At 38.4% G+C, this 65,759-nt stretch overlaps 11 protein-coding genes, 2 non-coding genes and 1 pseudogene across 20 annotated transcripts in view; 5 read left to right on the top strand and 9 right to left on the bottom strand.

The window, feature by feature from the left end:
* Positions 1 to 4,533: 4,533 nt before the first annotated feature.
* Positions 4,534 to 7,964, bottom strand: LOC103961303. Of its 3 annotated transcripts, none has more exons than XM_048572001.1 (9): positions 7,726 to 7,964; positions 7,441 to 7,540; positions 7,206 to 7,335; positions 6,834 to 7,003; positions 6,408 to 6,699; positions 5,861 to 6,024; positions 5,650 to 5,791; positions 4,838 to 4,966; positions 4,534 to 4,699 (listed from the first exon to the last, which is right to left on the bottom strand). In XM_048572001.1, exons 2-9 carry the CDS (start codon positions 7,466 to 7,468, stop codon positions 4,633 to 4,635), a joined length of 1,122 nt encoding a protein of 373 aa, XP_048427958.1. In that variant the 5' UTR covers positions 7,469 to 7,540; positions 7,726 to 7,964; the 3' UTR covers positions 4,534 to 4,632. The 3 variants fall into 3 exon arrangements, with proteins under 3 accessions (XP_048427958.1, XP_048427957.1, XP_048427959.1); XM_048572000.1 differs by having other exon boundaries at positions 7,702 to 7,964; XM_048572002.1 differs by lacking the exons at positions 4,534 to 4,699; positions 4,838 to 4,966 and adding an exon at positions 5,377 to 5,571 and having other exon boundaries at positions 7,702 to 7,964.
* A 5,741-nt stretch (positions 7,965 to 13,705) lies between these two features.
* On the bottom strand, positions 13,706 to 15,492 carry LOC103961234. Its single transcript, XM_009373766.3, has 5 exons — positions 15,283 to 15,492; positions 14,695 to 14,763; positions 14,496 to 14,568; positions 14,327 to 14,391; positions 13,706 to 14,160 (listed from the first exon to the last, which is right to left on the bottom strand). The coding sequence occupies exons 1-5, from the start codon at positions 15,475 to 15,477 to the stop codon at positions 14,080 to 14,082; spliced, it is 483 nt and encodes a 160-aa protein (XP_009372041.1). The 5' UTR covers positions 15,478 to 15,492; the 3' UTR covers positions 13,706 to 14,079.
* A 676-nt stretch (positions 15,493 to 16,168) lies between these two features.
* LOC103961235 (protein GFS12) lies at positions 16,169 to 23,344 on the bottom strand. 2 transcript variants are annotated; one of them, XM_009373768.3, is made up of 16 exons: positions 23,005 to 23,342; positions 22,815 to 22,906; positions 20,456 to 22,615; positions 20,038 to 20,365; positions 19,744 to 19,959; positions 19,550 to 19,622; positions 19,259 to 19,464; positions 19,115 to 19,177; positions 18,772 to 18,980; positions 18,543 to 18,654; positions 17,888 to 18,400; positions 17,497 to 17,807; positions 17,156 to 17,396; positions 17,007 to 17,080; positions 16,769 to 16,904; positions 16,169 to 16,658 (listed from the first exon to the last, which is right to left on the bottom strand). In XM_009373768.3, exons 1-16 carry the CDS (start codon positions 23,173 to 23,175, stop codon positions 16,509 to 16,511), a joined length of 5,055 nt encoding a protein of 1,684 aa, XP_009372043.1. In that variant the 5' UTR covers positions 23,176 to 23,342; the 3' UTR covers positions 16,169 to 16,508. The 2 variants fall into 2 exon arrangements, with proteins under 2 accessions (XP_009372043.1, XP_048427755.1); XM_048571798.1 differs by lacking the exons at positions 16,169 to 16,658; positions 16,769 to 16,904; positions 17,007 to 17,080; positions 17,156 to 17,396 and having other exon boundaries at positions 17,497 to 17,646; positions 23,005 to 23,344.
* Positions 23,345 to 23,919: 575 nt separating this feature from the next.
* LOC103961236 (ATP-citrate synthase alpha chain protein 2) lies at positions 23,920 to 27,050 on the bottom strand. Its single transcript, XM_048571425.1, has 11 exons — positions 26,640 to 27,050; positions 26,368 to 26,529; positions 26,180 to 26,260; positions 25,763 to 25,814; positions 25,518 to 25,632; positions 25,340 to 25,421; positions 25,128 to 25,223; positions 24,843 to 24,944; positions 24,571 to 24,687; positions 24,353 to 24,469; positions 23,920 to 24,231 (listed from the first exon to the last, which is right to left on the bottom strand). The coding sequence occupies exons 1-11, from the start codon at positions 26,913 to 26,915 to the stop codon at positions 24,160 to 24,162; spliced, it is 1,272 nt and encodes a 423-aa protein (XP_048427382.1). The 5' UTR covers positions 26,916 to 27,050; the 3' UTR covers positions 23,920 to 24,159.
* Positions 27,051 to 28,413: 1,363 nt separating this feature from the next.
* On the top strand, positions 28,414 to 30,583 carry LOC103961237 (signal recognition particle 19 kDa protein). Its single transcript, XM_048571606.1, has 4 exons — positions 28,414 to 28,570; positions 29,004 to 29,199; positions 29,297 to 29,396; positions 30,220 to 30,583. The coding sequence occupies exons 2-4, from the start codon at positions 29,023 to 29,025 to the stop codon at positions 30,351 to 30,353; spliced, it is 411 nt and encodes a 136-aa protein (XP_048427563.1). The 5' UTR covers positions 28,414 to 28,570; positions 29,004 to 29,022; the 3' UTR covers positions 30,354 to 30,583.
* A 552-nt stretch (positions 30,584 to 31,135) lies between these two features.
* Positions 31,136 to 33,114, bottom strand: LOC103961238 (annotated as a pseudogene).
* Positions 33,115 to 35,240: 2,126 nt separating this feature from the next.
* LOC103961239 (EEF1A lysine methyltransferase 4) lies at positions 35,241 to 37,434 on the top strand. The gene is made up of 9 exons (XM_009373772.3): positions 35,241 to 35,524; positions 35,617 to 35,730; positions 35,831 to 35,899; positions 36,160 to 36,179; positions 36,278 to 36,330; positions 36,439 to 36,469; positions 36,617 to 36,695; positions 36,810 to 36,949; positions 37,165 to 37,434. Exons 1-9 carry the CDS (start codon positions 35,332 to 35,334, stop codon positions 37,177 to 37,179), a joined length of 714 nt encoding a protein of 237 aa, XP_009372047.3. The 5' UTR covers positions 35,241 to 35,331; the 3' UTR covers positions 37,180 to 37,434.
* A 2,069-nt stretch (positions 37,435 to 39,503) lies between these two features.
* On the top strand, positions 39,504 to 47,598 carry LOC103961240 (calmodulin-binding transcription activator 2). 2 transcript variants are annotated; one of them, XM_009373773.3, is made up of 13 exons: positions 39,504 to 39,591; positions 39,830 to 39,887; positions 40,408 to 40,527; positions 41,159 to 41,274; positions 42,027 to 42,115; positions 42,324 to 42,369; positions 42,512 to 42,749; positions 43,183 to 43,478; positions 44,247 to 44,633; positions 44,749 to 45,437; positions 45,717 to 46,296; positions 46,550 to 46,858; positions 47,071 to 47,598. In XM_009373773.3, the coding sequence occupies exons 2-13, from the start codon at positions 39,848 to 39,850 to the stop codon at positions 47,164 to 47,166; spliced, it is 3,006 nt and encodes a 1,001-aa protein (XP_009372048.1). In that variant the 5' UTR covers positions 39,504 to 39,591; positions 39,830 to 39,847; the 3' UTR covers positions 47,167 to 47,598. The 2 variants fall into 2 exon arrangements, with proteins under 2 accessions (XP_009372048.1, XP_009372049.1); XM_009373774.2 differs by lacking the exons at positions 39,504 to 39,591; positions 39,830 to 39,887; positions 40,408 to 40,527 and having other exon boundaries at positions 41,159 to 41,297.
* A 1,875-nt stretch (positions 47,599 to 49,473) lies between these two features.
* Positions 49,474 to 50,071, bottom strand: LOC103961305. The gene is made up of 2 exons (XM_009373850.1): positions 49,914 to 50,071; positions 49,474 to 49,822 (listed from the first exon to the last, which is right to left on the bottom strand). Exons 1-2 carry the CDS (start codon positions 50,069 to 50,071, stop codon positions 49,474 to 49,476), a joined length of 507 nt encoding a protein of 168 aa, XP_009372125.1.
* Positions 50,072 to 51,271: 1,200 nt separating this feature from the next.
* TRNAF-GAA lies at positions 51,272 to 51,344 on the bottom strand. Its single transcript has one exon. It is a non-coding gene; the product is annotated as a tRNA-Phe (tRNA).
* A 426-nt stretch (positions 51,345 to 51,770) lies between these two features.
* LOC103961241 (1-Cys peroxiredoxin) lies at positions 51,771 to 52,982 on the bottom strand. Its single transcript, XM_009373775.3, has 4 exons — positions 52,840 to 52,982; positions 52,607 to 52,755; positions 52,255 to 52,401; positions 51,771 to 52,188 (listed from the first exon to the last, which is right to left on the bottom strand). The coding sequence occupies exons 1-4, from the start codon at positions 52,955 to 52,957 to the stop codon at positions 51,943 to 51,945; spliced, it is 660 nt and encodes a 219-aa protein (XP_009372050.1). The 5' UTR covers positions 52,958 to 52,982; the 3' UTR covers positions 51,771 to 51,942.
* Positions 52,983 to 53,243: 261 nt separating this feature from the next.
* Positions 53,244 to 53,316, top strand: TRNAA-UGC. The gene has a single exon. It is a non-coding gene; the product is annotated as a tRNA-Ala (tRNA).
* Positions 53,317 to 54,185: 869 nt separating this feature from the next.
* On the bottom strand, positions 54,186 to 57,799 carry LOC103961242 (solute carrier family 25 member 44-like). 2 transcript variants are annotated; one of them, XM_048571639.1, is made up of 7 exons: positions 57,491 to 57,629; positions 56,821 to 56,906; positions 56,077 to 56,458; positions 55,337 to 55,533; positions 55,095 to 55,236; positions 54,838 to 54,997; positions 54,186 to 54,556 (listed from the first exon to the last, which is right to left on the bottom strand). In XM_048571639.1, exons 3-7 carry the CDS (start codon positions 56,365 to 56,367, stop codon positions 54,531 to 54,533), a joined length of 816 nt encoding a protein of 271 aa, XP_048427596.1. In that variant the 5' UTR covers positions 56,368 to 56,458; positions 56,821 to 56,906; positions 57,491 to 57,629; the 3' UTR covers positions 54,186 to 54,530. The 2 variants fall into 2 exon arrangements, with proteins under 2 accessions (XP_048427596.1, XP_009372051.1); XM_009373776.3 differs by lacking the exon at positions 56,821 to 56,906 and having other exon boundaries at positions 57,491 to 57,799.
* A 2,637-nt stretch (positions 57,800 to 60,436) lies between these two features.
* The window catches only part of LOC103961244 (DEAD-box ATP-dependent RNA helicase 46), a 6,117-nt gene continuing 794 nt past the window's right edge, over positions 60,437 to 65,759 (top strand). The window contains exons 1-8 of one of the 3 annotated variants that reach the window (XM_048571556.1): positions 60,437 to 60,598; positions 61,056 to 62,184; positions 62,305 to 62,529; positions 62,749 to 62,817; positions 63,316 to 63,585; positions 63,687 to 64,037; positions 64,516 to 64,793; positions 64,954 to 65,759. The exon at positions 64,954 to 65,759 is cut by the window's right edge and continues 794 nt beyond it. In XM_048571556.1, coding sequence (XP_048427513.1) covers positions 61,069 to 62,184; positions 62,305 to 62,529; positions 62,749 to 62,817; positions 63,316 to 63,585; positions 63,687 to 64,037; positions 64,516 to 64,793; positions 64,954 to 65,759 — 3,115 coding nt within the window. In that variant the 5' untranslated portion in view covers positions 60,437 to 60,598; positions 61,056 to 61,068. Of the gene's footprint in view, positions 60,599 to 60,932; positions 60,963 to 61,055; positions 62,185 to 62,304; positions 62,530 to 62,748; positions 62,818 to 63,315; positions 63,586 to 63,686; positions 64,038 to 64,515; positions 64,794 to 64,953 lie in introns of those variants that run through there. The other 2 variants (XM_048571557.1, XM_048571558.1) reach the window with 2 other exon arrangements.

A 65,759-nucleotide genomic window follows, 5' to 3' on the forward strand; every position in this document is an offset into this window, starting at 1 on the left:
CTAGTGAAGAAGCAGGATGGTTGAGATCTCTTGTATGACATTCCTTTGTGGGAAAAACCACTGCATGCAGTGCTTATTTACTGTGATAGTAAAGCAGCGATTGCAAAGGTTGAAAATCGATATGATAATGGGAAGAAACTTCATATTCGTCGAAAGCAGAGCACAATGAAAGGGTTTCTTTCCACAAGAACTGTCAGAATAGACCATGTAAGGTTTGAAGACAACGTGGCTAATCCTTTGACGAAAGGATTAGCATGAGAGAAAGTTCGGAAACCCTCTAATGGAATGGGGTTAAAGCCCTTGTTAAGTTGAGTCACTTTTGATGGTAACCTAACCGTTGGACTGGAGATCCCAATAAATTGGTTCAATAGGTAATAACAAGTCATGGAGTGATATGGATTCATGCCCTACTTCTTACAGAAGTTGTCGTTAAACTCAAATGGAGGGATGAAATCCTGTAGCGTATGTAAAGGATGAGTTATAATACTCTTAATGAAAACTAGACTCTAGTTGAGTGAGATACCTAGCTATAGGAGTATCTTTGATAGTTTCACCTTTGTGATGGTGAAGGTGAGGCCGCCTACTATGAAGTTATGGGGCTAACTTCTAGCACTGTCACTAAACTGGGATACAAGCACATGGCCAAATCATGCTGGCTTCGAGCTTCACCCAAGAAAGGTTATGTGTGCCTTGTTCAAAACTAAGTGTTGCTCATGTTGATCTAAAGCTTAGGCACTATGTAACGGTTCAAGTGACATAACACCATTATTTATGCACAACTCTATGATGATATACTCAAGGAGCAAGCTTTAAATAACCAAGTGGGGGATTGTTGGGATATTATGTTTATTTAAATTTATTGGAGTTAGTTTTCTGATTAAGTTTGGTTTCCTATTTTTATGGAGAAAATCTTTTCTTAAACTGCAAGGTTTTATTTTGATTTGGGAGACCTATTCTTTCTCAACAAAGTGGCTTTACTCCCTTGTTTTGTGGCCGGATTTTTTGGGCATGATTTGCTCAACTACTTCAATGTTAAAGTCTTGCAATTGTGTATAAATACTAGGGCTTTCTGCTACGTAAAAAATACACTGAGAAAAACTAAGAAAAACTAAGAAAAACTAGAAGAACTTTGAGTATAAGAGTGGTGAAAGCTTTGGATCTTCCTTAGTGCAAAGGAAGGTCTATACAGAGGTGTTTTCTGGGCTGTTTTATCCTGAGAACGTCGTGGAACTTTTGACTGCTTGCACAACTTGGGCAGAGCCGCGAAACATCTTAAAGAAAGCGACATTGTCCACGACTCAACCCAAGAGAAGTCTGCAATATTAGTTTTCCTGGTAACCTCGTTCTTTGTTTTGAATTTGTGCAGTGTCACATCCCGACCCGGTAGGGGACCACTTCCCAGGCCCGCTCCACCACCGTAGCACGATATTGTCCGCTTTGGGCCCCGACCACACCCTCACGGTTTTGTTTCTAGGAACTCACACGAGAACTTCCCAATGGGTCACCCATCCTGAGAATGCTCTCGTGCGCTACTCGCTTAACTTCGGAGTTCCCATGGAACCCGAAGCCAGTGAGCTCCCAAAAGGCCTCGTGCTAGGTAGGGATGAGAATATATATATAAGGATCACTCCCCTGGGTGATGTGGGATGTCACAATCCACCCCCCTTAGGGGCCCGACGTCCTCGTCGGCACACCACGACCAGGGTTAGGCTCTGATACCAATCTGACACGCCCCGACCCCGATATTCCCCGAATACCAGGATAGGCACGTGCTGGCGGACACCCGAGGGTGACGAAAGCCATTTATTGAGTGCAAATGCTGAAAACAAAGGATATATAAGGCTTATAAATATAAAAGAATAATTAATATTCAAATAAGGACCGTGTTCAGAGCACACCACTAATCTAGAACACTAAAAGAAAATAATATAAAATTGAATGAACAAAGGAGTGAGTCCTACACCGAGAGGACTCGAAGATGCCGATGCGGAAGTGCCTGGACGTCGGGATTGTATGCCTCGATTCTAAGTCCTGAAGGGGGCGCAAAACAAACATGAGTGGACCAAGTTGATATATATATATATATATATATAACAAAACAGTTATCAACGTACTAACCCCCAGGTTTTATGAAAACACAAATATAATGATAAACATAGGTTTTCCGAAACCTAGCATGTCGTGCAATATCTCAAATCATAACATGTAAATATCATAAACACTAGTGAATGTCCGATACAACTCTCCAGGCCCCATGCCGGCTCCCCGTCTCTGAGCACACAGTCAGAGGAAAATACACTTCAGGCCCCATGCCGGCTCCCCGTCTCTGAGCACACAGTCAGAGGAAAACACACTCCAGGCCCTATGCCAACACCAAACCGTCGCCCGGGACGGACCGGATCTATCCATACGTCCCGTAGCGGAAATGACCACTAGGTAAGTACAAAACCAGTGAACATACATATATTTGAAAATCAACTTCATAGTATAAAGTCATCCATCATCTATACTATAAAGAGGTGTTCTAAACATGTTCTAAATATCATATCGTCATCCATCAGATATTCTACAAGAACATGGGTTATAGGAAAAATAGTAATAATTCAAACTAGCCTCAGTAAGTATGTTATCTCGTAAAACGTTTCATAAAACATACTCATCAAATCATGCTTTTCATGTATGCATTTCTACTATCAAAACATGCATTTTTAGAAGGGGTCCACTCACGGTACTTCGCCGCCGAAAAGCCACACCACTAGCGAAGACGGAAACGCCACAAATAATTGCCCCTAAGCACACAAATGGTACATTTAGTCAAACTCTACTCAAACGATTGAATTTGGGAAAAAGGACATCGGAAACGGGTTCAGAACGTCGAAATTAGCCTAGGAGGGGTCCCGCACGAAAACCTAAAAAGTCAACGGTCAAAGTCAACCGTTGACTTTTTAGGTTTTCGTGCGGGACCCCTCCTAGGCTAATTTCGACGTTCTGAACCCGTTTCCGATGTCCGTTTTCCCAAATTCAATCGTTTGAGTAGAGTTTGACTAAATGTACCATTTGTGTGCTTAGGGACAATTATTTGTGGCGTTTCCGTCTTCGCTAGTGGTGTGGCTTTTCGGCGGCGAAGTACCGTGAGTGGACCCCTTCTAAAAATGCATGTTTTGATAGTAGAAATGCATACATGAAAAGCATGATTTGATGAGTATGTTTTATGAAACGTTTTACGAGATAACATACTTACTGAGGCTAGTTTGAATTATTACTATTTTTCCTATAACCCATGTTCTTGTAGAATATCTGATGGATGACGATATGATATTTAGAACATGTTTAGAACACCTCTTTATAGTATAGATGATGGATGACTTTATACTATGAAGTTGATTTTCAAATATATGTATGTTCACTGGTTTTGTACTTACCTAGTGGTCATTTCCGCTACGGGACGTAGGGATAGATCCGGTCCGTCCCGGGCGACGGTTTGGTGTTGGCATAGGGCCTGGAGTGTGTTTTCCTCTGACTGTGTGCTCAGAGACGGGGAGCCGGCGTGGGGCCTGAAGTGTATTTTCCTCTGACTGTGTGCTCAGAGACGGGGAGCCGGCATGGGGCCTGGAGAGTTGTATCGGACATTCACTAGTGTTTATGATATTTACATGTTATGATTTGAGATATTGCATGACATGCTAGGTTTCGGAAAACCTATGTTTATCATTATATTTGTGTTTTCATAAAACTTGGGGGTTAGTAAGTTGATAACTGTTTTGTTATATATATATCAACTTGGTCCACTCATGTTTGTTTTGCGCCCCTTCAAGACTTAGAATCGAGGCATACAATCCCGACGTCCAGGCACTTCCGCATCGGCATCTTCGAGTCCTCTCGGTGTAGGACTCACTCCTTTGTTCATTCAATTTTATATTATTTTCTTTTAGTGTTCTAGATTAGTGGTGTGCTCTGAACACGGTCCTTATTTGAATATTAATTATTCTTTTATATTTATAAGCCTTATATATCCTTTGTTTTCAGCATTTGCACTCAATAAATGGCTTTCGTCACCCTCGGGTGTCCGCCAGCACGTGCCTATCCTGGTATTCGGGGAATATCGGGGTCGGGGCGTGTCATGCAGTACCATCAACGTATACCATTTCAGGTCTCCGGCAATAATTACTTTTGAGTCGTAGGATTAGGCGTCTAGCTTTGAGAAGTTGTCAATCCTACAAGTATTCTTGTACATAACAGGATCCTTTACCACATTGATAGACATTGTCCTTTGCCTGTGCTTCGTCTTTAGAAACAAAGACCTCCCCTCTGAACACACAGGTGTCATCAATGAAGAATCCATTGGAAGCTTCAGTGAAACCTTTGTGGGAGAGAAATTGATCGAACCCCCAATCGAGTATCATCCCATGAAAGCGCCTTTCCTTTTGTTCTTAGCAATGCACGGGGAAAACATACAAGAAAATGAGACAATGCTTCGCAAATATGAGAACTATAAGTTTGTTGATTGTTTGGATTGAATGAAAGAAATAGTACCTTGAAAAACAAAGTAGTGGCTGTTGTTCTGATCAAGCAAAAACAACCTGAAAACAGCATACACTTCCGAAGAAATCTGGGGGGCATTTGTTCCTGGCATTACCAAGTAGAGAGAGGTTCTTTCACATTCATGTTCTTGTTTCCGTTTGGATAGAAAACCAGTTTCCTGCAGCAAAACAACAAATTATACTATTATAAATTAAGCAGCTCGAAAATAAGAAGAAAATGCTAGTAATTGATGGAAAGTTCATGAAAAAAGAAACAGTAAGAATTTGTTCTTAGAAACTGAGAGAAAGGATTGTACCATTTGTATCCTCCGGCTTTAAAGTCCCTGGATTCATATTTCTCCTGTGAATTTTTGCAGAGCAATGAAACCAACTGGATTTTACTGTGTAATGAGTTGGTGGTGCATCCGAAATTGTTCTCAAAATCCCTGAAATAAATGTGTACATTAGTTACTGCTTTCAACTCCAACACACCCAGGCAAACAGATAATGCATCTTACCATCTTGGTCATCGAAGTTAAGACTGGTCATGTCAATAAACTTAAATTTTCCGGTAATCGATTACAGAGAAATCAACCGGTTTTCAGTTCTAGAATCAAATATGTTTTCCCGCTTTTATAAGAAAAAGTTAAAGGTGTTATTCCTAACATGAAACGTTTTAAAGATTGAATTGTTATGCTTTGCTTCAAAAAGGTTGCCTTTGTTTCGTTGAAAAGGTATCTGTCACCTGCTTGTGGGTGCTTTGAAACACATTCTGCAATTTTAATTCTTATGCAAAGGAACAGTGTTTACGGTGTAGCATTGTCAAACAAGTTAAGGTTAGACTAACCAAACAAAGTTTTTAGCTAAACACAAGATAAGCTACTTTAAAATAACTGGTCAAGACTCGACATATGTCTCAGAGGACAGATTTTTTAAGAAAACAGGTCCTATCAAGATACACTTCAATCACAAGTCATTTGGTGGAAAGGATTGCAGCTCTAGGGGTCTACAGAACGCCACTTTTAGGACAAACCATATCGCGGATCCAGAACTACATTCATATTCACAAGTCAATTAACATCATTTTCACAATATCCGAAACCAAATACCAGCTGACAATAGTCCTTACGCAATTCCATGGATAGTGACCTTTGCCTCCACTATGCAAGTATCGTTCAACAGAAACCTCTTGTGTGCCTGATTGAAGGTTTCCAGTTTAAGGAACATAGACCAACCCCAATCCCAAGTTGAGTTACTGAACCAGTTGTCAGCTGCACATAATACACCCTGATGTTATGAACGATTCATACAATTAAACACTGAAATAGGACAATCTTTACCTATAAACCACTCATGTTTGGCATGCATTTGATCTACAATGCGCAGGGAAAACTCTGCAAATACTTTGAAACCAGGAACTTTTTCCGGATCATCCAATTCCAAGAAAAGAGAAATATGAGTACCCTTTCCATCGCCATTTCCCTTGGGATAGAGCAGTATCTTCCTGCAACATTGGGAAGAATATGATGACTTTTTATTACGTATCTCTCGTTAATTGGAATGGGACCCTATTCACCTCACCTCTTTGGGTTTGAATTAAAAGAGCAAAGCCCTACATTGGAAGCAAAAATTCAACATGTTTTACAGTGATCGACCACATCTAGTGCGAAAGTTGTGTAGTTAAAATTGCATATATAGTTTGAAACTCAAAAACCATATGCTTTTGTTTGGAGGAAAATTGACTTTAGCTAACAAGGGTGATTAGTACTCTCTACTATCATGCAGGTGAAACAAGATGAGTGATACGAGATTATACTGTGGATTAAAAATTTAAAATTTAAAAATGCTCTTATTAAGGGCATAATATAAAGGGCCTAGAAGAGATACCATTTTCGTTCTCCAGCAGGGAATGGTTCTGATTCGCAGCAGTCAGCACTTAACCTTGAAAAGTTCTCAACCTTCCAAACATGCTTGCACATAACACCAACCTCGATCATCGATATTGACTCTCCTTTGCCAGCTCTTCTTTCATTACAAACAAAGACCTCAGCTCCAATCACACAGGAATCATCAATGACATATCCATTGGAAGCATCAGTAAACGATTTAAGAGTGATAAGCTTATCAAATCCCAAATAACGCATCATCCCATGGAAACATAGTTCCTTTTTATTGGCATCTATGGAAGATGTAGGGTAAAAAATAATATCAGCAAATGAGCAGTGAGCATTGCAATTTGCAAACAAGAAAATTTTCCAGTCTATGAACATGTTCACCTGATGAGAATTAACTTTTTAAGTTGGTATAATGTACCTTGAAGAACCAGGAACGTGCCTTTATTCTGATCAAGCAAAAAGAACCTGAAATCAACATATACTTCGCATCCCGTCTGAAGTGAATCAGCTCCAACCATTTCCAAGTAAACAGAGATGTGGCCTTCCACATTTTTCTTCTTGTTCCCATTCGGGTAGAGCACTAGTTTCCTGGGAGCAAACATACAGTATGGGGCGTATGGCTAACATTTTTATTTTAACCAGCTTACACAGCACATGATACACGAAAACACATCATTGCATTACAGAGAAAATGTCATAGAACTAATGTCTGACAGTGAGTGTGAAACATAAGTTTGAACAAGATGATATTAAACTAAAACTTTAGCAGATGATATAATTGGAGAGTTACCATTTGTATCCTCCAGCTTCAAATCCACCCGACTCATATTTGTCCGCAAAAATTTCGGTTAGCCATGAAAATGACCCGATTTTTAGAGTGTAATGAGTTGGAGCTGAATCTGAATATGATGTTGAAAACCCTGAAAGAAAATAGTGTTGATGAAAGTGTATATCAGGCATCTCTGGCACATAACAATATCCTGAAATCTGAAAACCGCTAATATAAAGCAGATAAGGTATCTAACCATTTTGTCGAAAGGGATTACAAGCCATGGCAATAGAATTGGAATTGATTAACAAACTGTTAAGGCTAAACAGTTATCTTTTGCTTCAAGAGGAGCTTACCTATATATATAATGCCATTAGAGAAGGAAGTACAAGCATCCAATGAAAAAAATTTCAGTGTGCCCCGAATAGTGTGGTATGCCACATGTCATTACACTTAAAAAAAAAAAAAAAAAAAAAAAAAAAACTTCTCTCCAATTGTATGATGATATGTGACGTACCACTCCATGTTTCAAAAATCTCACCATCCGACGAGCTTGCTGCAGATTGGACGATATGTGTCCTTTCATCTCTCTATACTGTACTCAATAGCTTCATACACTGGATACCTTGGATTTGGTACATTTGAATGTGAAAAGATTGTATAAAGGAATACGAGTATACTTTAATCTTCAAACCACACAAAGGTCTTTCTTCGAATTCCATTAAAATGAAAATTTGTAACTTTGAATAAGCAACAGAACTTGAACCCGAGGCACTGAGCCAGTTTTCTAGAAGAATATGAAAAGGTTCTTCTCAGTGCTGTTGCGATAATAGATTTAGGGACTGGTTTGCAGCTCCATTTAGAGGATTTGAATCTCATCTGGATCCTCTTTGTGAGGATTCCTATCCATTCATCGTACATCGTGCGGTCAGAAATCATTTTAAATTTTTTTTATATAAAATTAAACACAAATAGTAGCTAACGATAACAGACCGCAGGATGTATAATGAACTAAAAAGACTTGAAAATCTCTAAGATCTTCGTAAAAAGGATTCGGAGAGAATCCTCATCCCTATTGAGAAATATTGGAAGCCAACTTCAACTTTTTCTTCTTCTCTTTAACTTTCTCTTTTTGCTTTGTTGTCAACTTTTTCTTTTTGCTTTTCTGCCTTCTTTTTTTTTTTTTTCTTTAACTCATAGTTGTCACCTTAGGGTAGAGGTACGAGAACTTAGCACTTAAGTTCTGATACTATTAAAGTTGTCACACTTTGATCTCGAGACATGATAAAAATAAACTAATAATTCAACAGCGTAAAAACATTTTATTTTATTTTGTGGCTATTGTAGACATGTAAATTTCATTGCATACAAATGATGCATCACAAAGCTCCACGTAGCATATGACTCATCACAAATAGACAAGTCATCAATAACATGTGGCACAAATCAAGCAAAGGAAGCTCAAAACTTCCCCGAAATTCGGCAAAAGGGGGGAATCTCTCCTTAAAATTGGCAAGAGGCCCAAATTGCTCCCAAAACCGGAAAGAAAGCTAAAACATATTCATAAAACAAGCAAGAATTGAAGATTGCTCACAAAATAGACAACAAGCCCTATAGATTTCGGCCAAGTAAGGGAAAGTGGTTGAAAACAAAACACAAAACATGGTAAATTCTCCCATGGATGAATCAAGACACAAATCAAAGCCAAATCCACCTAAAGGCATGGCTTTGGACGTCTATAAATACAAGGTCCTCAGACAAACATAAGGTGGACAATTTCTACATTCAAGGTCGACAATTTCTACATTAAAGGGCCGAAATTCTCACATTGAGAAGAACCTCTGCCAAGTCTTTGAAGACTAATACGTTGTCAAAGCTCTCTTCAAAGAATGCACAACCAAAGTCGAAGCTTTCTTTCAACCAAAGCCGAAGCATTCCCTTGAAGAATCAACAAGCACTTATGCCGATTCTGTGACATCCCACATCGCCCAGGAGAGTGATCCTTATATGTATATTCTCATCTCTACCTAGCACGAGGCCTTTTGGGAGCTCACTGGCTTCGGGTTCCATCGGAACTTCGAAGTTAAGCGAGTAGCGCGTGAGAGCAATCCCAGGATGGGTGACCCACTGGGAAGTTCTCGTGTGAGTTCCTAGCAACAAAACCGTGAGGGCGTGTTCGGGGCCCAAAGCGGACAATATCGTGCTACGGTGGTGGAGCGGGCCTGGGATGTGGTGGACCCCGGGCCGAGATGTGACAATTTGGTATCCGTAGGAACTCCGAAGTTAAGCGAGTAGCACGCGAGAGCATTCCCAGGATGGGTGACCCATCGGGAAGTTCTCGTGTGAGTTCCCAGAAACAAAACCATGAGGGCATAGTCAAGGCCCAAAGCGGACAATATCGTGCTACGGTGGTGGAGCGGGCCGGGAAGTTGTCCCCCCCGGGCCAGGATGTGACAATTTGGTATCAGAGCCTAACCCTAGCCGTGGTGTGCCAACGAGGACGTCGAGCCCCTAAGGGGGGTGGATTGTGACATCCCACATCGCCCAAGGGAGTGATCCTTATATGTATATTCCCATCTCTACCTAGCACGAGGCCTTTTGGGAGCTCACTGGCTTCGGGTTCCGTAGGAACTCCGAAGTTAAGCGAGTAGCGAGCGAGAGCATTCCCAGGATGGGTGACCCATCGGGAACTTCTCGTGTGAGTTCCCAGAAACAAATCCGTGAGGGCATAGTCGGGGCCCAAAGCGAACAATATCGTGCTAAGGTGGTGGAGCGAGCCGGGATGTGACAGATTCTTTCAAAACTTTATTGCAAGTTCAAAACTTGTAACGACGTTTGATTCAAGATCAAGTTGTCAAGGCCCTTGAATCAACGAAGTCCTACATCAACTCCACATTTGCAGCAACTTTGAGGTGAAGACTATCCACGCATTGTTTCAAGCTCAAAACTTGAAGTAATTGTTCTATTGTTCGTCTGAGATCAAGTCATCGCGACCCTTGGATCAGCAACTTACGCATCTACATCAAATTTGAAGACTGAATCAGAGGAAAATTGTAAACATAGATTGTAACCTACAAATTCAAATAAATACAAATCTACTTTGTACATATGTTCTCGTTTCATTCGTTACAGAATTTTCGTGTTTACAGCTACACCTAATCATAGGGTTAGACTGCCAATGTACCCTGTGAAGGGATTAAGCCAATTGTAGTCACCATTTTGTTAATCTACAAAAAGTTGTATTTGCAATGACTTCCAAAAATTCTCATGGCATTATCTAGTAAGGAGACATAGCATTCTAGACAACTACCAAACAACTCACAATCAACAATAAATTACATTTCAATAAATCTGATTTGCACACAGTTTTTGCTTACGCGTTTGTAGGATCAAGCTCTATTCGAAAACACTAAGAGTGACCCAATACGGATTTTTAATGACTAATTATGAAAAATCAAACTTTGTAACTCTAAGATTAATAAAATAAATAAATTAAATTCCCGAAAATTTGAACCTAAGAGTCAATGAACCTGTGTAGAAGATTTAATAAGCCTAATTGTTCAACGGGCCAAAATAACAATCACCCTCAAGTTGTTTTAACAGATTTCCACGAAAGATGGCCCAAGCCACTTTTATAAGAGAAGAGAGAGGGTTTTAACCGGTTCCTTTAGATCATCCAATTCCGAGTGGAGATAGAAATATGAGTACCCTTTCCTTTCTGATTTCCCTTAGGATAGAGCAGTAGCTTCCTGCAACAGCCATCACATGAAGAATAAGATTACATTTCAAGACATGAACATCCTACTTTAATTAAAACAACGGTTTTATACACATCATTTAGTTTGTAAATTTAGTCTACCTATCATTACTCAAGTTTTTTTATGCTAAACACTAAGATGCTACTGAGTGACAGATGTTTTATTTTTGTTTTTGTTATATTCAACACTCTTAAAAGAAGAAAATGGGCCTTTCATTTCACAAAAGTAATTAAAATACTCTTCAATAACAAGTCATTTGGTGAACAAGGACTTCAGAACTGGGGTTTGATAAGCCACATCTAGACATGTGCTTTTACAATTTCATGGACTAACATGGCCTTTAATCAAAACATCTTTTTAGCAAATCAAACATTTGTCCCTTCATTCGTAACATCATTTTAGAAATAGCAAAATTAACGTACGACGTGCCGACTACAGTGCTGTTGCTGTTCCACGGATTGTGACAACGGCCTCCGTTATGCAAGAATCCTTCACCGAAAACCCTCCATCCGAATTATCGAGAGTGTCCAGTGAAATAAAGCTAAGGCCAACCCCAACTGGTAGTCGAGGAGCTGAACGATATTAGCTGCACAGAATAAACCCACATGTTATAAAGGATGAACAAAGTAAACGCTAAAATAGGTCAATCTTTACCTTTAAAGCTCTCATGTTTGGCATGCATTTGATCGACAATGCGCAGGGAAAACTCTGCAAACACTTTGCAACCAGGATATTTTTCCGGATCATCCAATTCCAAGTGAAGAGAAATATGAGTACCCAATCCAGCGCCATTTTGCCTTGGGATAGAGCACTATCTTCCTGCAACAAGATGAGCGATAAGAGATTATATAGTGGATTAAAATTTTGAATATATCTTAAGGTATTAATATAAAAGTCCAGGCAGAGATACTATTTCCGTTCTCCGACAGTGAAGGGTTCTGATTTGTAGAGGTCATCACCTAACTTTGAAAAGTTCTCAACCTTCCAAACATGCTTGTAGATGACAGCATCCTTGATCGTCGATATAGACTCTACTTTGCCATCTCTTTTTTCTTTGCAAACAAAGACCTCAGCACAAATCACGCAGGAATCATTAATGACATAACCGTTGGAAGCATCGGTAAATGATAAAAGATAAGCTTATCAAATCCCGAATAACGCATCATCATCCCATGGAAGCATTTTTCCTTTTTATTGGCATCTATGGAACATGAAAAGAAAAAAAATAATGATCAGGAAATGAGTAGAGAGCATTGCAATTTAACAAGAAAAATTTCGGGTCTATGAATATGATCACTTGATTTTTCTTTGTTTTCTTTTTTTTTTTCTTTGTCAAAGAATATGATCACTTGATGGGAATTAGGTTTTGAAGTAGATATAATGTACCTTGAAGAACCAGGAACATGCCTTTATTCAGATCAAGCAAAAAGAGCCTGAAATCAACATAAACTTCGCATACAGTCTGAAGAGAATCAGCTCCAACCATTTCCAAGTAAACAGAGATGTAGCCTTCCGCATTTTTCTTCTTGTTTCCGTTCGGGTAGAGCACTAGTTTCCTGTGAGGAAACACACAGTATGGCAAAAAAAAATTATCAGCTTACACAGCACGTAATATAAAAACCACATTCTTGCATTACCAAAAAAATGTCATAGAACTAATGCCAAACAGTGAAATTGAAACATAAGTTTGCAGAAGATGTTCTTAAACTCAAACGCTAGCAGAAGATATAATGAGGGTTTAACCATTTGTATCCTTCAGCGTCAAATTCTCCCGTCTCGTATTTGTCCGCCGAAGATTTGTTAAGCAATGAAAACGACCCAAGTTTTAGAGCGTAATGAGTTGGAGTTGAATATGAATATCTAACCATTTTGTTGAAAGGAATAACAAGACATGGCAATAAAATTGAAATGGATTAACAAATGTAGAGGCTAACCTATATAATGTCATTAGAGGAGGTAACCTATATATAATGTCATTAGAGAAGGGAGTACGAGCATGCAATGAGCTTGCTGCATGTTGGACGAAATATGTCTTTTCGTCTCTCTATAATGTATTAAATTTAATAAATTCGTTATTCAATCTCTTCATTTTCCGATTTCATTATAAAGAAAACTACTGAATAACTTCATACACTTTGAATACCGATAAAGAAAGAGAGTGATTCAATATAATTCATATTAAGTGTATTTTTGCTAACCACCCTCCGTTGCTCATCCTTCTTTCTTTACAAACAAAAACCTCATCTCCCTCCCGAAATTTAGATGAATTTAGTGTAGATTATCATATCGTGTCAAAAAAAAAAAAAAAAAAAGAGCATCACAAGTAGTCTCCATTTCTTACAAAACATAGAGAATGTCTTTCGTTAATGTCCTACATTGCCTCTGAAAATAAAGAAACTTATCAATTTCAATCCCGACAAATGGTAGAATTAATGGCATCTTTCTAGTTAGTGCATTTGTCCCTAACCTCCCTATCGCCTCATTTGACATCTAAAATTGGATTGGATTAATGGCATGTTTAATTACTTAGCATACGAGGATGGGAAAGAAAGTGAGATTCACCTAGGAACAAGAGACGTGATGACTGTGGATTTCTTATCACTTTCTTTCTCATCACGTCTCTTGTTCCTACGAGGGCTGCTTGCACAGCATCAGCTAAATTATGAATTCAAAAGGCATCGGTAACATAAGTCTGGATGCCTATCCAGTGTAATCTAAATCCAAATTTCTGGTAGTGGAAGGAATAGGGTGAGAAAGAATGAGTACGAGATAAACCATCGCCATCGTCATCGCCATCACCATGCAAGTCATCAATTTCTACAATCAACAATACAAAAAGTTGGCAATGAAAACGTACAATTCTCTGGTTGGAAGTTGGATTCTTCTTAATCATAAACATCAGAAACTCATAAACTATGGCTTCCTTTCTGGAAATACTTTGCAATCAATAAAAAAAAAAATCTAAAACCGACAGAACTGGTCGCCCCCCAACTGATACGCACATAAGCACAACATAGCGTGAGAAAAGTGTCAACTTTACGACTATGATCAGACTAGTAAGGGTTCCAACGACACTTGACAGTGGTAACCAGACTTAGTAATCATTCCTCATACCCAGCAGGATCAAAAGTCCCCAGCTATGACGACAATCCTCCGGACCTTGGCCTTGTGTACCCAAGATTGATTAGCTTCTGAACCAACAATTTTTCAGCATCTGCCTGAAATCACAAAAAGAAGGGGCAAATGATCCAGTGAAAATAGCTAACAAAATGTGCAAACACGAACAATCCATTCCTGCGTATATGCAAACGACAAAGAAAAAGACATCAGATAGTCTTATGTTCATGTGTGTTTCTCCATGTGTTCAAGACAGAGGGTACAGACCTCAAGCATGGGACTATTCTTAGGAATGTTGCAAGCCAGGATTATGTTAAGTCCAGTCTTTAACACTGAAAATAACAGCATGTCAGACGATGGAGGAGACGGAAAAAAACTACAAAAATAAAAAGACGATGACAGACCCAAACTTATCTGAACAAAATTGATAATCTACCTAATCTTCGAGCAATGCCCGACCCTGTATTATCAGAAGCCCCTCCAAGTATGGATGTAACACCCACTGTATTCTGTGGCATCAATTGTAATGATTGTAGTTAAAAAATGTAATCCCAAGCAGCACAAAGAAGTCAGAATTCACAAGCGTAAAGAGAGAATAATTTTAGAAGAAACTTAACACAAAATTACCAACTTACAGGTCTCATAGGTGCTGCTGCATACAAATGCCCAATTTTTGCAGAGTTGCAACCAATCCATGCATAGATCTACAGTCATAATGATCAGAAATTTTTACCCAATTCAGATTTTGTTCAGAGTTTCAAACTTCTGAGAATCATTTAACAACACGTGCAAATAATCGCCTACATTTTTCTAAGCAGAAATAAAAAACCCCAATTTTTGCAGAGTTGCGAACCGATCCATGCATATATCTACACTCAAATTAATGGAAAAGATTTACCCAATTCAGAAGTTGATCAAAGTTTCAAACTTCGGAAAATTATTTAACCACATCTGCAAATAATCATCTAGATTTTTCTAAACAAAATAAAGAATCAACACCAATTTTGCAAAGTTGCTATCAATCCTTGCATATAATTACAGTCCAATTAATGAGAAATTTTTACCGAATTCATAATTTGTTCAAAATTCACCCTACATTTTTCTAAGCAAAAGGAAAAAAAATAAAAAAATAAACTAATTTTGTTGCCCAAATTTTGACTTGGGCAGTTCAATTCAGCATTAAATTGAACAAACAAGTGGAGAGATGTGGATGGAAGACGAACCTGCTTGGGAAGGCGGATGATTTGGAGGTGGAAGGCGGTTTCGTTGACGACCTCACTGAAGCACGTGACTTGCAAACCACCGGCATCGCCGTCGTCGTTGGTGTGGCTCGGACCAGTCGGTTCTTCGTGTTTGGAAATTTGAGCGGAGCTAAACGCGTCGCTTAGAGCGCCGAGGTCTAAATCACTCCGCGCCATTCCTCACCGGAAACGAGCAGAGTGAGACACAGAAAGTCACAAGGTAAGGGCTTTAGATGGGCTAAGCGGACTTTTCACTTTTACGTTAAGGGTAAAAGTGGTTAATCATCATATTTCTACACTCTTTTCACTTTTGCTAACAAACGTGAGAAAGTTAAAACACGTAATATTATTGATCTATAACCGAACGGTAATATTTGGATAAATGAATATTTTGAGTTGGACAAAACTATCTTGACCTACTAGCTTAACTCAATTCTGTAACTCATCAAGAAAAATAAAAAGAGTGTGAAAACATAAACTTTTTGTCATATATTATATATGGCGCGGATCCTTGGCAGTGTGGCACCACCTTTTTTACACATGTTTTTGTGAGATTCACTTTGTAATGTACTTTAACAATTCAAACCGTTTATTTTTTAGAAAATTATTCATAGATCATTCTTACAAAAAAAATTGAAACAAATCCAGTATCATTAAGACATTCATTTGTAATGAAGAAAATGAAAGAATACAATTCTATAAAGAACCCTAAACCCTTAATCCAACATTCATATAGCTTCAGATTTTGATGATTTTATAGACATGATTTTTGAGAAAACATATAAAACAGAAGTCTTAAATCATTAAAATACATTACAAAGTGAGATTCACAAAAACATGTGTTACTAAATGTGTGAAGAAAAAAAAATGTAATATCACGGATCCGTCCATTCTATATACCCATAAAAAAAATGTAATATCACGGATCCGTCCATTCTATATACCCATTACATATATATTCTTTAGTGTAAAACAAAAATTTGCACGATTATTTGATACAAATAATTATTTCTAACTACAATCAATGCATTCCAATGAGAATATCTAGAGCAACCCACCCTTTCTTCACTCAACAGTCTCAACCTAAGGAATAACCGAATAAGGATATAAACTTAAAAGACAACAAAAATAAATAAATCAATAAATTTAAATAAAAACAATGGATACAGAATGTACAGCAGAATTTGAAAGGAAACAAATAGCCCCCATCAGCAACATATTCTTAGGTAGCCATCTTCAGTTCCAACCAGGAACAACCTTGAGAAGGGTAAAATACTTATGCTTGACAACACCGAAAAGTTTCTTGCTCCGTGATCCGCCATGTACAGTTTTTGACATGTAACAGCCTGCTGTCCATCCTGCGAAATGATAACCACACCCGTCTATTTGTTAGTCTTAAAAAGAAAATGTGAGCGAGTGCAAATCATATATGTGCGAGAAATGGTGATAGAAGTTCAGCGACGTTTACATCATCGGAGGATTTAGACAGAGAAGAAATTCCAATCTTATTTCTGGAAATTGAAATAACGTCTTGGCCCCACACAGAGAATGAAGATACACCGTCTGTGTGACCCTGAAGAATTGTGGGCTGAGATGGCCAATTCCTGCATAAGGAGTTGACAAGTTTAGAGAGAGCTGGATAGTGTGATGCATTTCAGAATGATATATATATGTATTCGTTACAGAATGTCTGGATCTGGAATTACCTTCTCAAGTCCCAAATTCTTAAAGACTTGTCAAGAGAGCTGGACACAAGTAAATGGTCCTCTGGTGCAGCCAACTGCACCCGTTAAACGGTAAATTAGAAATGAATTTGATTTAAAATGAAGATTTTCTCTGGCTTTTTCTGTAATACCTTTGTCACGTATCCATCATGAGCCTTCCAAGAGGATATAACATTTCCGCTCCTTGCATCAAATAATCTACAATGACCAGAACTCAATCCAGCTGCAATCCAAGAGGGTGAAGAAGCTCCATCCGGTTGCATTTTATCAGACCCACAGGAGCATATGGAAGAAATAAGAGAAGGATATCCAGACTCCGTAGAATCCCCCCTCCAAAGGTGAAGCTTTTGTCCTCGGACAACATCAATGAACCTGTAAGATTCAAGGAACATTAAAAAACCGAAGCTGCGTGAAACATTATCTCATCTATACCAGTTTGTAAGGGGATATATGTGCAATACTATTTATCTACCTGAGTGAACCATTTCCAGTGCCAACTACAAGCTTTTCACCAAGTTCTGTCTGATGCATACAAGTATACAAGCTCCCATCAAATGCCCCAGTCAATATTCCACTCGACTGTGCATTGGAACTGAGCATATTAACCTGGTCAAGATTGGCCCTGGAGGAAGAAGATGGAGGGCTTGAAACATGTGCAGAATCCACAGATGGTTCAGAGTATACTGAAATTAATTTTCCAGTTCGGCTATTCCAAACATGTATTGTTCCATCACAGGATGCAACTCTTCCACTAGACGATAAGATACAAATATCGTTCACAACCTAGGAACAACAAATAATAATCATTGTGATTACTAGGAATACAGTAAAAAAGATTTCAATTTAACAAGGTATAAGCAAACCTCCTCGTGGCCATAGTATCCCGATACACAATTGATTCTAGCCAGCTCCCATTTTTGAACAGTCCCTTTGAACCCTGCACCAATTCCTGCAGTAAAAACCGTACATTCATCTGGGCAGACAGCTAAATACCTTAAGGCCCCAGGGTGCGCACGAACTGAGTATATAACAGATGCTCTGATCTTCCATGGATGTTCATCCTTCACACCCCCAGCACGGGCCAGAAAATCAGGCCCATCCCAACTAGAAGCTGGACTAGGGAACCAAAACCAGGGCTCGAATTTAAAATTTGATGCATGCATTTCAGCTGACCTCTGATGCATTTCAGAGAACCGTTTTTGAGGCATCATGTTTTTGGCACCTCTAGTTCCTTGTGATTGTGGAATTGACCATCCAACCCCATTAAGCAACAGCTTAGCAGGACTGTATTCAGGAGTTGAGCGATTGCTGAATGCAGATCTTTTACTGAGTATAGTGTCTGAACCACTTCGAGACAATTCTCCTGTGTGTTCCCACTGAATCACGACAGGTTCAGAATATGAAGTGCAAAATGTGTGGATATTTGTCAGGTACCCGTATAACTTATCTGTGTCCATGTGTGTGTGTATCTGTCTTTGAGAGAGACAGAGAGAGCATGTGAAAGAAACACTACTGTACCTTCCAGTTATGATATTGTAGAAGATATTGCTCAAGTAATAACCATGTTGTACAACACTGACGAAGCTTCTCTATCCCAAGAAGGTATGCAAAAGACGGATACAGAAGCAACCTGCCAACAACCTAGTAATTCAACACATATTTGAGGCAGGCAATAACATGTGCAAAATTTATATTCCAGCATAACCTAGTAACTAAGCAGGGACAATGAACTGTAAAAAGAACTCACGCAAGGTCCATACGACTTTCAATCAGACCCCCTCCATCAATTATTGGCTTTGAACCCTTCAGCCTTCTGCCAAAGGAAGTAGAAGCATTAGCTTTTCTCGGTGAGAAAGCAAGCTCATCAAATAGCTCTTTAAGTTGTGGCAAAACATGCAATGCTGTCAAATCTGGTCCTATCCGTTCACAAACTGCCATTAGGGTAGTAGCAGCAACCTGGACAAGAGAGTTATTAAAGCATTACTGGAAATTCTAACGCAATGGCTAGCATGTGAGAAATTGCAGCCTTTGCAACTGGGTGACAATCATTGGATTTCCGAAACAAGTGTAAATGCATGTACAAGCATCACCTGAAGCACTCTATATTCAAAACTTGTCTCCATAAGAACCAGAACCTGTGGGCAACTTTTATCCTGTATAATATAAAAATTCAATTATTTCCAAGAACACTGCTAGTTTTCACATTGAATTAAAAAGGAAAGAAAATCACATACTTCAACTAGCTCCTTCGCAACCACCTCCCTTGGCAAAAATGCAACAAGGCCATCTATTGTCGTCAAACAATCAATAAGAGCAAAAGCACTCCAGCTGTGGACAGGCTCAGGCTTATTCATACGTGAAACGCCAATACAGGAATGAAACACATGTTTTAGCAACGGCATCATCTGTCTGACAATGAAGTTCTCTCCCAGTAAACCACCTGGAATTTGAGGACATAAAAGAATTACAAGAAGAACATACCAATTCGAGAAAAAATCACATCAAAATTCGTTGAACAAGAATACCAATTCGAACCAACACGTCAATTCCATCACTACTGAGACCTTTCCCAAAGCATTGAATCAGGGGCAAGATTGTCTGGTGAAAGAATAATGGTTAGCTGGAGTATTGTGAGTGTTTGTTTGTCTATTTCTAAGACAGATTCGCATAATTTTAATTTTGTGAAGTCACAAAGGCAATAATTCTGGGTTGGTTTAACCTGATGAATGGTAATAGGTATACCGAGTTCTTCACTTGAGCAAATAAGCAGTACGGAAGCAGCAGTTGCTGAACTATTATGAGCGGCAGTATATAAGTTCAATATAACAAGAGGATGTACAGTTTCAAGATATACTTGTTTGCCAGTTCGATTCCATATCTCTCGAACAAAGGAGTCTTGTAGAATAGAAACCTTTAGATGTGAATAACCTGTAGTCTGAAACAAAATGTCTATAAGAAACAGTTCAAGAAGATATTCCCAATAAAACTGAAGAAAATAAATCTTAAAACTAACCTGTAAAATCTTCTGGATGGCAGGCAAGACTAATGTCTTCACTGCTTTAGGGGTCAAACTTTTGATAAATTCTTTCAGTAGCATATAAGCCCATTCGGCTTCAGCATCTGATAAGGGAGTCACCACAAACGATAAGCAATAAGGAGCACACATTTCCGCAGCAAATGTTCCCATTGCCTTGAGGACTCCTTGCTTTGCAAAATTTGCAGCATACTGAAGGCAGGATCCACCTTTAGCCAGAAGCTGGAGAGGGGCCAGAAATAAGTAGGACGCCTTAACCGTAGTAGGAAAATATGGTGATTCCAACAGACACTTAGCCGATGGTCTCCTAATTTGTGTTACCCACAGAGAGAGTGAGAGAGAGAAAGGGAATAACATATAGTATTGTATTTAAAAACTGAGAAATGAAAACGAATACCTCATGCAATCCTTTTGAATGCAAGCTTCAACAAGTAATTTGGTGTGAGGAGGAAGTTCATGCATCAATCCAGGTAATACACCACTGTCCAAGTACATGGTCAATGAGCTTGTGTCAAAAAGTGGCTTCCTCAAATGAAGTTCTGCTAAGAGACAACCGACAGAAAATATATCCCTTGCAATTTCTTCAGAGAACGTCTTTAAACAAGATGATTTTTCCCTCCAAAGTAATAGCTCTTGATATCCCCGGGAACCTTCATCCTCCACTTCAATATGCTCAAGTAGATAACTTGTATCAATATGTAACCGTGACAACTGGTTTTTCTTAGTGTCAGATGACCGAGGTATACTTTTGTTAACATTCTCGCCTGATGACTCTTGTACAGGAGAAATGTCCCTCACAAAGTCTAGATGGTAGCCATAGAGGGGACTTAAATGCATAGCATGTTCACAAAAGGAAGATGCATCTTCTAATTCTTGCAAGTAAGCCGTTTCAGATAGGACAGAACCGTCACTCCTTAATTCATTCATTTTCCCTTGATGCAAAGCTGACTCATTGGTGCTATCACATGGTTTCCGCACTGCACCTCGACGCATAGGGTGAGGTTGAGTGAACAGCTGACGGCGTCCTGCAGACCTCGGCATCATAGGTTCTGATGAAGGAAGCATTACATTCTTTGCATAAACAGCTGCCTCGCCTGACATCTTGTAGCCAAAGGTGATATCAATCCAGTGATGGAGTTCACGTGAGACCCGTTCGCTTTCTAACGCATCACGATGCAATTTAATGAATTCCTCAGGACCATCTGCCCATAAAGGTACCGCCAAGTCAGTCATACCAGCATGAAGTGAATGAAAAATTTGAGGATTGCAGTAAAACTCCGGAATACACTCATCAGGGGTCCACTGATAAAGTCTTTGCATGGTAGAAGGATATTCATTAGGTTCATAGACTGAGCGAACAGCCATACGTAGAACACTCAAAGGTAACCTCCTAGCTTTATAACTGCAGACAGCCAATTCAGAAAGACATTCATCAGATACGTGATGTGGGAACTCCGATGTTGAATAGGTGAAGTCCAACTGTTCATCACCTTTAGCCAACCTCCATTTACTCTTGTTTAAATCCCGCCACCCTGCATCTGAATTCTCATCAGGTTTCATGCTAAAATCTATTACCCAAGGCATCACTGTATGAAATGTGTGGTCACCCCACCTTCGCCCAGCTAATCTATTCAAGATGAGTAGATACTCAAAATTACTGATCTCTCCTCTCCACCATTGATTGAAGTCACGATGCCAGTCTATAGATGGGGAAAGCTTCAAATCAGCATAAAGACCTTGAGAGGGACAACCAGCTTCTGAGCAACCTACCTTTTCCAGTAAGGTACTTGTGTATCCCTTACCTCTTGAACCTGAACTAAATCCTACCCAGGGGTTATCAAAAATGGACAGCCAAGACCAGCATGATTCAGTAAGCATTACACTGGATGGACATATATTGCCATGGGCGACCCCTAAACCATGAATATAAGCTAGAGCTGAGAGCAACTGGTATATCAGAAACCTTATATGCCAGTCAGATTTTAAGGCTTCGGGACTGTAATGGAGAATGTTTTCCAATGTGTACGGAGTTTTGGGAAGAGCTACATCTATATAATGGGATGCTTTAACCATCATAAGTACAGGAGCAATATTTGGATGCCTCAGGGAGCCAGGGAACTGATTTTCATCAAACGACGGTATCCCAAGTAAGTTAAGAAAATTTACACTGTCTCTTCCTGAAGCTTTCCCTTCAATCAAGAGACTAAGCGAGTTCAATATGTGATCTTCCAAAGACCCGGTCAAAGAGTTAACAGCAAGATCTTCAAAAACTGAGTCTGAGAAATTGCCAACATAACTAACCGGTGCCAATGCGCTGATAAGCCTCGAGCAAGAAAACCTAGTGGAATGATTACAGGTAGAACTATGTAGCAATATTTCTGTGCCACCATTTGACAAACACTTAGGCTCATTCATTAAAGAATCTGACTTTGGTTTTTCTTTCCTGTAAACATCAGAACTAATTTCTTCTTCATCCTGAGTTACTCCAACTGAAGCAATCCTATCATCAATCCCATTATCACTGCAGCCTTCAGCATTGTCCAGGACATATTCATTACTGGAAAAAACAAAAAACCAAAACCCGAATCGATCTTCATCCTCCATCATTTCAGCAACAGAAAATCATCGATTATGTTCAAATTTCGATTCATATTATACATAACCAATGTGGGGTTATTACATACTGATCAAAATAAAATAAAAAATCTGAAATTTGTGAGAAAAATAAGTAATTAGAGTTAGATTAAGGGTCTTACACATATTTAGTCAAGCAATCATTTGGATGACTGGGTAGAAATTTGAGCAAAAACTGAGGAGCCGAAGCAGCTTCCCCACTTGAATTACACAACTGCAAACACCAACTGCTTCAGCATTTGAACGTTCTGAAATACAAAATGCACAGAGATGAGAAAGAAAGAGAAGGAGTGAGAAGGTTTGAACTTTGACCTGAACGACGGCGGAGGAGCCAAAAGGGAAGGCGGAATCGGAGAGGCCGTAAGAGAAAACGAGTTTCCCGGAGAAGTCGGAGTGAATCCGGCGTTGGAGGCAGTCGAAGCACATTTGCTGCGCCGTTCGATCGTTCGATTTCAAGGATTTGCTTGGAAAGTTTCTCTCCATTTTTGTTTCTTTGTATCGAGAGCTTTTGTGTGAGTCTTTGGTCCTGCCAGTTTACCACTCAACGCTTTGATCGATTGGTGCGCGCTACCGAACTAACTGGAAAAATCCCCCAAACGCTTCAACGCCTCGTCACTTCTGCAACAAGTTTTTCGGGATTTTTTTTTCTTTTTTTTTCTTCTCACTTTTTTTTTTAAATGTTTTCGTTGTACTTTAAAAATAATAATCCTTCCTAACATTAAAAATTAGCAAAACAAATAAAAATAACTTGAAAACTTTGAGTTTTAATCAAAAGAATAAAAATGCGCCGTGAGTAAATAGTACCAAAATTGACTTTTTTAAGTTAAAATGTCCTTAACGTTAAAAATAAACAGTGTTTCGTTAACACTGCCTTAAAAATTACTAAACTTTGTTATGAAAAAATTGAAGTGGTATAGGAGGGATGGATTTTTTTTTTTTTCTTTACCATGTTAGTCGGGGAAAATGAGCATAGAAAACAGTAATATTACGTGAGCATTCAGATAATATATAGAGCTCTTAACGTGTAAAAATCTACAGTACCAATTAATGCATATCGAAGCGATGCCTTAAAACAGTAATAAAATCAGATAATATATCTATGCTACCGTTTTGATCTTTCTTACATTTCATCTTTAGTCATATTACATGAGCATTCACAACGTTTCACAACAAAATCCTCATTCCTTGGAGATTTCTATATTTTTTTCGTTTGCTTATACCTGTCACTTGTTTAAACTTGAAATACAACCATTTACTTTCAAAACCAAGAACACACTTAAACAAGGTTCGTATATCACAGTAAGTCAGAAAAGTTGAAAAGACTGGAAAACTGAAGTCGTCCTGTGGTCTCATCTTGCCAAGACAAAAAAAAAACTCACAATTCACACTTTTTGCCTTTTTGGCCAAACCATAACACACACTTCGAGCCTCGAAAACTCGTTCAAAAGTCTGCAAAATAAGAAATTCTTAAGCTTCACCCATGATGCACTCAATTGCTTGCTTGCAAATTCCTGTCATTGTTGCCTCAGGGCCAAAAACCTGCATTGAGAAACGATGTCAGGCTTGCAGTTGAGAGCACGCAATTTAAGAATTTAACGGTCTTCCAGAGTAAGGCTTGTTAATAACTGATAAATGTCAAAACCAGAATGTCATCACATACCTCAAGAGGAACTCCAAGTTCTTCTCCCAATTCTCGCATCTTTGCCAAACCAGTTTGATAGTTTGGACCACCCCTTCTCACAAAAATATGCATTCTTGCCACTTTTAGCTTGGATTCCTTTGATGTCACAAAAGAGAAATCATTTGAGCATACAAAACAAAATAAAACCAATTAGGCCAATCTCTCGTTTAGATATGAATGTCAAAATGTGGTGGTACCTTCTCCCTGAGGGCTCTAATAATTCCATTGAATGTAGCGGCTACATCTGTGAAATTAGCTATGCCACCTCCAATTATGAGTGCTCTTTTACGACCATCTGGATCAGCTGTTGCACACTGCAATACAAGAGATTTTTATTGGCAATTAGCGTATGCTACATGCAATGGTTGCAACTTGAGTAGTCAGACAAAGTAAATATGAGTGGAAGGGTGTGTGTGAGAGTGAGAGAGAGAGAAAGAAGGAGCTTTTCGTAAAAAGGAAAGCTTCTTACATCGATCACAACTCTTGCATACTGCAACACCTCTCCCTCATTTGGAGCTCCACTATACTCTGCATAATTTCCAAGTTCTGAAGCATAACCCAAATCTCCAACCTAATTCCCATAAAGATGCGGGAACATTAGGACAGGCCATGGTGTGGAGTTAAGGGTTCCAAATGTTCAAAGAAACAGAAGGGAGACACAATGAATTAAAGCCAAAAATGGAGATCCAAAGTTTTGAAAGGGCTGCTACAGGGACAGTAGAGCCATATGGCGGTAATAGATCAGGTTACTCACAGTATCAGCATAAATAACACTTGCACCGCCTCCAGCTACCATGGTCCAGATGCGTCCTTTTGGGTTCAACACAGTGAATTTTAAGGATGCACTTGTCTGCAACATATATGTTGGACTTTAGTTTAAGAAACTCTTAAAAAGTGCCATGATCCTCATACTAAATTAAATATATCATAAATTTCTTTCCACACAAGGAACAGTTCTGTTTTTACCTTTTCATCCAGAGAATGAATAAATGTTTCTGTAGGACTTAAGACTCTGCCGAAAGGCAATGGAAACTCCACATTGCCCCATCTGAATAGTATTTAGAAATATCGTCAGAATCAAACTAAAAGTAGTAACAAGAAACAGGTAGAACTAAAGTTTGGAAAATCTTCAAGAGAAACATACTTATTGAAGTTCTTGAAGGCAGCAGTGTCATCTAGCTCCCCCCTCATATCTAGTGGATAAGGTTCACCGTCTACAAAGGTAAACGGGTTCATTTCCAGGAAACTAAAATCCAAATCTGCAAAAGAAAATCAGGAATGCGAACAACCTCAGCAACATGAGCATGTACCTAACAAATAATTACATAGCTAATCACAGTATTACACTGAACTATAGCATTTAGTAATCTATCTAAGGACATTGCGTACCCTGGAATACAGCAAATACGCCCTTTATGAAATCTCCAATTTTGCCTCTGACCTGTAACAGCATAATACATTAAGCATATGTCCTAAAACCGACAAAAAGGTTTAATGCGTAGAGCACAGTTGTAATAAAATGACGATAATCAAATGGATTCACAAGAAATATAGCAAAATAAACCGTTTCCCTTTGCACTAACAGACTTCAATCTACAGTTGTATCATAACGTTATAGTGCAAGAAGTAAAACATATTATTCTCCAGTGGTTTGGTTTCGTATTCACACTCGAACAGTCCATGTTGCGAGCCTAAACATATATGCTCATGTTGATTCTTAGAACAACGCATTAACTTGCGAGAACTGAAGTTCGAGCTTGACATAGAAATGCACACAAAAGAACAGTATGAGTCTATGACACAAACCTCCAATGGAAGAGTGGCAATCAGTGGAGCACAAGCATCATTCGTCATAGGCTTCTCGGTCGGAAGAAATATAGTCTTAACCTGCACAACAACATCAAAAACAAACATCATAGTAAATTACCACCTAAAACCAAGCAGAAAACGCCATCCTAATTCCAACCCTCAAAACAAACACAAATTGACAATACCTTGTCCCAATTCTCTTCAATTTCGATCCCTCCACACTCCGAAAAGCTCACGGTTGATCCGAGCCTTTCGGACACAATCGAGAGGTAAAATTCTTGATCATGGGGCATGAACGGCTCCACTATAAACGTCGTAATCGGCGCCTTGCATCCTCCCATCTCAACCTTTTCCAAAATTTACACAAAACCCATTAAACAAAACATCCAAAAATCCAATCTCAAAATCTCGGGTTTCCAAAAAACGATTCAAATCATACGAAATGGGATTCGATTACCTCCTTACCGAGTCGCTGCTTGACGAACTCGGCAACCTGAGCCATGTCCAAGTTCAGGGCGACGAGGCCGCTCTTCCCGCGCTTCCCGAACAGCATGGCGGGCTTCACCACGAGGCGCGTAGACGACAGCCATGTATGCTCGTTCGACAACTCGGAGAAGTCCGTCGACTCGGTCACCAGAGCTGAGTTGATCTGGAGGTCGATTCCGGCGAGTCGTTTCAGGTGCTGTTTGAGCAGCCTCTTGGAGTCGTACTCTCTGATCTTCTTGCGGGCCATCGGGTCGGGTTTCGTCGGATCACGCTGGCGTCGCCGGAGACGGAGAAGTCGGGTCGGGGTCGGGTCGGGTGTGGTGGAGGGGAGTGGCAAATGATGTTTTATTGGGTATGGGAATTGCGCAGTTGGCAGGTGGGCCGATGATGAGTGTGCTGCTACATTTGGATTAGATTGTGAAGGCACACGTGCGGAAATGGTTCACGAGAGGCACGCGCCAGTGGAGTGGTTAGAATGCATGGAGTGTGGCGCGTGTTCTTACATGTGGTAGTTGGCAAGGCATGGGAAGCTTAGCGGGTACTTTAGGCTGATTCTGTCATGTTCTTTGGAAGATTCTTGATAACAACAATGAAGAAGAGGATCCTCTCCTGGGAATCCTCCTGACCAGTCCATCCGCACCGTTCAAATTTAATTCAACGGTTTCAAACAAAGGATCTCTAAAAGTTATAATAATTACAACCGTTGGATTAAATTTGAACGGTTCAAATAAACTGGTCAAGAAGATCCATATTCTAAGCTCAGGAGATGATCCTCTTCCTAACAATGATACGTGTGTACGATTAATTTCTAATCATTGATGCATTTGAAATTTATTATAAAATTTATATTCAGAGTCAAAATTATTCAATCACATTGGTGGTTGAGCACATCAACGTTTTTCATTAACGTAATAGGTTAGTAGCACTCCATTGTCATTTTATAATTTATCAAGGGAATTGTTATTAGTGTTTAATAAATCTTATTTTACACTTCTCACAAGTATTTTTTTTTTTTTAATTATAAAAAGTTTGGAATGCAAAACGAGATTTTTGAAGTGCCATTAACAATTCTCTTTATCAAATGTATTTCTTAATAATTCTTACATCTTATAATTAAATCTCATAAACAACAACGGTTGAATAGAACTAATTTGGACAAATGATTGTTGTTTCAAAGCCTCATCTCAATCCAACAAATGTGAAGATTCGATTTCATTCGGTTCAATTCGATTTTGGCTTGTAAGTAGGAGAAATTCTTGCACTAACTTACACTTTTTGCCCATTTAAATATATATTTCTCCTTCTTCTTCTCCTTCTTCCAAAATAAAAAATTCAATTCTCGATTAAGTTGTTGAGCTTTATGGTTAACATAGTGCAAATGTAACTTACACGTGAATCCATATGAAAATCTCACGCTCATTATGTCATTAATTTAATGAAAGATCAAACAATCAATCGAATCAAAAATATTAAACCCAATTTAAATAACTCATGGTGTAAAATGAGAAAATTGAAATTTCATGACTCATTCCTTAAATCTAGCTGATTACTATTCATAGAGTTAAGATAGCTAATCATTTAACTAGCCTGTTGAAACCTTTTTTTTTTTCGTGCATTTTTTTGTTAAAATAGCCAAAGATCCTCACTTAGCAAGGCTGGTGGTGGTGGAGATGCTCTTACCTGTTTATTTTCATTTGTGAGTCGGGTTTGCTAACCGATGAAGGCCAAGCCCAACCATAAATAAAAACGGGCCTGAAATATTGAAGGAGACATAGAAGCCCGAATTATTGGCCATCTCTGCGGACAGTCCCGTCGTCGTCGTCGAAACTCCATTCCAGTCTCAATCTCTCGCATATCACGGCTTGCTCTTCAAATCCTCCGCTGCTTGTTTTTCAACTTCTGGTAATTTCTTCAGATCACGCATTCCATTCGATTCATTTGGCTCGAATTATTTCTTTGGATTTTTCCCTAATTTCTCAAATTTTCAATTGCTTTTCTGTCTGGTTAGTTCTTTGATTCATTCCCTCGTGAATTTTCTTTCTGTCACTGAAATTTAAGGGCTTCATTGATCTTTATGATGGTGCAATTTTACATATGTGTTTCTTGTTTCTTTTATTTATTTATTTTGGTTTTTTTGGGGGTTTTGAATTATAAATGTTTAACCAATGAGTTTTTAGCTGGAATTGGGAATTGGGATTGATCTTCGTCTTACTTATAGCATACTGATTGAATGTGTGCACATAATCCATTTAATTTATCATTAATTTTTCGTACATTTGTGTTTAGGAAGGAAAGCAGTGTAATGGGTTTGTGTTGTAATTTTTTTTTTGTGTAGGATATTTAGTAGGCGAGATATGGATAAGGAGACCCCCAATATAAAGAAATGGATTGTGCTTTATCCGGTTTATATTAACTCGAAGAAAACTATGGCGGAAGGGAGACGAATCAGTATCGCGAAAGCTTGCGAAGGTCCTACTTGTGCTGAGATTGCTGATTGTTGCACCTATTTCAAACTCCCATTTGCAATTGAGGTTTGTTATTCCTACATTTGCACCATCTGTATCGTAAGGTTTGTGTAGTAATGGGTGTGAGTTGTGCTAATATATGCGGAGTGTTTGACTATTGTAGATAGATAAGGCTTATCCACGCGATTTCATGCAAATTGGGAGAGTGCGGGTCTTGCTTAAAAGGGAAGATGGAACTCCGTATAATCCAGACATTACTTCCAGTAAGCGTTGCTTTATTGTGACTGTACTTACCCTTAATTCTATAACCTTCTCAAAAGTATCTTAGTATTTGTTTTTGGTGAAACATCATAAGTAATGTATCAGTTAATGCGAGATTTTAGGAGCAGATAGTTATAATTGTGTTCGACTAGCCCATTTGTCTTTCCTTGACTGCTTATAATCCATAGTGAGAAGGAATATTGTAGAGAGAATCTCAATTATTGAAAGAAAACTTAACATGGTAGCAAGGGTATCCGGTTATATTAGTCTCTCTATATAAGCAAAAACTATTGTCATATTTGGCAGTGTCTCGCTGTTTTTCTCCTTTTCGACAAAATTTTATAGAGTCCCACAAGTTTACTCTCACCTTATATCATAGTCTCCTAATCTGTGACTAAAGCTATGAGCTGGGGTGGGTAATGGGGAATGAATAAGATATGGGGTATAGAGATCCTTGTTTGTAACATTGTGGGCACACCCACTTTTTGCCGTGCTCATCTTTGAACAACGGATGTTTAACATTGTCAACCTTTACAAAGATAGTTCAAGTCAGAATAACGTGGTTCTTGAATTTCATGTATTAATAGGGTTAAGTTTAGACAAATGGACTGTGTTTTTGAAGTTGTTTTAGTGAGCCCTTGCAAGGGATTCCTTTGTCTGATTATGTCGTTAACCCTACGAAGGGTGTCGCCTCATTCTTGAACTCAACTGTTTGCGCTATTTAGTTATTAAACATAAAACAAAGATTTGTCCTTGTTTTTGGTGTGTCTTTTGATTTGTACATGTATATATTGATTATTCGGTTTTGTTTTGACTAAATTGCAGGGAAACAACTGATGCTGAAAGTTGCGGAGATGGTTCCTAGACATCCTGGGAGGACTAGGAAGCAGGAGCCTGCGGCATCGACGTCAAGTGCTGGACCTGCCAAATCTGGGAAACATGGAAAGAAAAAGAGATAGCTCCAGTCTCACAAATCACTCATTTGCCTTTGACATTGAACGCTACCTGATTGCGTACGCTCACATCAAATAGGATCCTAGTTTTCGATCGGTCGAAACTCATTCTCAGCTTAAGACATTTCATGTTGTATACCCTAGTTATGTTTGAAAATTCATACGTGATATCAACCATCATGTTTGAGGACGATTCATTTATTTTGGTTTGAACCCCTTTGGAAAGTTGGAGATCATTTTTCGTGTCGCTTTTGCATTCATGGAAACAAAAACAAAAAACAAATGAAAAAAGAGAACGGCGTTCGCTCTGAAAAAACATGTGCATGGGAATATTTCCGTTGGCATTATGTGAAAGAGCATTCACTCTTACATCTAAGGATCGAGTTTGATTCTCCCACCCTAATGTCTCTTGTACAAAAAAGAGAGCATTTCCACCCACTTGGTGATTTTGGGTCTAGAAGTAGACTTGCGGCAGTTACCATTCAAGTAAATAGTAAACTTCCTTGACTTCTCTTTATTGCTCTTCACTCATGGTTAATTGTAATTGTCATGATAGTTACTATTCACTAATTATTAAACGGATGAATTTAATTTAGAATAAGTCGTTACAATTATGTCACACCCCACTAATTGTGAATGGTAATTGTCGTTGAGCGGGAATTGGGGCTAGAATTGCCATGGCTGCTGCCAAGCTCAACCAGCCATGGCTGGGAAGAGATGGGTGAAGGGGGTTTGGAGTGGATTTTGGGTTTATTAGCATGTTACATGGGTGGCAATGCTCTAATATACAGTCATAACATAAAAAGGTGACTCTAATGGTGACAATTTATGTTAACGGACTGAGTCTGATTCGATCATCATGTGCTTTGTTTGGACTTCTTTGTCTTTTTTGGCGTAGCAACTTGTTTTTATGTTTATCTCATGTAACATCTGTAATATCTTCTTGTATCACTGAAATTTATGTTTGACCAAAAAAAAAAAAAAAAATATATATATATATATATAAGGGGTTAAAATGGGGAATTGCACAATATCCATAGTGTCACTAACTGCTGGTTAAAATAGAAACTGTAAATCACAGTGGCAAATTTCCAAAGAAACTACAGGGAAGGAACATTAGTTTTTCAATCCGATTTGTTCTTGTTCAAATAATGATCTGCTGCTTCTCCAAACAACTCTCTCACCTCTTGCAATTCTCTCTCTGCCAATAAAACAAAAAAAGTTACCTCACCCAACAAATGAAACCATCCAATTAAATTGTAACATGTTCTATTTGCACATATTTCTCGGAAGACTGACCTGCTGCTTCCAGTTGCTTCTCAAGTTGTTGGCCCACGGCGTCGTTCTCGGCCTGCAAGTGAGCAATCCTCTTCAACTGAGCTTCCTCGCCTCCCTCCGACAACGGCAGCGCCGCCACCAATGCATCTAATTTCACCAGTGATATCCATGGAATTAAATTTAATCAATAAAAAACAAATCAGATGTCACGTCATCAAACTCAAAGCCGACATGTTTAGACCATCCGGCCAGAGAGCCATAAGGCTAAGAATAGTCCGAAATGACACAAAAACCGTCTTAAATCGAGGGTTAGGCCAAAGGGCTCGTGGGGCCCACCAGAGCAAAATTGTGCAATCACGCCAACCAACTGCCCCGAACCAACCAGCTAACCAATCCTGAGTCAGCCCAAAATTCAAACCCACAGCTACCTGACATCAGCATTAGAAATTTTTTTTTGGGACAAAATTAAGAAAATAATAATAATAATTCTAATTTTTTTTCTATAACTACCCAAACCATTAAACAACATTAAAAAAATACTAAACAACATTAAACAATATTAAAAAACATTAAACTTAAACAACATTAAACAACACAATATCCACCCTGGTATTACTTGGGGGAGTTACTCAAACTTAAACAACACGGAAAAAAAAACATTTAACAACATAAAACTTAAACGCCTCCCTCATGCTTCTTTTGGCCCAAAGATGTGTAACAATATCATATTGTAGGTACTTGTTTGTGGCACGCGAACGTACCATCTTATGGCGCCTCATGTACTTATTTAAAGAGATATTACTAGTTCTTGGATCCAAAGGCAAATTAGGCTCATATATTTTTGCACAAGCCCTCCTTAACCTATTTGGATCATCTTAGTCATTATTAGACTCTCCATCAATATAGTCATCTCGCTCATCCTCCACAATCATGTGTGTGTAATATGATGCACAACATCATGATGGAGTTCAATTTATCTCGACATCATGATGGAGTTCAATTTATCCGAAAAATTATTGAGTTAGTTTAATTTAAGTAACCATATTAATTCAATTAAAATAATAAATTATGTTTGGCATATGGCCTTTTGGGCATGGTTTTTCGTTATAGGGCTATATTTGGTTTATGGCCCTTTGGCCCCCTTAGTTGGAGATGATAAGAAATATAGCATGGCACTGTTCATTAAAATATTAATTTATTGGAGGGCTATAGGGCTAAAGAAAGCCCTATGGCCCTTCTTCAGTTGGAGATGACCTTATGCTTTCACTAGATCAGCACTCATGAGCTTGGGTTGCTTTGCGAACTCTGTGTCACTGTCCAGAGTCAGGTTTTGATTGGGATTGAGATCCGGAGCTGGTGCGGGTCTGGCTTCCGGGTAATTGGGGGAGATTCAGATTGGAGGTGCATCCCGTTGCAGCATTCTGATGGTGGTGAAGGCAATTGTCGCGATCGTGTTCACCTTTTCTTGCAACTGGCTGGTTACGTCCATCACTCCAGTGTTTGTCCCCAAAACACAGGAAGCAACCAAACTTCAAAGGAGAATATCTAGTAATACACCCAAAGTTATGTAGTTCTAGCAAAGTTGAAGAAAGTTGAGGTTCCATCATAAATCTAATTGGCAATATAACGAGTAGCTCAACCTTTTATAAGCCCTTACAAGGTTTATCTTTTCACCAATATATAACTCTTTTACCTTCACATTCTCACAAAAATTACCCTCCTACTACTAGATGAAGTGACATGTCACATGTCATATGTTCGATCAATATTTAATAAGATCAAATCATTTATTAGAGTTCCCCTTCCATTGAGAGATTACCTGAGGAATACCTTATAGTGTTTATTTTATAAATTTTTTCAACAATTCAAACCGTCTATATTTTAGTACATTATTCATAAACTATTTATAAATAGATTAGACAAATTCAAAATTTTAAAGATATTTAATTGTAGTGAAGAAATAAATTAATATAGTTTGAAAAAAAACAATTATTTGACTGCATGGTTTCGGTTTTGGATATTTACAGAATATTTTTTTTTAGATATAATGTTTGAGGAAATATCTAAAGAATGAAGGTTGAATTGTTGAAATACGTGAAGTAGACTCTACAAAAATTCTATCAATTAAGCTTATTTGAAAAAGGTAATGTTAGAGAGACCAAATTTTTTAAATTAAATGATGTGATTGTAGATGATTAGATTATTAATTAAATGTCAATTAACGTGCTTGTTTCTTATTGGTGACACGTAATTTAGTTTGCAAAAATTCGGTTTCCCTAACATTACCCTTTAAAAAATACCTTCATGAAAGGGGATTGTCATTGATTTATATCATGTTTCACATATTATTTGTCACATAATACAAGTATGTAGTAAGACTCATATCACTCTAGTTTAATTTCGCCATACTCTAATCAAATTAGCTAGTGAGAGGCATGCACAACAACATCTTTAAAGGAGATATAAAAAATGTTACATAAAAATATAAAAATAACAAATAACATACTATTTTACTTCAATTGAAATGTCAAAGCTGACATGTAAAAGAAGACATGATTTCGAAGATCAAACTTCACTAAAACAACAAGTGTATCATAATTTGGATGAAACTACAATGACCGAACCATGACCTGCCTTGTAACTTTATTTCATGTAGAAACACAAGGCATCATAATTACATTGCAATTTAATAAAGGGTAATGCTAGAAAAACTACATTTGGAGATTAAGGGTCTATTTGGTATTCTACTTGAATCCAACTTTTTAAATTCAAAAATGATTTTCAAGTTTTAGGCCTTAAAAACTTATTTGGTAGGATTATTTTCAAAAACTGAATTCAAGACTAACTAAAAAATATAGTATATTTTCTAAAAACAAAAAAAATGAGTTTTAGAGTTTTTAAACTTAAACTCACTTAATTTTTTTCTCTCCCTGCTCCCCTCTCACTCCAAATCTATCTCTCTCTCTTTTCTTATTTCTCTCTCCTTTTTTTTTTTTTTTTTTTTTTACCTTTTTCGTCTCTCTTCCAATCCGTTCTCTTCAATATCTCGATTCTTTCTTTCACTCCTCTTCCTCTCTATCTTGTTCGATCCTCTTTCTTTTTTCTCTTTCCTTCAATCATCTCTTACTTTCTTTCCTCATCTCTCCTCTTTCTCCCCTCTTGCGACCCCTCTTTTTAGATTTGTTTGTCTAGTTTAAGTTGTAAGATTTAAAAATTTTAAATTGCAAACCAACCAAAATTTTGAGTCTTAAAAAAATTGTTTTCAAGAAATGTTTTGAGAAATGATAAAAAATTTCAAATAGGATACCAAACAGTTCTTAAAATTACATACGAAGCTCATTTATCAACGTTTAAGTAATAAACCAATCATCAACTTCCATATCTTTTAATTTCCAAAATTTTCTTTATAAATTTAATTTTTTTAATATTACTCTTTAATAAAATATATTTTCATGTGAAAAAAAGTTAAAACGCATTCGTGAGTTACAAGCAAAAGAGGCCACATTTAAGTATAATGTCACTCCCCCTTCCAAACTTAAACCCTCGGGCACGTGGCAATCTCAGGAAGCTGCTTAGGGGAAATGACAATAATGCGCATGTGCAATCATAGCATCACGCGCGAGCGCATCAACGACAAACCCAAAATGGAAACCAACCGAAGATTGAAGAACAAACCAACATTGAAGACTCCGTGAGAGAGAGAGAGATGACGATGGGAACGACGACGACGACGCAGGCGTACGGCGAGCCGTGGTACTGGGACAACCGCTACGCCAACGAATCAGGGCCGTTCGATTGGTACCAAAAATACCAATCTCTGGCTCCGCTGATCAATCTCTATGTCCCTCGCCATCCCAACCAACGCAACCGCATCCTTGTCGTCGGCTGCGGCAACTCAGGTACGTGCTCTGCCTTCTCCCTGGACCCGCACTCACCCGATCGGATCTCCCATTTGATTCACGCTTAAAAGGATTTGCTTTCCAAAACGCAGCGTTTAGCGAGGGGATGGCTGATGATGGGTACGAGGAGGTGGTTAGTATTGACATTTCGTCTGTGGTCATCCAAGCTATGCAGAGCAAGTACTCGAATCGTCCACATCTCAAATGTACGTATGTTTTTTATCATTTAAATTTGATGTTTTTATGGCTTGTTTATTTGTATTATGGTTATTTTTCTATTAATTTTGTTTATTAATAATTAATTAGATTTGCAAATGGATGTTCGAGATATGAGTGCTTTCGAAACTGCTTCCTTTGATGCAGTTGTTGACAAAGGTACTTCATTTTTCGTCTAATCTTAATTTGTTAATTATATTTTCAGATACATTTTGTTTGTTATGAGCGATATTCTACTTTAAACTAATCTAAACTGTTAATATTATTGGAACTCGGTAGCACTTCCCCTTTAGGCAATGTGGCTACTCCCATGTCTACCTCTGCATTTGTTACAATTTAACATTGCCGTCTAAACATAATTGAAAATTCATTTTTGCGAAATAATGCTGATTTTGCTTGTTTTGATTTTTTTCTCGCAGGAACTCTAGACTCTCTTTTGGTAAGGGCTGATAACCCGTCTGCTTCGTTCTTGTTTGTTTTATCTTTGTTGAGAATTTTTATTTATTTTTCTGTTGTATTGATTTTTTTTGTGCCTAGTGCGGAAGTAATTCGCGGAAAAATTCTACAGAGATGCTTGAGGAAGTTTGGAGGTGCGTTAAGACTGTTTAATCAGTAAATGGAATTGTTCTAAGCTTTTGGTTTTGTTTATTTTCTTGATTTCGTTCACCATATATTGAAGCAGTTGATACAAATTATAGGGTCCTCAAGGATAAAGGAGTCTACATTCTGGTAATGTTGCGTACTCTTTTATTCTCTGTCAATGATTTCAATATACCTTCCCTTCCCTCTTCCAGCCAGCCCGCCCGCCCTCTTTTTTCGTATTCTTGTTTTGCATTTTGTGTGTATCCATAACTTGTCTCAAACATGCTGCTGCAGATCACATATGGTGCCCCGTTGTATCGTTTGCGTTTGTTGAGAGAGTCATGCTCGTGGATGATAAAACTCCATGTCATAGGTTTTGATTAAGTCCTAACTTCACTTGTAATGTCGTTTAGCAATAAAAATGTTTTGTGACGTTTGTTCTTTTGGTTAGATATTGACTGTTGATTTCTCTGTACCATGTATGCAGAGAAACTTTCCTGCGAAGATAAATCAGAACCTCCAATTTGGGATCTGACAAATCCTGTTCCGCTAAATGATGATGGAAGCTCAACGGAGGAATTGCTGGGAAACAACCCTGATGTCCATTATATTTACGTTTGTACGAAGGTTGGTAGAAAGAAATTTCCTATCTTAGCACTTTAGAAATTGCTTTTCAGTTGCTTATTACTAACATAAAAGACGTGGCTTTCCAGAACACCTTTCGGGAATCTATTCTTTAGTTTTGTGTACACACAGGCATGAGAGAAGTTAAGTTCTTTAAGATAGGTTTGAGGTGTACATGTGACTATGATTTGATTTCATTTCCCTTCTCTTTTGGTCAGGATGATTCTTTGTAAGCCAGGCCTTAAGCATGAACTGTCAGTCGATGGAGGAAGACGAGAATCTTCAACCTCGTACGATTCCTTTCCCTGTCTCTGTATCATTACATGTATTGAAACTGAAGATTATAGCTTCTACTATGTTGTCTGTATAATGCTGGACCATAAGCCGAGCGTATAATTCATCATAACTTATCTGCAATTCTTTGATATCTTGAAGTTAATATATTGAAACTGGGAACACTAAACAATGTACGGTGAAGGATTTCATTATTTTCTACATGATTTTGACAGTGGACAAAAATTTTATACGAAACTGTGTGCTGGTTTGGTTTCTTACTTGAGATGAGTTTCCGTAGTTACTACTCGGTTAACAAGAGCGGAAAAAACCGACTCAGTAGTCAATGGAATGCCCAAAATTTAGCTGAGGTTTACGGTACAGGGGAGCCATGGCTGCCCTAACCCATAACTGCCGCAACTTGCAGTCGTGGCTTGTGATACGGGCATTTTATTTGGAGTAGGATTCTCTCTCCTCTTTTTTTCCTTCCCTCCCCTCCTTTCCTATTTAAACAGTCACGATTAAGCCGCTACAGTTGAATTTTCAGTTAACAGCATGTTCTTATCTTCGCTAGCAGTTGAGTTGTCAGTTACAAGATCTGGTGGAATTGACAGTGACTTGTTAGGTTTGGTTTTTCGCTTTAAGACTTTTTGGTTTGTAACCTACAAGTAGAGAGCATGTGAAGAAATTGAAATAAATGGAGTGAGAATTTTTGCCATCACCGGATCCTCGTGTTTACTTATTAGCATTTATCACGTGATGAGTGATACATATCAAAGGGATATAGAATTGATGACGAGGCGAATTCTCTCACGAGGAATTAGAACGGAATCAACTCTCAATCCTGTGAAACGGGAGTTAACATAACAATAAAGGGCAGATTAAGAGCTAGCTTTTGGTGAGAGGTTTCGAAGTTGTCACCTCTTTCAGCATTGAAAAATAAGTACCGTTAGATTAAAAGGAAAATTAATAAAAATAACTTGAAAACTTTGAGTTTTAACTATAAGGACAAAATAAAGGGTAAAGTGAATAATACCAATATTGATTTTTTAGTGTAAAAATGTGGTTTTTTTGTTAAAGTTAACAGTACCGTGAGCTTTTCGTTAAAACTCCTTAGATTTAAGAGCTAGTCGATAATTTTTTTATGAATTAAGACGCAAATTTGAAAGTGACAAGATATTACCACTAATCAAACTCGATCCAGATGCTCATCTACCTAATACTTAATGAAGACAATGACTATTTTTTTTCCCACCCCCTTATGTCTAACCTCTTTATGTCTAACGAATCTTCGTTGAACTATAGCATTCCCTTTTCTTTCTAGTTAGAAATGACACGCACTCAATCTTCGTACTATTATTTCCTTGTTTTTTCTCAATTCAAACATTGTAATTATAAAAGCACACAAGATTTGAAAAACAGAAAAATAAAATTACCAATAAGATATTCCATTTCGATTCAATATTCAAATTTCAACGTAGTAAAACTCTTTTGACGGTGTGAAATAAACGAGAGAGTTGAAAATTCATTATCACTTCACTTCTTGTTAAAGCTAGACTAACCACCTTTTAAATCCTCGAATTCGTAAAGTGAACTCCTATTATTTCATATCTTAAAAGTGATAAGATTACTTTTAAAATCTAATCACTTTTAAGCTATGAGATAACAGGAGTGGTGTGAAGATTTTCATACCACAGGACAATGTATCATCACCAAACAAAAGTTTCTAATAAACTTCGAAACAAAATTTGTTCAGCTAAAAATTGCAGAAACCAATGCTGATACGAGAGTAAAAGGAGATAATAAGACACATTTTAATCTTTATACTAATTCTTTTTTAATTATGTTTGTTATTTTTATGTAATTAATAGTCGAAAATAAAAATGAAAGTGTGACAATCAATTTCTGAAAGTAAATAGGAATCTGATAGATGTATACCTATAAAAATGAGCAATTGTTTAGTGCGTCAAGAAAATGGAGTTGTACGCTGCATATCATTACATAATTAAAGAGAATTCTTTGAAGTGTCCATCTAATTATATAAGGGTGGTACTATTCACATATCTATTTTTACGACCTAAACACTCTTGTTAATTTTTATCTTTTGATTTTCTTTAATTCATTCATTCTGACGATTAAAAATTGAGAAAATAATGTGAGAAATAAAAATAAGCGTGGATAATACAAATAACACGCGGCGTGCGAAAACCAAAGAACACGTCGGATTAGTGTGAACGCAAAGCCATTCCACATTGACTTCCAATCCCTATCTTTCTCTCTCCCTTCCCCCGATTCGTTTCTCTTTCTTTTTTTTTATTAGTGCTTTTCACACGCTTCGCTTTCCCTCTGTCTCTCTCTCTCCCCCTGCCAAGGTACGTTTCTTTAACCGAAACCTCATTCCCCAGTCCCTCCCTCCCTCTCTCTCGACTGATTGCCTGAAAGCATCCGCCATTTCTTCCTTTCGGTTCTTGTTTTTCGATTTTGTTTGCGAACAGAGCAGAAATTGATTTTCTGCAATTTCTGGAGATGTATTTTGGTTTTGCGTTTTGTTCTGTCTGGATTGGTGGTGGTAATCACAGTCTCTCTCTGCGTCTGTCTCATGAAATCTAGGGTTTATGCGAGCTCGTCATGGCTGATACCAGGAGATACGCCCCCAATCAGCATCTAGGTCGGCTTTCTCTCCCTCTTCTCTTTCTTCATTTCAAGTTTTGTTCTGTCAATTTTCTTTTATGTTTTTTGGTTTAAAAGTCGGATTTTTCAATTTTTTTTTCAATATTTAACTCGACAATAGTTGTTTTCACGAATGGCTGTGATTTTTTTTGTTTATTGGAATAATTATTGGGCGTGATCATTGATTAACACTTCATGCATGCGTGTAGTACTTTCAATTTTTCACATTTGATGAAAGAATTAGTGTGGATGGATTAACTGAGTGAGTAATCTTGTGATGGAATGCTATTGCAAACGCCGGAAGTAATCTTGTATTGCATTGTAAGTGCATTGAGTTGTGTCGTCTCTGTGTCACATTTCTCAGGTGCATCAAGTGTATTTGCTTATGAAATTGGGATTCCGAAAGTGTTTGTTTATGTCGAAGTAGTTGCTCGGCTTCGATTCTTCCCCTGTATTTGTTTTTATTACTTTAGTTTTTATGATTTTTTAATCTGTTGGTACTTTTGGGAATTTGACAGACCTTGCCCAGATATTGCAAGAAGCAAAGAACCGTTGGCTTCGTCCAGCTGAAATTTGTGAAATACTTCGCAACTATCGGCATTTTGAATTGACCACAGATCCACCCGTCAGGCCTCCAGGTTGACCCTTGCATGTTTGTTTTCTGAATGACTACATTTGAATAGTTTGTTCTTGATGACTCTGTATTTTGTCTGAATTTGTTAAGTTCTATCTTCAGTCAGTTGGGCTGTTATATTTTTTCTTTGGTTTTACTTATTTTCTAGTTAAAGTAGGAAAACCATTTTATGAATTTTTCGGAGGTGTGCTTCATTTACTTGTACAATATGAGAAAGCCAGATACTGCCATAAGAAACATTGTTTGGTTGATGAAACATTTTTTGGTTGATGAAACATTTCTTTTTTTGTTTTCCCTGGGGTTGCACATTCTGTTATTTTCTTTTCAAACATCATTCCCTGTTATGTTTAAAGCACTCGTTAATTGCTCAATTATCATTATTTTTACTATTTAATACGGGTTAAGATGTGACACAGTTGGACTGGTATTTTCTGTTTCTCATATACATAATGCAGTATTCCACATGTCATATCTTAAATTTCTTCATTTAATTATCTAATTCTTCCTTTCCCATTGTATGCCTAGAATCATCCCATATGATCATTGGTCATTGGGCATTTGTTACTTCAGATGGATCACTGGTATTCTTTCTTGGTATATGCAAACAGAAGCTAAATTATGTTCGTTTTTTACAGCTGGTTCTTTGTACCTGTTTGATCGAAAAGCACTTCGATATTTTCGTAAAGACGGTCATCGCTGGAGGAAGAAAAGGGATGGAAAGACTGTAAAAGAAGCCCATGAAAAGTTGAAGGTGTGCTGTTCAATCTATTATTAGTAAGTACACCTTTAGGGGTTGGTCTAAGAGATAGGGTTGAGTCGTTGTCTGGTTGATGTCTTTTGTACCCGGATCCTCTGTCTTTTGGTGGTCGTAGTTTGCAGGTAACATAGATACCACAGAAGTGATGGATCAATATTCATAATTCTATTTTGTAATTGCAAAGATCAAAGTAAGTAGAGCATCCATGGGTTATATGTTATGATTATTGCTTTCAACTGTTCAGAGTTCATTGAGCATTGAATGTCTCTATGGTAGACCTTAATTTCGGGTCACTTGAGCACCCTTAGTTTTTAAGAAAATAAAACTTATAAAGAATAACAATTTTTTCTCTGAATCCAGTGCTGGGTGTTGCAAATGTGACACAAATGGTAAATTCTTAATTTATCTACTTTGGAAGCTGGTGGTCATTTAGGTTCTTTTATCCCCGTGTTTAAACATTCTTTTTTGTTTTCATTTGTTCTTTTAATAGGATAATGTAAAAGGTTGTTTAGTTTCTTCTCCCTTTATCCATTTAAATATCACTAAGTTTGTCTTTCTGGTGCTCAAATTTTTATATTCAAGGCTTTTGTTAGCTATGATTTGACCTTTTCAATTTATGTGCATTGGAAAAATGATAAACTTTCTTCTGTAGTGAGTTTAGTCGCTTCAATTATTTTGGCTTGTATGGTCCTTGGTATTGGTACTACTTGATATTTAGCTCTCTGTTGGTTTTTGACGTTTTTTAGGCTGGCAGTGTAGACGTACTTCATTGTTACTATGCCCATGGGGAGGACAATGCAAATTTTCAACGGCGGAGTTATTGGATGCTTGACACGTGAGTTTTCTATTCAAAGCTGTAAATTAAGTTTCGACTAGGTTGCATAAATTCCATTAACCACCCCTCTGGAAAAAAAAATAAAAAATAAAATAAATAAATCATTCATGCCCAAGAACTGATGTTTAAAATTGCAATCTCAATATATCTTCAAGCCATAAGAATAAGTTATTGTTGGCCAATAAATACCTGTTTTCTTTGTTCGCAGGCATTTACAGCACATTGTTCTTGTGCATTACAGAAATGTGGAAGAGGTACTCCTACAGTTTTTTTTTGTTTAAAAATGTGTGCATGTGCATCTGCGCACACATTGCAGATAGGATACAGATGCCCAGACGGTTATTATTATTTTTGGTTTTTAAAATAAGACTTGCTGTCCCTCCTTGCTCTTCACAGGCAAACTCAGCTGCCCGTATGGTTCAAACATCCTTTGGTTCAAGTCCACTTCAAACATCCTTCGCTTCAAGTCCAGTTCATACATCCTTTGCTTCAAGTCCAAACAGAGTTGACTTGGGTAGACAAACAGAATTTGAGGATGTGGATTCTCGGAGAGATGCAGGAACTTCATCTGTTGAGCAACCGATGTTTGGTTCCTTTTTTCATAATGCTTCTTTGCTTCCTCAACAAGTTGGAGGTAAAATGCATAGCTGCATATGCCTTTTCGTTTGTGTTTGATTTGTTCAATCAGTTTTTGACATTTTGTAGAGTCTTGCAATATCTTTTCTGTTTCTACTTTTACTCATTACTGCTGGACATTCCATGGTTCCATTTTGTTAAAAAAAATGATTTCATCATATTTTTTTCTTTTCTGTTTCTTGATCACATTTTACTGCCTCTGGTCTTTTAACAGTAACATGCACGATCCATTTTATCAAACTCCGCTTCTAGACCCCTTTTAGGTCATTTTCATGTTGTGGTTTTTTTCATTTTATAGACGAAACTCATTGAGTAATGGTGTTTTTTACGCATATAAAAATCGTATTTGTTTCAATGATTTTGATTTATCTTTTGCAATAATAAGTTTCCAAAAATGAAATATGTGACCAGGTGTCTCTGGTGCTTTTCAGGATTTCCTGAGTCATTCAGGGATCCCTCTAGTACATGGTATGGTGGACCTAAATTTGATCATGGTGCTGGATTATCTGCCTGGCAAGGAATGGATAGCTCAACGAGAAATGAGCACATCATGCATGGCCAAAACCTTTTTGTTGAAGAACCTAACAGAGCTGACTTTATAACTCTTAAGCTAACAGATGCTAAAGTGGATGCTCATAGTGGAGTCAAAGATGTAACTTGTGAAGATAGGTTGACCACTAACATAGATGTCCAAATTGTCTCAGCACCTTCTCAAAGAGCAGATCAGGTCTGTTATTTACAGTCACTTTCCTTCCCACTGTCTATACCTAATTAATTTAGTTTCCTAAATATCTTATATTGCATTTTATGAGATAGTGCTCTGGTGTAGAATATGCATCTTTATTTTTGAGATTGATGAGTAGAATTTAAATTTCAACAGTATTGTAGTATTAGACTATTAGTTGACAACTTGACAGAAATATATATGAATGTGAACACTCACACTCACACACTCAGAACCCCCTTTAGTAGCATAAGTTACCGCAATAGACTACAACACTGTTGAAGAAAAACGAGACCTAAATCCTAAATATTTCAATTTCAATAGCTAATTGAACTTAAAACTTTTAATAATGCAAGTATTGAGAATTGATTTAAGCCAACCAGGATTTTTCGTTGTGTGGGGTAAGTGGAGTACCTGTCCCTATTCCACAGATCATACTGATCCATGTATGAGGAAAATTGTTATTTAATTCTATCGTGTGCGTTTTAGAATGCCTAAGAGGTTGATCACAAGTACAGTCATGCACACTTTTCCTTTCCCTCTCTTTACGCAGTGACTGATGTGATGTATAAACATGTATTATCATGTCTTGGAAACATTGACTATACTAATGTGTATGTTCTATTAGGTTGCTTTTGAAAGTGAAGTATCAGATTGTCTAAATTTATTTTTCTTGTACTATTGTTCTCTCTCAATTTATGCACTTCATTTTTTAAGGTTAGTGTTTCGTGTGGTGGGAATTTCCTTAGTGATACTTGAACCTTCTTGCAGGTGCCAAAGGAGCATGACTTCAATGTGCTTCATCCTGAGGTTCAAGATTATTCTGATCCTCAGATTGTAGTAACTCCTTCCAACCAAGTTGAAGAGAATAGAGATGGTGGTGTGCGTAATGAACCAGTGGAACTGAAGAAACTAGACAGCTTTGGGAGATGGATGGATAAAGAAATTGGTGTGGATTGTGATGATTCCTTGATGGCTTCTGACTCTGGTAATTACTGGAGTACATTTGATGCTGAGAGTGGTGATAAGGAAGTGTCCAGTTTATCACACCATATGCAGTTGGATATAGAGTCACTGGGTCCTTCTCTTTCCCAAGAACAACTATTTACTATTTCTGATTTTTCACCAGATTGGGCTTATTCAGGAACTGAAACAAAGGTATGTATACAGTTTGTATTTTTGTTATAATTTATTTATTTATTTCTATAAAAAAAAAATGTCCACAATACATAGACATTGACATTGTTCAGTTTTTGCCTCTCCTCCTTTTCAGGTTTTAATAGTTGGCAGTTTTCTGGGAAGCAAGAAGGATTGTGCTGACACTAACTGGGGATGCATGTTTGGTGAAATAGAAGTTTCTGCTGAAATTCTATCTAACAATGCCATTAGATGTCAAACTCCTCTGCATGCTCCCGGGCGTGTTCCATTCTATGTGACCGGCAGAAATAGGTTAGCCTGCAGTGAAATTAGGGAGTTTGAATACCGTGAAAAACCCATTGGAATAGCTATCAACAGGTTAAGAGATGATGAATTATGCTTTCAGATACGACTAGCAAAATTGTTGAGCTTGGGCTCAGAGAGGAAGTGGTTGATATGTGCTGTTCCAGATTGTGATAAATGTAAGCTCAAAAGTTCCATATTTTCAATGCGAAGCAACAGGGAAAGTGATTGGGTAACAATTGATGGGGCTTCTATGGCATGCGAAAGTGATCACTTGAGCCGTAGGGATGTCTTGATTCAGAATTTGTTGAAGGATAGACTCTGTGAATGGCTAGTCTGTAAAATTCATGAAGGAGGCAAAGGACTACATGTTCTGGATAATGAAGGCCAAGGTGTTCTACATTTGACGGGTGCTCTTGGTTACGAGTGGGCCATAGGTCCCATAATTGCTGCAGGCGTCAGTCCCAATTTCAGAGATGCTCACGGAAGAACAGGGCTTCACTGGGCATCATATTTTGGAAGGTACGGTTGCTGTTATAGATTCTTCTCTTTTATATGTCCAATCATATTCATTATCTACTTGCAATATATATGGAGTGATCAGTATTAAATTCAAATACTGCATTTCTAGCTCATTCTTCTCTTAATATTGCTTTAGTATATAAGATTAAGTGAATGTTATCTTACCTTTTCTGAGGATGGGTAACAGGGTCAGCTATGCCATCTTAACACTTTATTTATGCGACATGGATAGATCTCTATGTAACACTAATCTCTTAATTTTTTTCAATCCTTTTATAGAGAGGAAACTGTCATTGCGTTGCTTCGATTGGGTGCCGCTCCAGGAGCCGTTGAGGACCCAACATCTGTGTTTCCTGGCGGACAAACTGCTGCTGATCTAGCCTCGAGTAGAGGGCATAAAGGGATTGCTGGATATTTGGCAGAAGCGGATTTAACCAGTCACCTAGAGTTGTTGACCATGAATGAGAATATAATGAACAATGCTACCGCAACTATTGCAGCTGAGAAGGCCAAACAGACTGCAGAAGTTGCTGCATCTGATGTTGCAGTAGATGAGCAACATTTTCTCAAAAACCCTATAGCAGCTGTTAGGAAATCAGCTCATGCGGCTGCTCTAATTCAAGAGGCTTTCCGGGCTCGTTCATTTCGTCAGAGACAGTTAACCAAGAGCAGAGCAGATATTTCTGAAGTTCAGTCTCAGGACCTTGTTGCACGTCGTTCCTTGAAGAGAGTCCAGAAGTTCGCTCACTATGAGGATTATCTGCATGTCGCAGCAGCTCTGAAGATCCAACAAAACTATCGTGGATGGAAGGGAAGAAAGGATTATCTGAAGATTCGTGACCGTATTGTTAAAATTCAGGTACCTCATCCTTTTGCTACTAATTGCGCATGTCATTGCTTGCTTAGTTATGTTCCAGACTAATGCATTTCAATTGTGGGCATGCATTGACTGCACAATGTGTTTTCCGACCCTGCATGTTCACAATACAATGTGTCACAGTTATCTATTCTTTGAAATACTGTGACCATTTGAAATTTTGTTTTTGTGGGACTTGGGTGTACCTTCAGTATAGATGGTGCTCTAAATCATCGACTCTGTTTGTTGCTTTTAGGCTCATGTGAGGGGACATCAGGTTCGGAAGAATTACAAAAAGGTTTTGTGGTCTGTTGGTATACTGGAAAAGGTTATACTGCGTTGGAGGCGAAAAGGAACTGGTTTGCGAGGATTTCGGGTGGAAAAGCCTACTGAAGATGCATCTTCAGAGGTTAAGAAAAATGATGACTATGAATTTCTTAGTGTCGGTCGGAAGCAGAAATTTGCTGGGGTTGAGAAAGCTCTCGCAAGGGTACGGTCCATGGCTCGTCAGCCTGAAGCGCGTGAACAATACATGAGGCTACTTTCAAACTTTGAGAAACTTGAGGTAACCTCTCACTGTATATGTATTCAAAAATATACATGCGCACACGCAAATGTATAGATAAATCTTCAAAATTCGAAATGTGGGGGGACTTCATGGAAACTAGAAGAGCTTCCTGCTGTTTTTTTCAGGAATAATTTCTCCAACGTAGATCATGCACGCTATAATGTTTTGCTGTTTATTCGAAAGTTGATGTATATATTCATTATCAACAGATTGCGGACGGGGAGAACCAGGCCTCGAATCAAAATGAAAGCTCCGACGAAAAATTTATAGATGAAGTTCTGCGTGCACACAATGAAGGTCAATGATCAACTTCCACCATGTCAAGTAATTGAATGGAGTAAACCAAAGGCTGTATGGCCTATTTTTGTCGCCCTACCCGTAATATTTTCGCCTATATGTAACGGCCGTCGTGGTTTTTTTTACTGGGGAAATTTTGTCAATTGCAGGAAGGATGGGAGAAATGGGAAAAAGCAGAATTGTATATGGCTCAGATTTCCTTTTTCCTTACTTAACCAGTAGTCAAGTTTTATCTGACCTAGTTTTCTAGGGTTCTTATGAAACGGGGGCAGCTGATGGTCAAAATTTCAGAGTAGTTGACAGGTTTAAAGTTTTACCAATGGTGCTATATTTTACAGTTACCTTGGGTTTTTTTCCATAAATTATCATCAAATTACAACCCATTTGGTGCTGTATGCTTTACACTAATTTATCTAAATTGCGGTGAACACATTGCAACAGCTAACTCGGCTTTAGCTCGGGTCTACGTTTCAATTTTTTTCTATTGACAACTTTTTTTTTTTTGGTAACAAATTATGATAGGATTTTTACTACATGCAAAAGTAGGGATAAAAACATTTAAAAATACTTACAAGAGTACAAGGTTATTGTAGTATAGATGCTCAAGCAAGGTTGTTTTCCACATGGATTGAATGAATAATTTGTATTTAAACTAATCCTTAGCTAATTATTTAGAACAAAGATTCGAAAAGGTTGATCTTGAAATTTAAAATAATAAAAACGAATTTAATCTAAAAACAATTAAATAGATCAACAAAGTAAAGAAAGCAAAAGAAAACAGTTATGGAAAATAATTTAAACACTAGGGTTCTGGCATTCTACCATCACCATTAACAATCCTATGCAATTTTACCAAATTACTTATGAATTTCTACATACATGCTTTGAAGGTTAGGTTTTCTTAATACATATTTTTCTTGTGATGTTCAAGCGAAAACATATATCTAACATGCAATCTGTCTGTGGTGTTCAGATCAAATATAAACATACAAGACTCATTAAGCTTTGTGAAAACTCTTTGAAAAACCATGCAACACTTAAGAGCGTGATGTTCGCCTTAAGTGAACTTACAATTACTGATCACTAGAAGTTATCCTTAATTTCAGGATGATGTTCTAACATAAATTGCATCAAATTACTTGTCTAAAAACCTAATGGTCGCGAATCACTAAGACAATTAGATAGTTTAATTGTGGTGATTAATAATTCAAAGCAAGCATGCATCCATTCATAAGCAAATTAATAAAATCACATATTCATGCTAAGGCTTATGGCTTCATCCTAGCAAACGAAAATTAGTTATGAACAACTATAAAAACTAAAGAAAACATATTAACTAGAAAAATGATTGAAAACACCTTGTAGGTAAAGTCTGAAGTTCTCCAAAATAATGCTAAATTCTCTCAATGTTGCGTCCCCCGCCGCCCCCCCCTCCCCCCCCCGGGCCCCCCCCCCCACCCCCCCAACCAAAAAAAAAAACTTAATGGCTAAAAAGCCTTATTTATACTACTCCGAATTAAAACCATCATAGAAAATAAACACACTCCAAATCTAACTAGGAAATTTGTCCAGCACAGAAATAGCCACGTTTCTGGACTTTAATGGCTCCAAAACAGGTCCAAAACGACTTGAATTAAAGATTAGGACCTCCTCTTCAAGTTCCAAGAAAAGCCCAAGACCAAAATCCATCATCTTCCGGCCCAAATAAGCTCTGCAGCCCAATTTGTTAGCACTGCACTCTAGGCATAAATTAATTCGCCACGATCAAATGCTTTGGGATAAAATTATGAAATTTTGATGCAACCTTCTTGACAAAATCATGAACCCGCTCCAATTGGAATCACTCAAAAATTCCACCGTTTGATTAATTTATGCTCAAAACAAGTTCGCGTGTCCTACATTAAAAACACATAGCAAAACATCAAAATCTCACCAAAATATACCAAGAATAGGGAATAATATATAGTATAAAATCGACTCATGAGTTATCTCATCTTAGGGTCAAGGTGAACCACAAATTTCTTTGAGGACATAAGGAGTTTTAACTTTTTTTTTTAATGAAGAACGTTGCAGACTGTGAATCTGAATCATTGATAAAAGTTAATTTTAGCTCAATAGGCGATCCAAATTCATAGTTTAACAATATAAATATTGAGCTAGTGGCCCTTTACCACAGTATTGGAACAATGTTGTGCCTTTGCATGACAGTATGGATTCAAATCTTGTCGGTGACTAATCTATTATCGATTCAAATAAAAAAAAAACAATATAAACATCGAAAATGTATAAAATATTGATAAGCCTACCGCATTGTCTTATGAAATTGGAGGAAGTTGAGCAGAGGCAGAGAGACCCTTCAGTTTCGGCATCAAACCCACAGGTCCCGCCGGACTGCGCACACCTCTCACACATCCACACCCGGTATCCGGCACTGCGAAGCTCAGCTTAATCCCGTAGATCCAATCCAACGGCCCTAACCCTTTCAGTTCGTCTGTATTCGTCACGCTCGTATAATGCGTGCAGTCCAAGATACTCATGCTCATGAACTTCACCGTATCGTATCCTGTAAAACAACATGGTGGAGAAATAGTAGCAGCAGCAGCAGCAGTCGTACTAGTACTATTAGCACCGTTGGCTAAAAATCCTCCTGGATTGGGGGAGTAGCTGATCCGGAACCGGAACGGAAAATCCAAAAGGTGTTGCAGGAGTCATAAAGCTCGTCGCAGGAGTGGCCGGAGAGTTGAAGCAGAGGGACTTGTAGTTGTTGAGGACAGGGGAGTCGATGGAGCAGTTGAGGAGGGCGGGATAGGAGAAGAGAGTGAGAGTGGGAAGGAGGTGGAGGTGGAGGTGGAGGTGGAGGGATAGGAGGAGGTTGACGGTGGAGATGAGTGGTTTTGACTGAGACCACCACATGTTCGATGTGTGTGAAAAATGAAAAGTTAGTTACTGTGGCTGTGATGGGATCCACAAGTTGAAAAACAGGCCAGAAAGCATAGTGGCTTCAGCGAGGACATGGAGCGAGATTGGTGGCGTGAGTTTATAACTAGGCAAACTACGCTATGATGATAATTAGTTGTATTGAGAATTTAAGTTTGGCTCTCGACTCATGGGGCACATCCTACTCACCATGGTTAAGTGACAAATAACAAATGATTTGTTAAGTTCTATGGTAAAAGGCTCGACATGTAGGGTTCTGTCCAAACCATTCAAACCGACTAAAGAATTATTTGGTTTGATTTTAACTATAACACTAGAAACATGTAATCTTGAGCCAAATCGAATAACAACGTAATTTTATTGCTTTGGTTCGTTTTGAAACCTTAACTAAATTGAATGCATAGGGTTAAGGATGTTAAAGGGAGAGATGTTAGTAGCAATTTTCTAGTTAGTAAAAGTTACTTTGATCAAATGTAACTTACTAGCAAATCTATCGTCTGACAAAACAAAAATTACTTTGATCGAATGTTAACTTATGATTTCTGGAAACTCAAAAATTAGAGTAGTGCTGCCATATATGCAACTTCTAATTTTAAGGGGCTCGTTTAATAATTGGTTTGTTTTAGTTTGGTTTTTTTGTTCCCATTGTGTATACATATGCCTGCACATTTTCTACATATCTCGGGCCGTATTATCGTCGCGTTTCTTGTCTACATCCCTTGTTTCTCAGTAAAAGAGGAATGCCGGGTCCTAAGATCCTTATGTTATTGAATTAATATGATAATAAAGTTTTTTTAATTTTTTTAACTAAGGATATTATTCACATCAGGTCCTAAGATCTTTATGTTATTGAATTAATACGATAATAAAGTTTTTTATTTTATTTTAACAAACGATATTATTTACACTAAGGGAGAGGAAGTGGGCTTAGCCTTACAATGAATTAGCAATAATGTGGTTCAAACTCGCCTTTGACGATAATCGAACTTAAGACCTCTCACTTACAAGTGAAGAGGAATACTAATAAACTGTAATACTAAACGGCGATAATAAAGAACTTAAGCAGCGTGGTTTGAAATTTAAAATCCACTTGAGCTTCAAATGTAGGACCAAAAAGATGGCTTTGGGGGCATAAATAATTAAAATAAATAAATAAATAAATAGTAAAAGGAGAAATGCGGTGAAGGTGGATCGAACACCTGACCTTCAGATCTTCAGTCTGACGCTCTCCCAACTGAGCTATCCCCGCTATTGTGTGAGTTCTACGTAAATTTACATTATAACACTTTCCAAAACAGTTTAACCCCTCACGCAGTAACACTCCCACAACCAAATGCTAACTTTTCTGTGTTGCCAGTGCTGGCTTCTAAACTAAAAAGATGATATGCTAGGCATATATTTATCTTAGAATTGGTATTTAGAATAAAAAATAATGCTAAAAAGATTAAATTTACAAACTAAATGATGCGTCAGCAATAGAAATAAACAAATTTATCAACATTTAAGTAATCAACCAATCATCAACTTTCATATCTTTTAGTTTTCAAAACTCGCTTCTAAATTTAGTTTACCTAGCATTACCCTAGAATAAAAGATCCCAAAAATAAACCAATTAAGCTTAACCTGTAGAACTCGCCATCCCCTCCCTCATGGGCATAAAAAAACACAGAATCGATCCGCACACATGATATTATTGATAATATGCTTCATTACTTGATTACACAAAGGGTAGCAGCAGCCACAGAAACCACTACATATTTAGACACCAGTCACAAACAAAGGGCACATACTTAATGTTACATACTACTCCTCCATTCTTTCGGATCTCTCCACAGTATTTAACATTATCAAACGTCTGTGAAGCGGAGGTACCCCTTCTTCGACGGGAGGTCCATAGTCTTGTAGCCCTGAGGGAACGTCTTCTTGGCTTCCTCCTCAGACACCGACGGAGAAATGACCACCGGATCCCCCGGCTTCCAGTTCGCGGGGGTTGCCACCTTGTGCTTGTTCGCCTTCTGCAGCGACTCCAACACCCTCACCAGTTCGTCCATGTTCCGCCCCGTGCTCGCCGGGTACAGAAAGCTCAGCTTCACCTATAACCAAACAAAATTAAGTAACCCCAAAGTTTAGCCTTTGCACACGTAAGTACGCCTAAGTACCTTCTTATCAGGCCCCACGATGTGAAGAGCGCGCGAGGGAACTGGGTTTCCTGAGGAGTCCTTGACATCCGGCTCCACCATGTTAAGTTGCTTAATGATCTCTCGTTTCGGATCTGCCAGAATCGGGTAGTCCACCTTGCACCCGGACTGCATAACACAAAACACACATATGTATATATGTATATGTATATGTGTGTGTGTGTGTGTGTGTGTGTGTGTGTGTGTGTGTGTAAACAACCCATGCATATCTTACATAACAAAAAACTGAGTGAAACATACTAAAAAAATGAGTGTTGGAAACACTAGCCGAAATTAGAGCGTCAATCAAACATATTGAATAATCAGAACTTACGTTGTAGGCTTCGATGTCCTTGATCCATTCGAGATGAGAAGGAACATCGTCGCATGACAAACCCACAAGCTTCACTCCCTTCTCTCGAAACTTCGGAGAATACTCGGCCATCTTCCCGAGCTCCGTCGTGCAAACCGGCGTGAAATCGCCTACACGCATGCACATGCAATCACATAATAAAACTAATGAAGCAAATTAACAACAGGAATTAGTAAGTAATTAAGGTTAACTACCGGGGTGGGAGAAAATGATGGCCCAGCTGTCACCCAAGTAGTCGTAGAGCTTGATCTTTCCATGGGTGCTTTCAGCTTCAAGGTCTGGGATGGTGTCTCCAATTGTGAGTCCCGGCATCTTCACAACTAGTAACGGACGCAAACTGCAACTCTCTGTGCTTTGTGAGAAGAAGAAGGAGACATGTAGGGACTATATAAAGACTTGTGGGACCATTGCATGGGGAGAACGTGGCTAGGGAGTTGTGGCAGTTGGCCCCATGACACTTGTTTTGGGATGTTGCCACGTGTCCAATATGAAGACAACGTGGCCATTGGTTTCTGGATTAATGAACGGATGGCAATCTCTTGAATTTTTATTATTTTTATTTTATGTTATATTTATTTATTTCGGTATTTCCACCAACGGGGATGTAGCTCACATGGTAGAGCGCTCGCTTTGCATGCGAGAGGTACGGGGTTCGATACCCCGCATCTCCATATGTTTACAAATTTTCTTATTTATTTCGCTTTTTTTCGCTTTCCTTTCCGGCGCAATATCTCTCACTTTTTCACTTACTCGGTCGCAGCTCAAATCGCTCAGCTGCAGAACGAGACGCTCAGCCCCGACACGTTAAAGGTGTAGGCTTTTGATATATAAATGTTTTAATGAATGTACACAGAAATTTAACGTTGTTGTCTTTTGCCCCTAGAGAAGAGAAAATGAGTTCGTTCGACTAATTTTCGTAGATGATGACGTTGTAATTATCTCTCTGTTTCGTTGTGAAAAGATGAGTGGAATGAGTTCGTTCTTTCGTGATGAATGTAAAATATGAATCCCAAATATTTGCTGACTCTATTCAGATGTTCACAAATACCGGATTCTCTTTCGGATAGGCTTTGAAACGAAAAGGAAGGCTGGAATGTCAACAGGCGTCTATTATTGAATTGAATTCACCCGACCTTATAGTACCCATTTTTGAAACGTTCAGTGCCAAAATCACTAAATGGGTAAGTCACCAATCCCTAAAACAGACTATATAATTTACTTTATATGCTAGATTACAGGTGGGCATTTTACTAGAGGTTTCTATTGTTATGAATCTATCCTTGTGTGATTCCTGTTGAAGCATAAACTCGAGGGTGGGATGATTTCAGAGCAGCCTCCCCCATTCATTAGATAGAGAAGATCATTAGGATTTCGTGATCCATTGCTAAACTTACATTTTTTTTAGACCTATTGCCGATACTAAGTTGCCGCCAAAAAATTGTATCCATTTTTCATGATATTATGCATGGATCAGATGTATCATGGCGAATTCTTCAAAAAGTAAAAAATATCAATTTCTAGACACAAAGAACAACAAAAATAAAACCCGAAAAACTCTAAACTGAAATGACGGAACATAAAATCCAACATAAAATACGAGTTAGTTAGAAATAGCTCGAAAAGTTGATGAACAAGCTATGAAATTTAAATCGACATGCACATTTACAAAACTAGAGGGTGAATGGAAACCCAGCCTTCCTATTCAAATAACAAGGAAGGAAACGGCAAGAAACGGAGCCCGTTCAAGAAATGCATCCTTACGTAGATAGGCTATGTCTGTCTGACTGTCTGTTGAGAAAAATAAAATTTCGAATACCCGGATCGATCTCATCTCGCTCCAGGAACAAGTGTTGCGGCAAAGTTGTACCTCTTCCAGCTGACGATTTCATCCTTCCCTTACAGATAATCTCTCTGATAAATCGGTGAGCATTGCAAAACGCAGTAATTAGTACGTCATCGATCTTCAAAATATACCATATTAATATAGAAAGTAAAAGCATGAAATTTGAAGTTTGCCTCAAAGCCATGAACTAAGATCCTACTGCGGCTGACAACTAAAAGGCAGGTTTCATATCCATGTAGATAAAGTATATTAATTCATCAGAGAACAAAATCCATAATTTCATCGGCCACAGTTAAGACTTCCAATTTGCAAGCCTTAGAAAATAAAATTAATTAGGAGACTAACTTACTTATCAATTCGTAAGTAACGATCATTGTAGTTCCATAGAGTGACATATTTAAGAACCTTGGACCAAAACCTCTATAAAATCCCCGCCATCCATCCTCTTTAAGGAGTGTCTTCGCCGTTTTCAGTACTGACGGTCTTCCAGCACCATAATTATCCATGACCTTCAAGTACCATATCAAAGAATTAGCCAAAGGGCTTATTTATTATTTAAGACTGTAGAAATTATAGAGAAAAAAATGGCTTTATATGCTAAATTACCTGAAGTCGTGTCTTGACTGTGTCAATAGGAGTAGTGATAATAGAGGTACAAGCACCAGCCATCATGCCGGCTGAAGCCTGAACTGTCACCATCTCCATATGAGACGGTTTCTTCTCTGCATCGTCTCTATAGCCCAAACTCCTATAACAATACAAAGGACGTATAACAATTACACAACATATTCGGCTGAAGTTAAGGAACTGCGACAGAACAAAATTGTCCGGCAGGAAATTATATACACCTCCAGATCATGTGGTGTGCAGAACCATAGGCACCCCACCAAAGTGCATTTGCTGGTGACTGGGTCAGAGCTGTTAGTCCGAAGCCTCTGTACAATCCACGAAGACCTTCAGCCTTTGTCACATTCTGTATAACATCAAATGGTTTGTTGCAGGATGTAGTCCCGGGAAGTCCTTGCACCATTAGTCTTTGGCAAATCTGAGAATGCACAGGTGTAGTGATGAGGAAAAAACAGGTACATTCAATGCTTGATATCAAAAGACAGAACTGAATACCACACGTCAATCACAAGCTTTCTACTCTTATCCCACACACACAAGTATTACCAAAAAAGGTCTCATGTATCGATTAGAGTCTTTTGAGCCATTTAAACCATAACAAAACAATAGCAAAATACTGCATCGCGGAAGTGGTGTATATGGCAAGACTACTTTCATAGGGAATGACTCCCACCAAATAATTATAAACCAAAAGAAAGGGGAACGACAGTTTTTGATTATGGGGATCTGTATATTCATCTCTTAACAGGATATTAGAGTTGGAGATAAGAATAAAACAGTTTCAATAAAACAGATGCAGAATATTAGTTCGTTAGCCAAAAACAGTAAAAGGTATACGAGCATGACCTGCATACAAGCAATTCATCTACTCTTTCTTATGTAGTCCGATCCAGTATTCATTTTCTTGCTCATAAACCGAAATACAATATATTAGGAAATGAGAAAGAACTGGTTGACCTACCACATCCAAAGGCACATAGTACCCACAAGAAACTAAATTTGAGAACATTCCCGCCACTCCATTAGCAATGCCAACACGTGTAGCCTCAGGCATGTCTAGACCATCAGTGTATTTCAACATCATATCCTTTGATACTTCAAGTGATGTCAAAGCCAAGACCCTACCGGGCAACGATCCAATGGCAGATGTGCCAAAACCTCTAAATATGCCGGGGATGCCATCACATCTTAATATATGTCTAAATACTGATATTCCACTCATGTGAGAGAGTCCAGAACCAGCTACTTGCATTCTAGTCTTTAAAACTGCTGTTGGATGTAGCAAGGCCGACTGCGCTGTGAAGAGAATAGCCCCGATAATGTGAAACTTTGTCTTGTCCAACCTGATCGAGGTGAATAAAGTTAAACAGAAATTCAGTTCTAGTCCATCATAAGCACATCGGCAACTTCCTTTAAATTAAGGCGAGATAAAAGGCAGAACCTCATGTCTCCATTGGCATAAATAAAAAGAAATAGAAAATGGTTGCAGTTGTGTTCTGTTTTCTTTTTCCAAGAAGAAAAAGAGGTTTTGGGTTGTTGTGTTTCGTTTCAAGTACATAAAGGATTCTACCAAAGCTCATTGTGATTACCATATATGCTTGCAGTGCATAGTGCAAATTTTTATATAATAAATCAAAACCCCAGCTCGCAGCGAACAAACTAAAGAAAAATACTTCTTGCGAAATGCATCGAAGACTTATTTTACCATTGAGATTGCTTAGGCAAGTTGTACACATGAGAGGTAGGCAACCACAAGAGCTCTAAATCCAGCCAACTTGAGAATTTATAGTTCTACACTGACATTAAACTAACATAAACATGAGTAATCACTCTAGCCCAAAACTAATCACGACTAAACACAAACAGTCAAGCATAATTTCATCTGGAAAATTGGTTAATATGCTAAAACTGGTGCATTACACAAGAACATTGCACGCATAGACCCATTAAAAAAAGACCATGCACACGAGTTAGGCCAGTTAAGCAAAGCAGAGTGCCACCCTTGAACCCCGTTCGCAGCCCTATATACTAGAGTAGTTTAGAATATCGCCATGTGAAAAACCAATGAACAGTCATTCCTCTATTCCCTCAAGGATCCAACAATCCAAGGGCAACAAACACAGTTCCCCAAATTGGCCTAACACAATCATAATAATTTAAAGTACACACATACGTAGCCATATTGGCTATAGCGGATGTGCTCCCCTATGCAACTAAGTTCCAATTCCCTCGCAAGTTCACAGCTAAACTTAATTCTAAATTCCCTAGCAACAATTTAGATTAGTTTAAAGTAGAATATCGCTTGTATAAAAAAAACAGAGCACAGAAAATGAAATGGGAAGGAAAATTAAACAAAGGGAGAAGGAGAAAGGAACCTGTCCCAGTTGATGTCAGTATCAGAAAGGGCCAACTCCGGCACCGTCACAGGCTCCGTCTCCACCGCCATGTTTTCCCGTCTCCAAAGCTTTTCCGTTTTTAATTTCTTCCCCCACAATGTTTTTCCAGCTTTCAAATAGTGAATGTTTGTTTTTAGTGACAGATTCTGACTGCTGCAATTTATGGTTTTAGAAACGGGGATTCGCAGCTGAGGCTTTGTAACGTACACGGCTGCCCGATGCTCCTTCTTCTGGGTTCCCACGGCGAGGCGGCAACCGCGTACTCGGTGCACTCCAAAAGAGACTAGAGAATTCTATTTAAATTTGATGGTCCTTCTCCAGAATCCATTTTCTATTGAGCGATGGGCTTCGTTTCATTGCACACGGGTTGTGGGTCTCCTCAATTCCAAAGCCCACGTTAAGACGTAACCATAATCACAATAAAAATGCAAAGAATTTCAATTACGAGGTAATCTGGTGTTTACTAAATATTAGAGAATCAAAAGGTGGTGGAAATCACACGAATTTTGGAATTCAACTCTAAAATTTGAAGGAATGGTAGTATTCTAATTGCGGGTCGTTGGGAGAATTCCGAATGGATATTACCGAAAAAGGCCAATAAATTAATTGGTGTTATGTCAGTGTCAAATGTTGCTCGTTTGTGGTTTTGGTGTTAATACTAATAGAGACCATTAGATTTAATTTGAGTTATTCGGATTACATGATTCTTAGGCTCCCAACAGTGAGATCCGGAGTGGATCCTAATAGTGAGATCCGGAGTGGATCTCTATCCTTGATGAACTATTTCTATGCATGTATTCCAAACATCATGTTTTATTTTAGCTGGTGGTTTTAATGCCTACAGGGACATCCGGTGGGAACTTGTACTAATGGCTCTTTTACTTACCATGCCATCTTCTAGGCTTTTTTACCTTAATTTAAAGGCTATGAGAAGGGTTCTTTCAACACATCACTTGCTATCTCATGTTTTGTTAACTTGATTTTATGTAACAAACTTTGTCGAAAGTGATTTTGGTTATCTAAAAGTGTTTAGTTACCATTTCAAGGACAATGCTAAAAGGTTATAAATGTGCTTCTAGAGACACAATGAAGCAATATATTATCAAAATTAGGCTGTTGTGCTTCTCTTGTTATAACAATAAAATCTACACCATGATCAGAATCCAATTCGTAAATGGTTAGAAAATGCAAAAACAAAATAAGAGGTGTTACTAAATAACAATGCAATCCTTTCGTGTTACGTTTGAAATTAAATTGAATAACTTGTTTCTTAATTGGATCATCCAACCACCACCTCAATCGGGAAAAAGTATGCGCGGACCGACGAGCTTGGTGCGCCCTTCGCGATCACGGTGGATTCTACTACGTCAGTGACAATTCGGGAGAGAGACAGCAAGGATCAGGTTCGTGTAAATTTGAAAGAGTTAGTGGTTGTTGTGAAGGAGCTAACTGCGGGGGTTAAGACTTGGGCAGGTGTGTGGCGTGCTCACAGAGTCAGAAGGCAATCTAGGCTTAGAAATTTACTTAACAAATTGTGTTTTCCCTGCTGAATTTACATAGAAATCTAATTTTGTTGTATTTTGGCCCTAGAGGAAAAAAAAAAATGAAGTCGTTCGACTAATTTTCGTAGATGATGACGTTGTAATTATCTTCCGTTCGTTGTGAAAAGATGAGCGGAATGAGTTTGTTCTTTCATTGTGAATGCAAAATATGAATCCCAAATATTTGCTGACAAAGTTAAAAAAACCAAATTTCTAGACTAGACAACAAAAATAAAACCCATAAAACTATAGATTTATTGGCGGAACGTAAAATCCAACGTACAAATCGAGTTCATTAGAAATAGCTCGAACAGTCGATGAACATATAATCTCTTAGATAAATTGGCGAGCACAATACAAAACACAGCAATTACTACGTCGTCGATCTTCAAAATGTACCATATTAATTTAGAAAGTAGTAGCATGAAATTTGAAGTTTGCCTTGAAGTCATGAAGTAAGCTTCTACTGCAGATGACCACAAGAAGGCAGGTTGCATATCCATGTAGACAAAGTATCTAATTCGTTCAAAAGCCATCAAATATGCTGATGTACATTAAAGAATGCATTTTATAAAAAATACATATTTGGTAAAATGGTGAACCAAAACCCAAAAAGAAAAGAACTTCTTGGCGTCGTTTATCCTACGACTACCAATCTAATCTCGCCGGTGAGAACTCCCCTCTTCTCTTCCTCACTATCAATCCAGCCTCTTCCTCCCACTCTTTCTCTAAAATTGATTTGCTGTCCGTGGAATTGGAGCAGATTCCATTATGTGGGTTTGCAACTCAAGCATAGCAACCTAAAAAATTCTAATCCTTAATTTATTCTTGTAATCTTATTATTTTCTAATTGTTAAATGTTAACGCGCAGTGAAGATTTATATTGAAATTTATAATATAGATGTGTAATCAAATTCATTTCCAATATGCGCTGTGTAGCTAACATTTATAATAGCTAACATTCAATAATTCATAGTGGGGATTTATACGATAACGATTTTTGAGTTTTAGAGGCAAATTAAAATTAAAATGAAGTTCTAAGGGTTAAAAAGTGGAATTAAAATTGACTTTCACAGGGTGTAGCTAGAAATAAGCCTACAATATTAAATTTTTACTCATCCACTTCAACAACTTTAACGACTATTGAACAGAAAATCGGAAATATAATAAGGTATAACAGATTTAATTTTAGAAGGCAATGTAATGATTTTTGAATTATACGAGGCAAAGTGAAATTAAAGGTGAATTTAGGAAATGCAGGTAAAAATAACCGTACTCTTAATCACAACCGTCTATTTCAAGGTTCACCACTGATTCTGGACTGGCGGTGCAGCTGATATTTACCCCCATAACCCTACATTGAAATTTCATGCCCCCTCCCCACACAACTCATATAATTAGTCCTCCGACCCACGGAGGGCGAGAAGCAAACAGCAAATATTTTCCCGGAAAACTTACCTCTTGTGTTTCTCGCGTCGCTCTCTGATTGTTTTTATACCAAAGAAATAGAAGTTTTTCGAAGCCGCTGCTCAATATATTCGACGAGGTACGTGATTTTTTAGGGTTTTTCGAATTGGGAATTATATGCTTGATTTTACCTCGTTTTCTAATTTTGGGTATTTAATTTTTTCTAAGTTTGAATATGCTTGGTTGTTGAACGTTTCGGATGTATTTTGTTAATTCAAATTTTGATACGGGGTTTTAATTTTGTAAGAAATTTGGGTTCTGAGAAGTGAGAAACTGTTGGTAAAGTAAGAACAGAAATTGAATTTTTGGATTATTTTTTATTTTGTATAGATTCTGTGGCATTTAGACATTCACTAAATTAGGTTATCCTAACTTCAGAAGACTAAACAATTATTTTTTTGATTTGAGGTTGTTTTGCAACTCCATATGTGTGATTGATTGTATTAGTTTTTTTTTTTTTGGTTATTATTTGGTGCAATTTTGCGAAACGAGTTTGCAATGTCGATGTTTTGATGGAATGGTTTGATACGTTGTAGATCAGTATTAGTCATGGCATCAGTGGAGCCAGCCGGTCCACGATATGCGCCTGATGATCCTACACTTCCAAATCCGTGGAAGGGTTTGATTGATGGTAGTACGGGTTTGTTATACTATTGGAATCCTGAAACTAACGTTACCCAGTATGAAAAACCGGCTTCTTTGCCGCCACCCTTGCCAGCAGGCCCGCCTCCTGCTACTACCACACCAAAGCTAGCTGCAATTCCTGTTGCTCATTCAATGCAACCGAACGGAGTGATGCCTCAGGATGGGCAGCAGATAACACAAGCTCCACAACAGCAGGGGTCGCAAATAAACCAGTATTCTCAACCGCATGGACAGATAATGGCACAACAGCTGAATCCAACATCATATGCTCAACAGCAGGGATCACAAATGGCTCAACCTGGACATCAACAGAGTTCACAAGTGGGACAGGCCATGCAACATCATGGGCATATGATGCAGCATCCGGGTCAGCAAATGCCTCAGCAACTGGGGCAACACACACCACAGAGCCACGGGTCACAAATGCATCAGTTTGCACATCAGCAGATGCATTATATCCCTTATCAGCAAAGCATTCCTCCCCAAGGGCAGCAAAGTTCACAACAGCAATCTATGCATAGTGCACAAGGGCAACCACTGGCAAATCAACAAGAATATAAACCTGCATTCTCTCAGAGGGAGGAAGATGATTTTCAACAAAGAAATCAAATTGGTGTTTCTCCATCTCGATTTCAACCTGCGGGTGCCTCATCTGTGCAGAATCTTCCTACTGGGACCAATCCAGTACAAATGCCACAGAGGTCTGTTCATCAAGGGCCACCCCAACAATTTGGCGGCCCTATAGGAAACATGCAACACCCTTCCTCTTTTGGTCACTTGCAGCAACCTGGGGCTGATTTGCCTCACAATCAACATGGTTCTAGGTTCCAAAATCAAATGGACCCGGCAATGATACGTGGTCAGCAGTCAAATGTGCCTCCTGTAGGATTAAGAATGGGTCATGAAGATAATTTCCACGGTAGAGGTGGAAATGATTATTACTTCAATAGTAACAATGAAGGGCCACCAGGTCCTCAGCAACCCAAACTTGCATCTATTCCGATTGCAAGAAGTCAGCAGGTATCTCTTAATTAATATCACTGACACGTTCTGTTAGGTTTCCATGTAAGTTATTTACATTTAAATGCATTCTTCGAAAGTAAACTGATTTCTCATTATATCATGCCATTTTTTTTTCAGGAGATGAGTATGAGTGGTGGTCCTCCATTTCAAAATGCTACACCTGGTCGTGCCAATGCACTGAATACCATGCCAGGTCCCATGCATAACGTGTACAGTCATGCAACAGGTGGTCCACCTTTCCCAAATAACTCTTTGGTGAAGCCCCCTTATGCCGGACCTACAAGTGTTACTAGTCTTTCACCTGTTGAAGTTTATCGGCAACAACATGAAGTTACTGCATCGGTCTGTATTTCTTTTTGCTTGGGATGTATTTGTGGGAATGTGGGAATGCTTGTAAATTTATTTGAACAGCACTGAAAATGGTTTTGATGAGTGGATACAAAATGATGTTGGTTTTGATAAGAGATGGTGCTTTATTGTTTATAGTTGTTATGGACACAATAGCGTGTTAAACTAATGTGTATTCTTTATGACCTCAATTTTTTGCATTTAATTGCATAGGGTGACAATGTTCCTGCACCGTTCATGACATTTGAAGACACTGGTTTTCCTCCAGAGATATTGAGAGAGGTAAGTTACTTTCCCCCCTGGATTTGTTCGTTCTCTGATATTTTATAAATATCCATTATAAGATCCATACCATTCCATTTTTGTGTTAGTATATGTTTTCTACTTTTGAACTCATCAGTTCTCACTTGTCGCAGGTGCGATATCTGCTCCGGAGGAGGAGCATATGTCGTACGCTGCACTGCTATTGGCACACTTACACATGCAACAACTATTCTGATATTTGGCTGCAAAATGAACTGTTGGAGCCTATCTTGTAAAAGGGCGGTTAGCCCTTCATCCAAATCACACCTTATGTGACTGGGATTTCTTACTTAATGGCTCCACCTGTTATGTCTTTATGCCCTCTTTTGTTGCCTCAAGTTGCTTGTGTAAGCAACCATATACCCATGGGCATTTTTGTCATCTTACTCTTCTATCAATACAATATTTGTCATCTATCTTTGCATGAGACATTCTTAAACTTTTTCCTGATCTCTTAGACCTATGTTATTGGTTCAGATTCATGCTGCTGGCTTCACATCTCCCACACCAATTCAGGCACAAACATGGCCAATTGCTCTTCAAAGTAGGGATATAGTTGCAATTGCGAAAACTGGTTCTGGAAAAACTTTGGGCTATTTGATGCCTGCATTCATTCTTCTTAGACAACGCCGTAATCATTCTCAGAATGGCCCAACAGTCTTGGTTTTGGCCCCAACACGGGAGCTTGCAACACAGATACAAGATGAGGTCTTGAAATTTGGGCGAGCTTCTAGGGTATCTTGCACGGTGGGTGCTCATTGCTTGACTTTATTAATATGATTGTTTCATTTTTTCAGTTCATTTTGGTTTATATGTTTTATTCACTGTGATTGAACTTCATGATTCAGTGCTTGTATGGTGGAGCTCCAAAGGGCCTTCAGCTAAAAGAGTTGGATCGTGGAGCAGATATAGTTGTGGCAACTCCTGGTCGTCTTAATGACATACTGGAAATGAAGAAGATTGATTTTCGGCAAGTTTCTCTACTTGTACTTGATGAAGCAGATCGAATGCTTGACATGGGTTTTGAACCTCAAATCCGTAAAATTGTGGATCAAATACCCCCGCACAGACAAACCCTTATGTACACAGCAACATGGCCCAAAGAAGTAAGAAAAATAGCAAGTGACCTTCTTGTTAATCCTGTACAAGTGAATATTGGCAACGTTGATGAGCTTGCTGCAAACAAGTCTATCACACAGGTAATTTCTGAATGAGTACATTTTTTTTTTAGTGTTTTGACAAGTGCACATATTCTAGGATAATGTAACTAGTATATTAATGTGCTATGATCATAGAACTACAATTGTCATATCAGGTGCTTTATGTTTTCAGTTTTGATCAGTATCACTACTCACTACTCACATATAAGAAATCTTATGCAAAAAATTTCTATTAAACTTAAATCTAATTATAACACGGAACCATAAGCTTTGCCGTACACTTCAGTTCTGGCTCGCATCAATAAGCCTCATAATTATATACAGCCGGTCTGTGTGATGGTCTATCTCCTTTTTTATGTGCATTTTATGCTGAGGATTTTTCAAATGCACACGTAGGGTAGAATATATTTGTACTATTAACTTGTTTGTGAAATGGGAACCTTTTTATACGTTCAAAAAGAAGTAGGAACCTTTTTATTGCTTCACCTCGCAAAATGATTTGTTAATGAATATGCAGTACGTTGAAGTTGTTCCACAAATGGAGAAGCAAAGGCGCTTGGAGCAGATCCTAAGATCCCAAGAACGAGGTTCTAAGATCATTGTCTTTTGTTCCACCAAGAGGTTGTGCGATCAGATTGCACGTAGTATTGGACGCACTTTTGGGGCTGCTGCAATTCACGGGGACAAGTCTCAAGGTGAGCGAGACTGGGTTTTAAATCAGTTCCGGAGTGGAAAATCCCCAGTATTAGTTGCCACTGACGTTGCTGCTCGTGGGCTTGACATCAAAGATATAAGGTTAACTCATTTCAACGCACTTCGTTATTTCCAATTTAACATGTTGAGTTTATTAATGAAAAAATATCGATGCATTAGGACAAAGATCATGATTGAGCTTAGAATTAGACCTCAACATTGTTTCAAAGACATTATACTTACAGAGTTTCTCATGTTACAGGGTGGTGGTAAACTATGATTTCCCTACTGGTGTTGAAGACTATGTTCACCGAATTGGAAGAACTGGGAGGGCTGGCGCAACTGGGATGTCCTACACCTTTTTCTCCGAGCAAGACTGGAAATATGCAGCTGATTTGATTAAAGTTCTGGAGGGAGCTAACCAGCAAGTGCCCCCAGAGGTGCGAGAGATTGCTCTACGTGGTGGGGCTGGTTTTGGCAAGGATAGGAATCCGATGAACCGTTTTGATTCCGGTGGGCCTGTTAATGGTGGTACTGGCCGCTGGGATTCCGGCGGCCGTGATGGAATGAGGGATGGGGGTTTTGGTAGTCGTGGCGGTACAAGGGATGGGGGTTTTGGAGGTCGTGGTGGCATGAGGGATGGTGGTTTTGGTGGTCGTGGCGGCATGCGAGATGGCTTTGGCGGTCGTGGTGGCCCTAGGGATGGTGCTGTTGGCGGCCGTGGTGGGAGAGGCGATTTCTTTTCTGGACCTGGGAACAGGGGCCGAGGATTTGGTGGTCCTGGTGGTGGTAATGTTGGTTGGGGTAGAAATGGCAGTGGCCCGCAAGATCGGTACAACAGTATGGATGGGCGTGGAGGACGTGGACGGGGACGATTTGATAATAGAGTTGATTTTCCTGACAGGAGCAGAGGCAGAAGCTATAGCCGTAGCCCTGACAGAGTTCGAACATGGGATATCAACAGAAGCAGAAGCCGGAGTCGAAGCCGCAGCCGCAGCCGGAGTAGGAGGAGTCGGAGCTGGACCAGGAGTCGGAGTCGTAGCCGGAGCTGGTCCCGTGGCCGTAGTC

Source organism: the organism of the source record quoted next, unplaced genomic scaffold, assembly GCF_019419815.1.
Source record: "Pyrus x bretschneideri cultivar Hongxiangsu unplaced genomic scaffold, Pyrus_bretschneideri_v1 Contig6, whole genome shotgun sequence".
Lineage (NCBI taxonomy): Eukaryota > Viridiplantae > Streptophyta > Magnoliopsida > Rosales > Rosaceae > Pyrus > Pyrus x bretschneideri.

What these genes read in the sequence shown, in the direction of transcription:
- LOC103961303 (XM_048572001.1), bottom strand. Translation starts at nt 7,468, where the DNA reads ATGGCTTGTAATCCCTTTCGACAAAATG. An exon ending in TAATCCCTTTCGACAAAATG is followed by an intron (nt 7,336 to 7,440) that starts GTTAGATACCTT and finishes ATTTTCTTTCAG; the next exon opens with GGTTTTCAACATCATATTCA. An exon ending in AAAGCCGGAGGATACAAATG is followed by an intron (nt 4,700 to 4,837) that starts GTACAATCCTTT and finishes GTTTTGCTGCAG; the next exon opens with GAAACTGGTTTTCTATCCAA.
- LOC103961234 (XM_009373766.3), bottom strand. Translation starts at nt 15,477, where the DNA reads ATGGCGCGGAGTGATTTAGACCTCGGCGCTCTAAGCGACGCGTTTAGC. An exon ending in GGGCATTGCTCGAAGATTAG is followed by an intron (nt 14,392 to 14,495) that starts GTAGATTATCAA and finishes TGTTATTTTCAG; the next exon opens with TGTTAAAGACTGGACTTAAC. An exon ending in AGAATAGTCCCATGCTTGAG is followed by an intron (nt 14,161 to 14,326) that starts GTCTGTACCCTC and finishes TTGTGATTTCAG; the next exon opens with GCAGATGCTGAAAAATTGTT.
- LOC103961235 (XM_009373768.3), bottom strand. Translation starts at nt 23,175, where the DNA reads ATGGAGAGAAACTTTCCAAGCAAATCCTTGAAATCGAACGATCGAACG. An exon ending in GCTCCTCCGCCGTCGTTCAG is followed by an intron (nt 22,907 to 23,004) that starts GTCAAAGTTCAA and finishes TGGTGTTTGCAG; the next exon opens with TTGTGTAATTCAAGTGGGGA. An exon ending in TGTCTAAATCCTCCGATGAT is followed by an intron (nt 16,659 to 16,768) that starts GTAAACGTCGCT and finishes ATCATTTCGCAG; the next exon opens with GATGGACAGCAGGCTGTTAC.
- LOC103961236 (XM_048571425.1), bottom strand. Translation starts at nt 26,915, where the DNA reads ATGGCCCGCAAGAAGATCAGAGAGTACGACTCCAAGAGGCTGCTCAAA. An exon ending in TTGAAGAGAATTGGGACAAG is followed by an intron (nt 26,261 to 26,367) that starts GTATTGTCAATT and finishes GTTGTTGTGCAG; the next exon opens with GTTAAGACTATATTTCTTCC. An exon ending in ATGCAAGAGTTGTGATCGAT is followed by an intron (nt 24,688 to 24,842) that starts GTAAGAAGCTTT and finishes CTTGTATTGCAG; the next exon opens with TGTGCAACAGCTGATCCAGA.
- LOC103961237 (XM_048571606.1), top strand. Translation starts at nt 29,023, where the DNA reads ATGGATAAGGAGACCCCCAATATAAAGAAATGGATTGTGCTTTATCCG. An exon ending in AACTCCCATTTGCAATTGAG is followed by an intron (nt 29,200 to 29,296) that starts GTTTGTTATTCC and finishes TGACTATTGTAG; the next exon opens with ATAGATAAGGCTTATCCACG. An exon ending in TAATCCAGACATTACTTCCA is followed by an intron (nt 29,397 to 30,219) that starts GTAAGCGTTGCT and finishes ACTAAATTGCAG; the next exon opens with GGAAACAACTGATGCTGAAA.
- LOC103961239 (XM_009373772.3), top strand. Translation starts at nt 35,332, where the DNA reads ATGACGATGGGAACGACGACGACGACGCAGGCGTACGGCGAGCCGTGG. An exon ending in GAATCGTCCACATCTCAAAT is followed by an intron (nt 35,731 to 35,830) that starts GTACGTATGTTT and finishes ATAATTAATTAG; the next exon opens with ATTTGCAAATGGATGTTCGA. An exon ending in ATAAAGGAGTCTACATTCTG is followed by an intron (nt 36,470 to 36,616) that starts GTAATGTTGCGT and finishes ATGCTGCTGCAG; the next exon opens with ATCACATATGGTGCCCCGTT.
- LOC103961240 (XM_009373773.3), top strand. Translation starts at nt 39,848, where the DNA reads ATGGCTGATACCAGGAGATACGCCCCCAATCAGCATCTAG. An exon ending in CGCCCCCAATCAGCATCTAG is followed by an intron (nt 39,888 to 40,407) that starts GTCGGCTTTCTC and finishes GGAATTTGACAG; the next exon opens with ACCTTGCCCAGATATTGCAA. An exon ending in ATTACAGAAATGTGGAAGAG is followed by an intron (nt 42,370 to 42,511) that starts GTACTCCTACAG and finishes TGCTCTTCACAG; the next exon opens with GCAAACTCAGCTGCCCGTAT.
- LOC103961305 (XM_009373850.1), bottom strand. Translation starts at nt 50,071, where the DNA reads ATGTGGTGGTCTCAGTCAAAACCACTCATCTCCACCGTCAACCTCCTC. An exon ending in CCTGTCCTCAACAACTACAA is followed by an intron (nt 49,823 to 49,913) that starts GTCCCTCTGCTT and finishes GTTCCGGATCAG; the next exon opens with CTACTCCCCCAATCCAGGAG.
- LOC103961241 (XM_009373775.3), bottom strand. Translation starts at nt 52,957, where the DNA reads ATGCCGGGACTCACAATTGGAGACACCATCCCAGACCTTGAAGCTGAA. An exon ending in CATCATTTTCTCCCACCCCG is followed by an intron (nt 52,756 to 52,839) that starts GTAGTTAACCTT and finishes GCATGCGTGTAG; the next exon opens with GCGATTTCACGCCGGTTTGC. An exon ending in TCGTGGGGCCTGATAAGAAG is followed by an intron (nt 52,189 to 52,254) that starts GTACTTAGGCGT and finishes GTTTGGTTATAG; the next exon opens with GTGAAGCTGAGCTTTCTGTA.
- LOC103961242 (XM_009373776.3), bottom strand. Translation starts at nt 57,561, where the DNA reads ATGGCGGTGGAGACGGAGCCTGTGACGGTGCCGGAGTTGGCCCTTTCT. An exon ending in ACTATGTGCCTTTGGATGTG is followed by an intron (nt 55,534 to 56,076) that starts GTAGGTCAACCA and finishes GTGCATTCTCAG; the next exon opens with ATTTGCCAAAGACTAATGGT. An exon ending in CAGTCAAGACACGACTTCAG is followed by an intron (nt 54,998 to 55,094) that starts GTAATTTAGCAT and finishes TGGTACTTGAAG; the next exon opens with GTCATGGATAATTATGGTGC.